Raw genomic sequence first — 53177 nt, 5'->3', positions numbered from 1 at the left:
GTGTTATGTAACAAGCCACTATTAAGTTGTGTTATATTTAAACATTTTGTCTGCACCACAACAGGCACATTTTCAAGCTTTACACATGAATTGTTTGATAATTAAATTAAGTAGAAGTATGTTCAAACATGTATAATGCATTGAATTACAAGTGTAAGCCAAATTAAATTAACAAATTGATTTTTAAGAATATAATTCCGTATTAAACAATGAACACTTTAAAACATCTAAAAGTAGGCTACTACCCATACACTGCTTACTACTGTGGATGATAATCTGCTGTGGGCTATAATAGCCGTATTGATTTATTGGGTTTTACAGTTAGGCTACCATTACAACTGAATCGATAAACTCAAAATCAAGTTGAGACTGAACCAAAAATTAAGTCACGTTTATTTATAGTCTTGTAATCGGGCAAAGAAAAGATCTCATGAAAAAGTGGTTGCATTTGATCAGTAAAGAAGCAACAGCTTTTTCATCAGTTTCTTTCCCCCTCTTTTTTTTATTTCATTCGTGTGGTTTCTCTATAGTACCTACTGTATATAAACTCGGCTTCATCAAGCACATGCATGTGCAGCTTGGGCCCTCGTACTAAAAGCTCGAAGGGGTTTTGTGGTTTTTGTGGGCCGGATGGGTGGGTGCTTTTTTACCATCTAACTGGATGAGGTAGTAGGCTATGCCTGGTTAGTGGCATCAAAGCTTTCACGAAAACAAAAGTGTATGTCTACTTATACATTTCTGTGTATAGCATACGCGGTTCATATTGTTGTGATGAGCAGTACAACCTTATTCTGTAACAATCTGTGATGTGTGTAGCAACGTGTTACATGAAGATACGCTCTAGTTCGGTTGGATGTGCATGTTCTATTCACACTCTCATTGGCTGAGGGACATTCAATGCTGGAAAGAGGTGTCGTTTAGTTGTGATGTGTCGTTTAGTTGTGATGTGTCGTTTAGTTGTGATGTGTGCATGGATGGATACAGTCTCCCCGCTCTGTGCCCGAGATAGAGTGCCTTCTCTAAACTGCCTCCCCACTGGCCAGCCGGGGCGCCTGATGGAGGGGAAAGGAACTGGTTGGAATAACGTGTTCCTTCCACACGCTACGTCCAACCAGGGAAACTCCCTCCTGTCAGTTGTACTTGGACACTCAGGCATGAAGGAAGCATGAGTTCAAGTCCGTTGCTCTCCCCATGTCCCCCATATATGGGGACTAGGTTGGCGGAGGGTGTGTAGAGCCCATGATCACATTAGATAATTGACACAGGGGTGAAAAATGGGTTACAAAATCGTGGGATAACATTTTTTGAGAGATAGAGTGCCTTAATGACTGTGTTTATGACCAGCGATCAAGTCACTGAATTGTTATTAGAGAGCATCTGCCGGTACTCACCCGACTGAAGTTTCTCATTAAAGTCTGCTAAACTGGAGAATCTTTGTGGGCCCTTTCTTTACCCACACCGTACACAGCAGCACCACAATGTTGATTATTGTTTAGGACAGATTAGATGAGGAGCAGATGTGCTCAGAGAAACATAATTCAGAAATGTATCATACTTATTATCACTGTCTGGTTTGTGGGCTGAAGAACCCAAACTTTTAAGATGGCAGATATACACTATGTGAGCGGACGTGGAATACGCACATCGAGAGGCTGGGTGCTGGGCTAAAGAAACTTCAGTATATTGGATGGAGCCCGCACACCACAGGTACAAGAAAGATGTTCTTTATTGAGAATTCTGGTCAGAATTCTCAATAAAGAACATCTACAGATATACAGTATGTAACATCCTCAAGGACGGCAAAGGTTCTTAGTTCAGTACAGTACTGTTTATTTCCACGGCAGCAACATTTTGCTTGCCTACAAACTTGCCTCCAAAGCTGTGTGTGTGTGTGTGTGTGTGCGTGCGTGCGTGCGTGCGTGCGTGTGTGTGTGTGTGTGTCACTTCCAGGTCACTTCCTCTTGTATTCTATGTATGGGTGTGTTAAAGTTTTGTACATGTACTGCATATATAGTAGTCGTCAAAAACAAAACAATAATCCTCCATGATGACAAATCTCCCCCCTAACACAAAACATTTATCGCATCAACTCAAGTACACAAATAACTGACTAGTTGATGTCATGATTACATTTCTTTTTCTTTTTTTTTTAATGTTTTTTTGTGGCTTTCGCCTTTATTTTCTATTTTTTTTATAGAGGGACAGACAGTAGGCTGACAGGAAATGGGGAGAGAGATGGGGGAGTGACATGCAGTAAAGGCCGTCGGGATCGGGAGTCGAGTCCGCGGCACACTGCCAGACTTTGGCTACCGGCCAAGGTGCCTGGACCGCTGAGCCATGGCCCAGGCCCATGATTACATTTCTGAAGTGTTAACAAGTATCTAAAAGTGTCCATGTCGTGTGCATCAAAAGCCCTTCTGCAATCTAACCTCAGTATCTGCTGTATGGGCATTCAACAACAACAAAGAGGAAGTGAAATGCCATGAAAAGCTCTTGCCCTTTCACGTCATTCACAACACAGGCCTATAAAGACACCACACCAGTTCCGCAATTTATTTCAATGCAAGTTCCAGTTTATTGTATTTTTTATTTTATTTTTTTTCAGAATATTTACAGACAGAAAGAAAAAAATGACTATTTATGTACTTTTTTTTGTTTTTTTTACAATATGTGTAAAGTCCTTGATTGCCAGCTGTGCCACACAAAGGCCCTGGCTATACTATACCTCTCATTCATTAGTGTTATATTAGCTCTTTGACAGGTATGGACCATGGAGTTAGACTGAGGTCTCCATAGACACTCCACGTTACACCCAGGAGAGGAACCTGACTCACTCTGTTTTCTCAGAATTCATACAGACTCTGATTTGTTTTGACCCTACTACACAGTAACACCGTAAAAAACAAAATTACACTCTGACAGTTGAATGAACACTGAGGATATTACTGTGTATGCATCTCTGATCCCTTTGGCTGGATACACGCCTTGTGTTGGAATCTGCAGCAAAATGAAACCTCTCATTTTGAACTGCACAATCCAGCTATGAATTTTCCACTTGCTTGTGAAATCCAGACTTTCTGAGCATTACCGAGGAGAATCTTGCTCCTTTCCCCGAGGCTACCAGAGTGTACGTCTCAGGCTTGAGTAATAACCTTGATGCAAACCCAGATCTGGCAACCCTTTTTGTCTCCTGAGCGTGGGTGGGGGAGTGGGGGAGAAACGATGAGGATCTTAGATCTTGACTATTGATTCATGTTGTGATCTCGACGACAGTGGCAGGTACAAAGACTGAAACAGTACTTAGAAAAAGTGGACTTGATGTTGTCAACTTGTCATTATCTGACGGTGTTTGGGGATGAGCGACACGACATACTTACGAACGTCAGGGTGGTATACTAATACTGTACATTTGACTGTGTGATGCTGTGAGGTCATATACAGTAGGCCTCACTTTGTTCGCTGTGCACTGTAGCTGCTGGTCAACGGGTTTTGGTTGTGAACTCTTAAATCCACTAAAGCTCATCTCCCCTTACAGACATAATAAACCCTTCTTGCCTGGTTGTGGGGGTCATGATTTTCATATTTGTACAGAGCAAATTATTTCATTTGTCTTTGGTTAACAGATCCACCGAGTGAAAATATAAAAAAAAGTAGACATAGTTGGAAGTGGAGTCTTTGTAACTCTGAATGCAACTGTTCCCACAGTGAAAGCCTTGAGTTCAACTTAAGGTTCAACTTAAAATCACAAGGAATTCCCTATTCCTTTGAATTCTTCATGAACTCAAAGGAAGAAATCTGACTTTTGCAAAAGTCTGATTTCTTGTGCTTTAAAGTTGAAGGATTAATGCCTAATTTGTACTTGGTTGCATGTACAGAAAATAGCTGATCTGCAAGTGTAACACTCGGGAATTGAACCTGGGTCTCCCACATGGAAAGCCAACATCTTAACCACTAAGCCAAAGGGATATCCCTATGACTAGGGGAGATATTATACTTTTGATGTCATCAGGCTCCTCTACACTATCTCAATGCATCGTAGCACGATGTAGATCGGCTATTTTGGGTGTGCAACACCGACGACGTGCAACTAAGTATAAATGGTTAGGTAACAGTACAGTTAGCGTAGAACCGGCATGCACGTTATGCTTGTTGGTTGTGCTACTTCCCCTTTCTTTTGATGCGCGATGAATCAGACCGAAAAGTGCTGCTACTGTAGGAAGAGTCTCAAAGCCTTCAGACAAAGAAGCATGTGTCCACTATGACTTTAAAAAATAAATTATATCTACTTGTATATATATTGTTATACTGTTAATCTAAATCTTTTGGAATGTGGTTTTACACATTGGAATTTAACGGTCAAGATACACAACCCATACGGTTTATATATATATTATATTATGAAAATACACAAACTCTGTGGCAGTGCACAACCAGTGTTTTAAATCAGAAATACAACCTACTGTATGGTTAGCAGCTTTTAGAATTGAGATCTGATTAGTTCACTAGAGTAGAGAACATCTTACTACATTCCAGGAACTCTAGTCTGCAGGGTAGTGTATTCATATGTACAGTATCTTGGATATAATATTGGTGGTTGGGGTTTTACACATGGATTTACAGATGCTCCAGTTGTATTGTAAGGTATTGAACAGCAGCATACACGTCGCATTATGTTTACAAGCTTGCAAAATACACAGCCTGTACAAATATTTTAATAACACACAGAGTGATATACTGTAGGTACGTACATACAGCAGCATAGAATTGATGGGATTCACAAAAGCCTAAATCTGCCCATACCGTCTCCGCCAGGAGGTTCATGGATTGGCCCGTGTTCGTGTCTGTAAACAGATAACCTTGCATACTATTAGGGTGATCAGCAACGTATGTCTTGCGCACACTGACGGCAGGCCAGGGACGCGTGATTATGAATCCCACCAACGTTCTAGGGTAGACCCGCCTCACTATGTGTCTGATTGGCTCCCGGGAAGGCATCGTTTTACTGAGGTTAGGCCGTTCGGGTTAGGTTTAGGGGGGTGCATACTTAGTTTAGACTAGTCATTGGTTAGACAAGGGTTAAGGTTAGGTTTAGGTTTAGGTGTGCTGCCCCGTGGGAGGTTAGGTTTAGGGTGAGGGTTTGAGATAGGTTGTAGTTGTAGGACTAATGACTGGTCGCAAAAACGAGAACTGTCAATCACAACGACTACTGGCCAATCACAGCAGGGCTTTCCTAGAACTGCAGTGGGATACATAATAACGCGCCAGGGACATAAATTCTCAACTATTTGTTTCAGATTGGTCACCAACTATATCATTTTTGTGAATGAATAATCGCAGAGTATTCATCCCTCCTCCGTGCCATGGGATATGAGGATATGGATCTTTATACTATCAACTGGCCAATTACAACACTCCTGACCCTCTAGTTTATGGGATGTACCGTAACAGTGTTAGCCAATCGCCAATCTGAGAATCCCAATTGCAAATAACGGAAAAACAGCACCCCTGTGAGTCAACAGTCGGTCTTGAAAGACTAGCCAATCGCAGACATGCAAACTTGCCGTTAGAAGTCGACGTTAGAGTAACACCAAAAAAATATACATTCATCATGAGACAACATACCCCCAAATGCCCAAATCATGAGAGTCCAGGACTCCAGGCACATTGAAACTGAGTGCAAGCTGTCTTTAGTCCCTGTTTGCCAACACATGCAGCAAAACTAGTATAGCCTAAGCGCCATCTTGAAATCACAGATAATATGTACAATTGCCGAACGAACATGCTTAAGTTGAATATAACGTGTTTTGGGTTATTTGATCTGGACACCAGGGCATCCCTACTGATTGTAATGTTGAATATGTCATGTGTGTTGTGTATGAGTTGAGACCAATCTGCATCGTTTCTTTCTCCATTTCATATGGAGTGTCACACGCTCACACACAGGTCTGAGGTCTCATTCCTGAGACTGTGCTGGCATATGGTCTGCCACTTTTCACATACAGTATAGCTACATCTCATCTCATCCTACATGATATTACTTTTCAGTTTCATGTTTGATGTCAACCTTTGTACCCGTACTGTCATTAATACAGACATTACCTCTCCCAAAGGATTCACAAAGTGACTGTGGGTGGGGTAGCGAAAACCCAACACGTCAAATAACAACCTTTGATTGACAGAGATAAAAACATAATTGGCAAAAGGAATTAACAACCAGACTTTACAGAACAGTGAATCACAGAAATCTTTTCAGAATTACGTGTGATATCTACTGACATTGGAGCTGGGAGTGTTGCGCACACATATTGCTATGTATTAGGCTATAACATTTTAATAGTTCAGGTTTGTCCCAAGTGATGACAACATGCCACAATATTTTTTGATTTGTTCACTGCCCAAAGATTTCTCTACCTGTCTACTCTGGTTGTACTTGTACTGATGTAATAACATTATTATATGAAATCCCTTTTCCCCATGGCTCCCCTTTTCATACTTGTGCACAACCCCAAAACTGTATCATCACATGATGCAGACAGAGAGAAAGATGGAGAGAGGTAGGGCATGCCTCCTGGCGGAGATTTGCACTGTGAGCGCACCTTTACAAACTGGCTTTAAAATGTATGGATGCATGTACCTACGGGTAATGTGTACAAATCAAACCTTTAAGACTGGTTGACATCAAGTTTTTCTGTGAGAAAACAGAAACTTGTAAGATACATGAGCAGATTTGAATTAGAAATTCTACCCGTGATGAAAGGAGAATTTCATAGGTCAAAGGAAATTGTCATCCTAACCCCTGAAGTTCTGACTTGGCAAACTGGAGATGATGTGCCCAAAACGGCATCTCCTTTTTTTCCCCCCTTTTTCTCAAAGCTAACAGTTTCAGGTGACCACAGCTCCCCTTTGTAACAGCCATCTGTGTTTTTTTGTTGGGCGGTCTGGGCAATCGTGACATCAGAGTGTGTTGAAGCTCAGGTCTTAAGGAAGACTGAGGAAATTACCAGTTAAGTCTTTATACAGAAAGAAAATAATAAAATAAAATAAATAAACAAAATAAATCCCATGCCCTCATATTGCCATGGGGATTTCTACCTTCAATGCCGCTATTTACAGCAGTGTGCAAGCACACTGGAGTCGTCGTGACACGTCACCAGCATGACAAATGTGGTGTATCATCATTTGCAAAAATATATCTTAATATATATTCCTTTAACCTTGTTACTTACAAGTCGATCGGTATAAATAGTAACTTATACATGGGAGGATATAATGGGCAACTGAAAACAGAGATATACTCTTTTGGCTAGGGCAACTTAAAGTGCTAAGATACTTATGTTCAGGCCGCAAGCATTAAGGTATAATAAGACTACTTTTCTTCCGCATGACATGGACAGGAAGACCCTATCAACATCAGTACCCTGCCCTGCAGGGCTGCAACTCAGGATTAGGATCAGTCCACTTTCAGTTCATCTAATAAATAGTTTGCCAGTCACACTCAGTCCACTCTCTATATCTATATCTATATCTCGGCATCAATCAGCTGATCAAACGCTGTCTGGTTAGCATTTTCATGGTCTGGTAACAGCTCCTGTGATCCCCTTTCCACCGGTTGGTTCCCAATGGGAACCGGTTCAGTTATTTTTGGTTCTTAGTCCATGAGCCAGAGCTCCAAAATTGGTGGGAAAAACTAGACCTATATTAAATTGTTTATAGGATCAATACAAGTAAATTAATACATGATAACCCTTCCACAGTAGTAGCTTTTTCATATTTTCGATTATTCTGCATATTTTCCTACATAATGCCTCATTTGCATATTTGTAATGTAAAATTTGTAATACAATAAATCATTGTCTTCGTGTAAGTACTCAATTGGAGAAGTTTCATGGTGATAACAATTCAATTCAAAAGTTTTGCCCACTCAATTCATAATTGACGTTCCAATTTTGGAGCTCTGGCTCATGGACTAAGAACCAAAAAGAACTGAAGTGGTTCCCATTGGGAACCAACCGGTGGAAAAGGGGCCAGTGAGTTGGCATCTGCTCTACAGATAATCCAAATTTTGGTTCACTGTGTTCCAGATTCCAGAATATAGGGGATGGCATGTACTGCAATGCACATGCTCCATTGGTAAATACTAACATTTGTGAAAAAGAAAACGCATGACATATTAAAGTTGACAGAATGTGAATGTATAGCATTTCAAATTAAAACGTTCCTCATGGCTCCTTGCTCATTCATTGATGTGCAACTGTCTTTTGAAATGCTGAGCAAATAAAGTAAAACTGTCAATTACTGCCAGCACTCTTAACCATGCCACCCTCGCCAGAAAGACCTGGCGCAACTTACACTGTGGAACAAAATGAATCCAAACTTCAAGCCACAGCTCTCATTACAGGATGGCAGCAGCCAGGGTGCGTATTACAAAAGAGAAAGGCAGACCTGTCTCAGTATAGGGCCATCAATAAAGGACTCTATATGGAAAACAAAAACATCGTCATCCAAGACACAAAACACAGGGGAGGTCTTTCTTTTTTCTTCTTAAAAAAAGAAAGAAAAAAACACACTTAACACACTTAATACTTTGTTGACCGGGATCCCCCAGTGCTCAACCATGGCCCACTCCTTTTATTCTCTCTAAACCAAATGTCTTCGCCAAAAATAGTTAGTTGTGAGCTACGTTGTGAGCTCGCAGCTCACAATGTGTCACATGGCGCGTACAGTAGATCTTGTATTTTTGACGAATGCTCGTCTAGATTCTGACATGCCCAAAATAGGGACACTAGGGTTCAAGTGGCTAAACCTGGGCCCTGCTTTCTTAGTTGTATCTGTCATGGTGATCAGTTATGATGGTGTGGTCACTTCTTTGTGCCCCACTCTCTGCAGGTGTAAAGTACGATCCAACAGGACCACACAGACAATTAATGTACAAAGTGTTTGAAGGACGACTTCACCACTTTTCCACCTATCTATAGGTCCTCACTAATGTTCATGATAACAGTAACACAGATTCTACTCGGTCTGTGTCTCATGGGAGGGCTGTGGGCAGTTCAGAAACCCGTCCACCAGTGACATCATCGATGGGGAATCCATAAGCTAATAGAAACGGCAGGCTTTCTATTCCTGAAAAGTTACAATGCGATAATGGAAGGCATTGCTCTCACGATAATACAAATCTATATATATTAAAAAAGAAATCTTGTTTAAAAAAAACAATCTATCTAACGATGATGTCACTGCAGAAGACAGGGTTCTGAACTGCCCACAGCCCTCCTTTGAGACACAGATCGAGTAGATTCGTTTTTGCTATTTTATCATGAACATTAGTGAGGACCAATTAAAGTGGCAAAGTCGTCCTTTAAAACATATCAGCATTAGACCTGATTCTGGCTCTCAGAAACAAGGGATAACATAGTAACACACTTCTCTTGTCTGACCATTTTTGCATCCGTCGCTGTATATTTTGATAACAGGAATATGTTTTTTTTGTTTGTTTTTTAACTTTATTAGAATATATCACTATGACCCTTTGACCAGGTCTGTCAATCACTTACATAATCTAGTGTGTGTGTGTGTCTGTGCGTGTGCGTGTGTGTGTGTGTGTGTGTGTGTGTGTTGATCAGATGTTCAGATCTTGCTGTTCTCCAGGTGAGAGTCGATGTGTTTGATAAGGGCGTCGTCTGGGTAACCCACAGGGAATATCAGCTGGCAGAGAGGGCAACTCCTCATGTCACTCTCCTCTGTCTCCATCCACAGCTACAGGACACACACACACACACACACACACACACACACACACACACACACACACACACACACACACACACACACACACACACACACACACACACACACACACACACACACACACACGCACTCAGTATGGTAGAACAGTGGTTCTCGAATGTTTTTACTTTTTATGTCAAGAACCCCCAAATTGATGTATTTGCCCATCTTTAAAAATTCTTCAGAAATGATCCAAAATAGCAGATGTACAAGCTCACAGTGCGGCACGATTTTTCATTTTTGCTGGGGACCCCCAACCCCGACATAGGGGGCCCCCTGGACCCCACTTTGAGAACCGTGAATATAAACGTAAAAAAAAGCAAACAATTGCAATAAGACCTTTCCGCAAAAGACGTCACACTTAGCTCACATTGATGGAGGGCCAGGACTGGGCGTGCTCCGTGGACAGGTATCCTGGCGGGTGGCAGGCCAGCATGTTGGAGCGCTGCGGGATGGGGAACGCGGAGCAGGACGAGGGGCCTCTCGCGGGCGAGGGCATGCCCAGCGTCCTCGGCGGGCTGATGGGGCACGCCCAGTCCTCGTCATCGTCGGAGGACTGCCCCGGCGGCTGGGGGGCCGGCGTGGACGGCGGAGGCGGCTCAAAGTGCATGTGGGACACCTCGGACAGCGGGAAGGGCATCTCTCTGGAGTGACGCAGGGAGTCCCCGAGACCCCCGTCTCCTCCGCCTCCGCCCATGGAGCACTGGTGAGGAGACGGAGAACTCCTGTGATGCGTCGGTCCGCCGCGGGGGGAGCCCATGTGTTGCGACTGTTGCTTCGGGTAGCCCTCCACGTAAGGCCGGGGCTTGGGCAGGGTGGAGACCGGATCGTGGGTGAAGCGGGGCGGACGCTGGTACGCCGACGGGTCGGCGACCTCGGAATAGCTCCGCCGGCCCTGAAAGCTGGCCCTCAGGTGGTGGCTGGACGGCCGACAGTTGTAGGAAGCGGGGCCGTTGTTGATGTCCAACAGGGGCGAGCGGCGGTGCATGTCGGGGGAAAGGCGCTGGATAACGGGGGAGCACCTCTGGGGGATCGGAGAGTGGTGCGTTGGAGTCGGGACCGGAGAGTGGCGCTGTGAGATCGGCGAGTGCCGCGGAGAAACGGGGGAGTGGCGCTGGTGGTGGATAGGAGAGTGAAGATGGACTGGGGACACACAGAGGATGAACCATTGCGTAAAAAACACATTTTAAAAACACTATTTACACAACCGTTTGTACAACACATTGTATGTCATACTGGCTTCAATAGATAATTTAATTTAATAAAGGCGTTCCTAATTTTTTACTTTGAGTGCCCGGATCCTCTCTTTTTATCTGAGCAAACGAAGGCCCAGGTCTCTGTGCGGCCTAGTGAGCCAACAGAGCCGACTCATGCCAAAATACAGGACTATGTTCACTCACTAGCCAGTAGGAGATAAGTCAGACCCCTCTGGTGTGGTGGAGGACCGAGGACTGTGTGTGTAGTAAGAGGGGACAGTACTGCCCCTGAGTGCCAGCAGAATAGACCAGCTTACTGGGCCAAAATGGGACCTGAACCTGCCAAAATGTCTGTAGCCCCAGGGCCTCAAGTATTATTAAGGCATCCCTGGCTGTTGATACCGTAGCTCCAAACTATGCAATCTCAGTATCTTAGCATCCACACTTGAAAGGAGAAGCAGTGGGGTCGTTTCCAACGCCCTCATTTGGTTTTTCTGTTGAAAATGAGTGGCTGCGACGGTGCTTCGATGATTTCGGTGTTTTGGATGTGATAAACAGATTGATTAATAGAAAATTGCACCAGACTGTGTGTGCAAGCTGTGTGAATTTCTGCCTCTGTGGGGGGTATTTATATGCAAATATCATGACCAATGGCATTGCAAGACTAAACAATGAACATCAATGATGATGTTTAGGTGGAAAAAAAACAGAACAAAATATATATTCATTTAGTAATTAATTAAAATAAAAATGTTACCGAAAAGCATCGTTGGGGCTTAAAGGGTTAAACGTTTGGGCTGTTTTATGTGTAGACAGTTACCATGCCATGATGTTACCCTAAATATTAGTAAGATATCTCCAACTCCGTGGATTACAAATTCACAATCCAAAATATTCTCAGTGTTGACATAGTTTTTCCGAACATTTGGCATTTGGCATTTCACTGTTGTAGGTGAATACACCAGGGATGTCTATTATTTAAAACAAAATACATGGAAATGCTGCTGGAGCCCCCTCGTTCAAAGCAACCATTCACCTCGGCGACCCCTATAAAGAACTCGTGAATAAAATAACATTTCCACTGCAATGTTTTCTGGCATTTGTAATTCTAATCTAAAGAGCACTAGCTATAACAATCTTGTAAAAAAATAAGTTGTCTCGTAGATACTGCACCAAGAGGTTAAATCAATAATGTGCTTATATTTATTTGAAAGGGATGTATCCAACTGCCTAGAGCAGGGGTGGGCAACTGGCGGCCCGGGGGCCACACGCGGCCCCCACCTTCACTTAATGTGGCCCTCAGGTTAATATCAGAATACTGTTATAATATTGGTTTCAGCTGTTACAACTCCACGACATGCAAACATGACCCGCTTTAATTACTTCAGTCTAAATTAGTAGCTCAATGCTCAACACAAGTATAATTAAAGGCATTTGAAATTACATAAAAATGTTCATTTTCAGGATTCCAATTCAAAAATAGCAAAAACGTAAGATTTTATTTCGAATATAGCAAAAATAGCCGATCTACAAGCTCAAAACGCGTCGCGCTGCGACACGTTTTGAGCTTGTAGATCGGCTATTTTTGCTACGACAGTAATATATGGCCCTAGGGAGTGAGTGTGGAAATATAGTGGCCCTCTCCATCGTCAAAGTTGCCCACCCCTGGTCTAGAGTGCATTCACCATTTCCTGTTAACTATAAGATCATTATCAGCCAGTTTGGGGTGGAAAGGCACACTTTTTTCAGGCTCTGCATGAGCATTCAGCTTTGTTTCTATGCAAAGGGAAATTAAATGTATTGTTTTGTGGTTGAGGTGTTAAAATGGAGGTGCTCTTTATACTCTCAATCTCAGCCTTACAGAGACAGAAAACAGATAATTGGGTAGAATTCAAATCTTGTAATATACACTGGCACCCCCTCCTTCAATAAAAAAAAGAGAGAATTTGTCACCGGTTTTCTAAGAAGTCCACTACCCTGATGAACAATTCATGGAAAATGTCAACTTTTTTCAAAAGTTCCATAAATAAGACATTTGGGTGGGTGCTCTTTTGGCTCACCTGGTAAGCGCACATAGCACATAAATAAAGCTATAGTTCTTTCCGCAGCTGGGACCAGGTTCAAATCCTCTCTTTGCAATAATGTCAACCTCTCACTCTAACTTACCAACAACCATTTGTTTAGATTCTAAACAAACAACAATTGAAAAATCTCCGAATCACTTGTCTTGTTCTAAACTTTAGAACAAGACAAGTGATTCGGAGATTTTTCAATTGATCTTTACAATAATTGACTGGTTGATTGAACATTTTATTCACAGTTTGTAGAATGGGTACATTTCAAAGGAAAGCACAAGTCAATACAAGAACTGCTACAAGGATAAAACCATAAAAAGCAATAAGACTTGTTTCCGGGTCCTTCATTTTCAATTAACCAGTCTCAACATGTTGTTTGGCAGGACGTGCCATTCAGTTTCTACAATAAAGGCATTGTGTGTGGTGCTTTTTGGTTTGATGTGAGACATGAGCTATAAATTCAACTTGGCACAGGAAGAGTAAAAGTGTTAGAAGTTGTGAGGAGAAGTTGTGCTTACCGTTTTCCCTGCTCCAGAGTCCAGACATGGTATCTGCCTCTGGACATATTTTATTTTATTGCAATCTACTTTGAATTAACTTGTTATACATAATGTTACCTGTTACAGTGTGTTTCAAAGGACACTGTTCTCTTTTAAAACAACTCAAGCTGAGCATGAGAAAATAAACTGCATATTTTATAACATAGTGTAAGTGCTAACCTGGACTGGCCTGCTCCTGGGAGGCTTTCCTCAGGATCTCTGTCTGGGCCGAGCTTAGAGCCTGGAGACGCCCCAGCTCCTCTGTTAGCTCAGTGTAGGCCAGAGCCAGGTCCACCCTGCAAACAGGAGGAGCACAGCAGTCATATCATCAGTGTTGTTTTTGTCGACTAAAACGAAGACGAAAAATGTTCGTCGACTACCTTTTTTTCACTGACGAAAACTAAAAACAAACTAAATTAAAACTAAGCTACGATGACTAAAACTAAGACTAAATATACTGACAATTTCGTCAACAACTAAAAACTAGACTAAAATGTTAGGAAGGGACTAGTGGACAAGAGATCCAGTATAAGTCATTTTACAATTAGTTGCATGCTGAAAATAGACGATCTACAAGCCCACAACGCGTCGCACTGCGATGTGTTGTGGGCTTGTAGATCGGCTATTTTCAGCAAGTGAAAAATCACTCATTACGACGGCATCAAGGCCCGCCAAAATACATTTTGTTCGACTAAATCAACTGTAGACTAAATCTACTAAAATCTTATGATATTTAGTCGACTAAAACTAGACTAACACTAAAACATTCCAGGTGACTCAAATGTGACTAATCAAAAACTATTCAAGAGACTACGACTAAAACTAAAAGCTAAATGTAGGCCTACTGCCATAAACAACACTGGTCATCATGCAATCATTACAATCGTTTTCATTAACATGCCTGTATTTTATATTGCAACAGGTACAGGTAAGCAATACATGCTTAATCATGCCGTCTTCACCCTCCAGAAAAATACTGCCTTTGATCAAAGTTTGATGTGACATTACTCCAGCAAACGTACCGTACCATACCATACCATACCATACCATACCATACCATACCATACCATACCATACCATACCATACCATACCATAACATACCATACCATACCATACCATACCATACCATACCATACCATACCATACCATACCATACCATACCATACCATACCATACCATACCATACCGTCCATACCATACCATACTCAGGAGCTAACCCAGAACAAAACTATAATATTCCTGACTTAATGTTGTAAACCAACCAGAGATAAAACCTTAGAAAACAAGCAGTTCCAACTGGGAGTCTTGTATTTTTAGAGTGCCAAATTACAGTGCATAATTGAAGTGCGTGAAATCACACCATGTTATGCAAGATGTGCCGTGACACTCTCTCTCGGGGGCCGTATTGACAGAGCAGTTCTATTTCAAGAAACATAAACAAAGCTGGATTATACTCTTATGTCTTAAACATGACAATAAGTCTTTCTTTTGTCTTTACTTGTTGTCCCGGCACGACAACAACTCAAACTAAAAAGTCATTTTTACAAAAGAACATTTAGCTAAAAGAACTCTTGAGAACATAAAGCTATGGATGACATGGCATGAAACGTCCATAACAAAAGGCAGTGTAATAAGACTCTACAGCAGGGGTGGGCAACTGGCGGCCCGGGGGCCACATGCGGCCCCCACCTTCACTTAATGCGGCCCTCAGGTTAATGTCAGAATACTGATATAATATTGGTTTCAGCTGTTTACAATTCCACAACATGCAAACATGACCCGCTTTAATTAATTCAAGTCTAAATTAGTAGCTCATTGCTTCAACACAAGTATAATTAAAGGCATTTGAAATTACATAAAAATGTTCATTTTCAGGATTCCAATTCCAAAATAGCTAAAAATAATTCAAGATTTCAATTTGAAAATAGCGAAAATAGCCGATCTACAAGCTTTGAGCTTGTAGATCGGCTATTTTTGCTACGACAGTAATATATGGCCCTAGGGAGTGTGTGTGGAAATATAGTGGCCCTCTCCATCGTCAAAGTTGCCCACCCCTGCTCTACAGGCCTGTTGACGACTGATAACTGACACCAGATGAAGAGAGTGATACTAGTTAGTAGTTTACTATATGTGGGTAAAGGCAGAGAGATTGAGATTGTGAGGGAGATGTGCGTGGTGGTAGAGGTGGTTGTGTGGAGGAAGTGACTCGTCTTGCTGCTATAGCTGTCAGCACCTGTACCCCCTCACATCTGATAAGGGAAATCGCTAACCAATTTCCCCTGAACTCCTTCAGTCTTAACTTGCGTTTTACTCATGCCAGAGAGCGATAGTGGCAGATTATGATGATGATGAAAGACTTGAGTTGGTTGGGAAAGATGCTCTGATTTCCACTTAGCGAGCGCTTTATCCCACAATTTCATAAAGGTGTTAAAACAGAAGGGTGGCATGTGCATGCGTTAGCAAAATAATGCACGCACAGTTTTATAGTAGCGCTAATACAAAATAAATAAATATATTATGTATGACATGTACTCTTCGTTTCCGCTTTCAGATACAGTAGGGTTGTGTAAAAGTGATGAATGAAAGTCGATTACTATATTTCCATTAATAACAATTATTCGATTAATCGATCATATTTTATTTATATATTTTATTAAATGTTTGTTTTTATGTTTTAGGGGGATTTGTTTGAGTGAAACTTTGATTTTTAATTACTTCCTGTAGAGGCAAAATAGAGAATAAATAAATATTACATACATAATAGGTATCCGCTAAAATGTAATTACTAGCCTTTATTAAAAAATATATATATATATTAATAATATTTTATTAATATTATTTTTTATCCTATTAAGGCTTATTCAAATAGTCGATTATTCTGACCCATCCCTAAGTGAATGCAAACATCTAAAAAAAAGTCAAAAACAAATATTAAACAGAAACATATTTTAATGCTGTCCTGGACGAGTAACAGGAGATGTGGTAGAGATGAGTACCAACGTGTAGTTGGTCTTAAATCTGATAAGGTCTGTCTTATCAGAACTCATAAAACCAATTTAACAAAATGTCTCTCTCCTGATGCCAATCTGACTCAGCTCATCTCCCCTTAGAGATGGTGACGGATAAAAACAACGAGGCACGACACGTCCGTCTGGGGTTCAACTGCCTAAACGGCACCAGAGACATAAACCTTAAACCTGCACCGTCGTCAGCACTGCAGTAACATACTGCATGTGCAGCCTACGCAGCAGAAAACAACACACGCTGTCACATTTTAAATGATTACCCTGGGCGAGCTTACTCACAAACTTAATTGAGCCTCAACGTGTGTGTGTGTGTGTGTGTGTGTGTGTGTGTGTGTGTGTGTGTGTGTGCGTGTGCGTGTGCGTGTGCGTGTGCGTGTGCGTGTGCGCGTGTGCGTACGCGTGCGTATGTTAGAGAAACTAACATTTTTGCCAGCCAGTGCCATCAGGTTTTTCACATTATAAATTAAATGTTCCGCTACCATAAGCATGTTTTAACATCTGCAAAGCAAAGAGATATAAATAAAAACAATATCTGCAAAGAGATACGAATCAAAACGATAATAAAAACAAAAAAACAAGTTTCTTCAGTCAATAGTTAAACATTCCATTACAGCCATCCTTAGATTTAAACCTATTTCCACCAACTTGCTATGAGTCAGACCCACTGGGTGGGCTATAACGCCACCTACTTCTCCCGAACACATTAACGAAGCCATCAGCAACATGGCCCTCTGCTCAGTGGATTAAAGCCATCAGCAACATGGCCCTCTGCTCAGTGGATGGTGAGCCACTCACTACCAGTGTCAATGGGTTGACACGATACTGTAGGCCTAATGGCCCTGTTATAAATACACCCACAAAAACCCATCAACAGCAAAACAACATGCGCAGCACTCGGACTAAATCACTTACTGTACATTCACTGCCAAAGCCATCCATACGCTGTATTATTTGTCTGTCTATATCGAACATTTTTGGTCGCAGTCCAAAACTCCCATCCTTTCGCTGTCTATATTTTAAGCTCTGTGTATTCGAGAAGGCATTCTCCTCTCTCAACAACACAGATTTATATTTGTCAGTTTAGAATCTAAACTGACAACTTTGATAGATGCATGTGATTCTTTCCTTTTCACACCTAAGTCACCTGGCCTTGGGGGGTTTTGACAGCCGCACTCTCTGCGACGCAGGTCAAATAGCAACACCTCGAACTCAGGGAACCTCACGGAGTCTGAGCCGGCGTGAGAGTACTTTGTCACAGAAAAAAAGTTTTACAAATACAGCATTCTTAGAAGGAAAATGTGAAAGTGAATGTATCTGTGCAGATTGTAAAGTGTGTGTGTGTGTGTGTGTGTGTGTGTGTGTGTGTGTGTGTGTGTGTGTGTGTGTGTGTGTGGGGTGGGGGATTTGACGGCAGTTTGGTGCCAGGAAATCGATGCGTCAGGACAACGTGTGTGGGAGAAGAAGTGAACGGTGCGTGGGCTGGATCTGACCTCTGATCAGACATTAGAGGGCCGCGGCCACTTGTGCAATCCATAAACCAAGCTGCTCTAGCAGATAGTGTTCAATACATCTGGTTCTTTGTTTGGCAAGAATTGGCAGTTGGCACACACAGGCCAAGCTGGGGTCAGCTGGGAAGTTGCCATCACACCAGTATACTTTTTCTTTCAAGGTTTTTTATGGCCAGTTTACTGGCTGTGTCACTAAGCACCCTTACACCAGCATGCATAGAATATTCTTTACTTACTCTTTTCTATTTTATGAAATCATATATACATATATTGTTTTTTTATCCCATGATTTTGTAACCCATTTTTCACCCGGTGCCTATATATATATATATATATATATATATATATATATATATATATATATATACACACACATACACAATTATGTCTGCATTAGCACAAGTACTGTACTAATGTCCGTGTTGTTCACCTATGTTTGTGACTATGTATGTTTGTGTGTGACTCATGTGTGACTCGAAACAGAAACAGAGACAGAGAGATAGTGCTGCACTGTTGCCTGCTAATGAGAGAGAGAGAGAGAGAGTGGGGGGGGGGGATTTGCATTTTGCACCACTCAGTTCACACGGGTGTGATTTTTCTACCAATCTGTGACATTACAGAGAACTGAGGACTGCAGCAAATACCGTAAATGCAGTTGCAGTTGTGTAAAGTACATTAAAAAGACCTCTATTCTACATTGTGATACCACTGGTCCTGCACAGTGTACAATATGGGCCTGCCAGGTATTAAACGGGTGTTAACCAGCCGGCAGATATAGCGCTAGGAGATTTCACACCTTGTCCATAAATTTACTATACTACTACTGCTATTCTCCTTAAAGGGGAGAACCACCCATACTACAACTGAATTGGCTGAAAATGCTCTAAAAAGCGTTCTATTTCAATTCAAGTCGCACTGTTTATGCTGGTCCCATTGTAAACTGCGGGCGGCCTGAGAATAACACATCTTGCCCCAAATTCCAAAAACTGCTTTTCTCGGCTAAACAGGGAAGCTGATCAGCCAGCTCAGATCAGCTAGCTCAGATCAGCCAGCTCAGGGAAACTGGAAGTACCCTCACTAAAAACGCCGGGACAATGCTCCACACGTCCCAAACTCTTCTCCCTTCTGGCTCCAAAACTATGGAATGCACTTCCCATTACAACCAGAACTGCAGCCTCACTCCCAATCTTCCACCGTAGTCTGAAAACCCACCTTTTCAGACTCCATCAGGCCCGTAGCACTTACACTACCCCCTTAGATAACACTTTTGTAGACTTCGATAGCATTTGATACAGACTTATAGCATGTTATGTAGACAGCACTAGAATTTCATTGTACGTATGTAGTCACAGCACTTTATAGTATATATGTATAGCATATTATATATGTATAGTTTCATTATATAGATATTCCACTGTTACGTTCTTAGCTTACGCATTTTTCATGATAACTACTTTTTATGTAGTTGACTGTTGAAAATGGGTGATTCTCCCTTTTAAGCACTGTTCATGGGACACTACAGGTGTTTAATGAGACCAGTGGTGAGATACTGTATAACAGACTAAAGTCTGTTGCATGTCAGGTCCTACTGCGACTGCTTTCCATACATGCACAAACAAGGGTGTAGTAATGACCTGAAAAGTGCCTAAAAATGATCAAAGCATTTGTACGATACTGGGAATGAAAGTCAATTATAATTGGCTATAGTAAGGTAAAAGATATTTGTATGGACAACCTTGTGAAAATATGTATATTCTTAAAACAGGTTGTGTCTGACAACTTCACAATGAACAAAAGCCTTTTCCAACACTGAAATTAAATTCCCATTTAGTACAAATCTTGTATCCTGCATCCTAAAAATGGATGGCTACTTGCCCGTGTTACACTGCTCTCCCACACGCCCGCCAACACATTCTATAAAAGTAAAATAAAAAAGCAGGCTATTTTCACTTATTTGAGCTCATGCTTCCTTCAATGCATGAGGAGTGAGCAGGCCGCTTCTTTTCACCTGACAGGGGGGAGTTTCCCCGGACGGACATAGCGCGTGGAAGGAACACGTTATTCCAACCAGTTCCTTTCCCCTCCAAGGCTATCGAAGCGGGGGTGTTGTTGAGTAATTTTCCTTTCCCCTCCAAGGCTATCGAAGCGGGGGTGTTGTTGAGTAATTTTAGAGGTAAAGAGGTAACTGTGGATTGGAAAGTGCAGTATAGTGGTAGGCCTCCTCCACTGCTGTGCTCAACAGTCCTTAGCCATCCCCAGCCCGCCTCTGCCTCACTGTTTACTTTCACTTTGCTCTCCACTGAAACCATTGTGGGGGTTCGTTCGCAGTGTGTAGGGCAGCTTTCCCTCTTAGTACAGTACAGTACAGTGGGTTGATCTTGTTTACCCGGCGGGGCGGCAGTGGCTCAGGGGGTAGAGTGGCTGGATGGTAACCGCAAGGTTGCCAGTTCGAACCCGGGCTCCCCCAGAGTTAGTGTCGAAGTGTCCTTGGGCAAGACACTGAACCCCTAATTGCTCCTGATGTGCTGGTTGCTGCCTTGCATGGTTTCTGCCGCCATCGGTGTATGAATGTGTGTGAGACTGGGTGAATGTAATCCACAATCTATGTAAAGCGCCTTGGATAAAGGCGCTATATAAATGCACCATTTACCATTTACCCGATGAGCACCCTGGGGTAATTTGAGAGATTAACTAACTACTATACTATAGGTTCTAAGGGAACCTCAAATCGTTTAGGGGTGGCATACAGTATGGCAGCGGTTCTCAACCCGTGGGTCGCGACCCCTCGGGGGGTCGCCAAATTAGTTTGGGGGGTCCCCAAATTATTTTCAAAAAAATAATAATTAAAAAATAATTATTTTTCAAAAATAGCAGACCTACAAGCTCGTAGCGCGCCACTCGGTGGCGCGCTATGAGCTTGTAGATCTGCTATTTTTCAATAGCTAAATTATAACATAATGCTTAAAACACCAAAAGGGGTTCCCGCCCAAAATGGGTTAAGGTTATTGTAGCAGTCAATTTATATTGGGGGTAGGGAGGGGGCGGGGCGGGGGTCCCGAGACATTGCCAAAGCATTTCCGGGGGTCCCCGGCCAAAAACTTTGAGAACCCCTGCAGTATGGGAATGGAAGAAATTAATGGGCAGGGGATGAATGAATGAATGAACGGTCACATCAAGCCAGTTTGCCAGAGTTTTAAAGATCATTTAAAATAATGACATAGTAGATGAGTGATTGCCAGGGAGAACTAAGTGGCACTTCCACTGTGATCACACTGCCCCCTACTGCTCAGATCACCTCTTATCCTTTTCAATTTAAATAATCCATTGACATCCATTTGACATCATTCTGCATGTGCTTTATATGGATGCATTTAGAAGGAATAGAGGAGGAGTAGAAGGGAAATGTTATATATAAAAAATGCGGCTCCTTATACAAAAACGGTCTCAGCACTTCTCAAGGCTGTGGTTTCATTAGTGCTAAATCTGAACCCATTTAGCCCGTGGTGGGATCATGCTCATCGTCTGGGTTCTAATGAGGCCCCAGGAGGTCAGCAGAGAGCTCCTGTTGGGACATTAACCTGCTTGCACTCACCTTTCTCCATTATTCTCCTTCTTATCCAGTGGTGGAAAAAAGTACTCAATTGTTTTACTTAAGTAAAAGTATCAATACTGCAATGTGAAACTATTCTCTGTTACGTTAAGTAAAAGTCCGGAATTCAAAATGTACTGTTGAGTAAAAGTACAAAAGTATTGGCATCGAAATGTACTTGAAGTACCAAAAGTAGAAAGGTACTCACTATATATGCAGAATGTCCCATTTCAAGTTTTCAGATGTATACAAATATTTTGAAAATAGCCGAAATCTATATAGTGCTGAAGTGTTTAATGCATGTTTTGTAATAATAATCAAAGTAACGAGTAACTAAAGTTTTGAAATAAATACAAATGAATGCTTTCACTGTGTATTGTTGAGGTTGGTTAGTTATTTTGTTTTGCGAAAAATGTGTGAATATCATAAAACTCAGCTGGGAATATCCAACTGGGGACCCATGGCAGCGGTATGTCGGACCCCAGGTAGACTAGAGACTCATTCATGTGTCTCTAATGGGGATCCTTTTTAATAAACATAAACTTCTGGGATGGCTCATAAAAATACATCATCCCCCGTGGCGCTATAGAACCGCATGTGTGCTATATATGTGTTATGTAAATGATGTTACCTTTGTTCTTGCTGAACTCTTAAAACATTAATGAGGATTCTGCCAGGGACACTGAAATGTCACGTGGAGGTGAAGCCGGTGAGATATGGCAGCAAGTCTCCTAACACTTAATTAAGCTCAATTCATACTCTGTCGAACGGAATGCCTGCTGAGCTGCAGAACGGTGATCTTCAAGCTAATAAAGCATCACGCCAGGCCTTGCGCCGCCTGTAGCTCTATTTGAACTTACATGCGAGGTTTGTACTTGTATTAAACTGAAGCACTCACTCCCTTTCTCTGTCTCTCATCTCCTTCATGTTGCCTCCCCTCATCAACTTCCATCCTCTCCTCCTTCCAACCTCATATCCTTTCTGCCTTGCTTTTGGCATTCTCTCTCTCTCTCTCTCTCTCTCTCTCTCTCTCTCTCTCTCTCTCTCTCTCTCTCTCTCTCTCTCTCTTCTCTCTCTCTCCCTCCATCCATCCATTCCGTTGTCCCTCCTTTGCTCCCGCCTTCTTTCTCTCCACCATTGATGGGTTGTGGTCACTTACTGCTCGTCTCCCACCTTCTTTATCCACTCCACATCGCACTGCTCACACGACGAAGTCATTTCCTGCCGAGGTAGAGCGTGAAATTAGATTAGCATGCAGGTGCTATACGAGGCTACCGGGAAAAAAGTGACAGCGAGGGCCAGGGACGGATTAACCCCCATGAGTGCCCAGTAGTATTGGTGGACTCCCATAGCACGCGGGCACGCAAAATATTTGGGTTTTTCCGTTTCTTTTTTAATTATATTTTTTACCTAAATTTAACACAGTCAACGAACGGCCAATGAAGGTCCACGGGAGCCCTTTTCAGGGCCTCAAACCCAGTACCGCGCAGTCCAGTTTCCCTGAAGGGCCCCTGGGCCGCGGCCCCAACGGCACAATGGCTAATTTGAATGTGTTGAAATGTGTAAAAAAAATTGTTTGAAAATAGCCGATCTACGTCTTGTTGATCGGCTATTTTCAAATGGCCAAAATGTATATAGGGCTGAAGTGGTTTAATGTAAGTTTTCTAATCAAAATCAAAATCTCCAAAGTAACTGTATATAGTAACTAAAGTTTTCAAATAATTGTAGCGGAGTAAAAGTACAATATTTGGAGCAGAAGTTAAAATACAGGAAAATTGGAAATACTCCAGTAAATTTAAAATACCTCAAAAGTGTATATATACATAAACATGTAGGCCTACTTAATTACTTTACACTACTGCTACTGTGTGTGTGTGTGTGTGTGTGTGTGTGTGTGTGTGTGTGTGTGTGTGTGTGTGTGTGTGTGTGTGTGTGTGTGTGTCTGACCCTCTCTCTGTGGCTGTTCTGCAGCTGTCTCATCTCTTCCTTCAGTCTCTCACACTCCGCCTTCACCTCCTCCTCCCGCTGACACGCCCCCTGCACCTCGCGCCGCGTCCCCTCTAGCTCCGCCTCCAGCCGCTGCAACTTCAGGTCGGACAGCGTGTCCAAACTACGGGAGCTCTGCAAGCTCATGGCAGGACAGTCCAGCACTGGGAGAGAGAGAGAGACAGAGACAGAGACAGAGAGAGAGACAGAGACAGAGACAGAGACAGAGACAGAGACAGAGACAGAGACAGAGACAGAGACAGAGACAGAGACAGAGACAGAGACAGAGACAGAGACAGAGAGAGAGATGCTTTGACTAATACTTCACAGAAATAATACTTCATACTAATAACACAGGAGAGAACTTGCATTGCAACAGTTAAGAACTAATCAAGTAATAATTTTTTTCGCACACACAGCAAACCAGGGGCACACACGCACGCACGCACGCACGCACGCACGCACGCACGCGCACACGCGCACGCACGCACACACGCGCACACGCACACGCACACGCACACGCACACACAGAATTTAATTTCACTTCACAATGAATGAACATTCCAATCTGTAATGTAAAACTAAATTATGTTCATCAGTGCAGCAAAAACAGTTATCTTTCAACGAGTGTTTGATGATACTTCATTTCAGTCTTGGAGCTGGCTCGAGTCAGACTGTTGCCTCCCACAATCTTCCAATGCTTCCGTCATACAGTCTATGCAAAGGAAGCTTCTGTCATACAGTCTGAGCAGAGGAAGCTTCCGTCATACAGTCTGAGCAGAGGAAGCTTCCGTCATACAGTCTATGCAAAGGAAGCTTCCGTCATACAGTCTATGCAAAGGAAGCTTCCGTCATACAGTCTGTGCAGAGGAAGCTTCCGTCATACAGTCTGTGCAGAGGAAGCTTCCGTCATACAGACTGTGCAAAGGAAGCTTCCGTCATAACAGTCTGTGCAAAGGAAGCTTCCGTCATAACAGTCTATGCAGAGGAAGCTTCCGTCATAACAGTCTATGCAGAGGAAGCTTCCGTCATAACAGTCTATGCAGAGGAAGCTTCCGTCATAACAGTCTGTGCAAAGGAAGCTTCCGTCATAACAGTCTATGCAGAGGAAGCTTCCGTCATAACAGTCTATGCAGAGGAAGCTTCCGTCATAACAGTCTATGCAAAGGAAGCTTCCGTCATAACAGTCTATGCAGAGGAAGCTTCCGTCATACAGTCTGTGCAGAGGAAGCTTCCGTCATAACAGTCTATGCAGAGGAAGCTTCCGTCATACAGTCTGTGCAAAGGAAGCTTCCGTCATAACAGTCTGTGCAGAGGAAGCTTCCGTCATACAGTCTGTGCAGAGGAAGCTTCCGTCATACAGTCTGTGCAAAGGAAGCTTCCGTCATAACAGTCTGTGCAAAGGAAGCTTCCGTCATAACAGTCTATGCAGAGGAAGCTTCCGTCATAACAGTCTATGCAGAGGAAGCTTCCGTCATAACAGTCTATGCAGAGGAAGCTTCCGTCATAACAGTCTGTGCAAAGGAAGCTTCCGTCATAACAGTCTATGCAGAGGAAGCTTCCGTCATAACAGTCTATGCAGAGGAAGCTTCCGTCATAACAGTCTATGCAAAGGAAGCTTCCGTCATAACAGTCTATGCAGAGGAAGCTTCCGTCATACAGTCTGTGCAAAGGAAGCTTCCGTCATAACAGTCTGTGCAGAGGAAGCTTCCGTCATAACAGTCTGTGCAAAGGAAGCTTCCGTCATAACAGTCTATGCAGAGGAAGCTTCCGTCAGTCTGTGCAGAGGAAGCTTCCGTCATACAGTCTGTGCAGAGGAAGCTTCCGTCATACAGTCTGTGCAAAGGAAGCTCTGAAAAACAAACAGTGGTAAAGCATCCTCCACGCTTCCGTTTCGTCTTTGCAGCCGCGTACATTTGTCTTGCTGTAAATCAAATTAGACGATACAGTACAGTATATTCGGTATTTAAGTCCGACGTCATTTTGTAGTGCTACGTTACGTCCGGGTCCAAGTGGCACCAGCTCCCGTCCGTATCTCATTGTAAATAGAATATCTAAACGCGTGAATCTTTTTACAATGACGTTATTTTTCAGAAAGGAAGCCATTGAGGGTTAAAATGGGTCTTAATGCTTCCAACTCGAGTAGAATTATTAATGTTTTGTACAAGTTTCCATGACAAAAAAAAATATGATGTGGAGATAATAAAAACTATTATTATCATTATTATTGAAGGTGGTAACAGTCCATTTGCTCAGTAAAATATTTCGGGGGCATATTTAGAATGTTTGCAGGATTGAGTATGTTGAATCTAGTTTGCATTAATGAGGATTTAGTTGACACAATGAAATAAAATGGCGATAGTATTCCGTGTGGGGCAGACGGCCTGTCACAGCCAGATTTGGGAGAGCAGCGCAGCTTTGTTGTTGCGAGGAAAGCGGTAAAATGAGACTTTCGCGGTTGTTTTCGTCTCAGATTTAGTCCGACGGAGCGTCACAGTATAACTCTATGGGGACACAAAAGCGAGACAAAAGTAGGACGCGGAAGTATCTCACGTGCTCGCGCTCACGTCACAGCTAAAATACTGAATAGCTTGCTGCTTATCATAAATGGGAATTAAAAAATTTACAGTATGAAGATATTTTTAAATATATTTTTGTGAACGGAAATGACGAGTAGATAACAGCGCTTCCTTTCTCGGTTTTTGGGAGGTGTAGTTCCAGACTCTATATATACAGTAGCAGATGAGACTATAAAGCAAACTATCAAAATAAGTTGTAATTCTGATTCTAAAAGGGTTTATCTAATATGAAAAAATAAATGGATATTACCACCTGTCTGATAAGCAGTGACGAGCTCTCGTTTTGTACATTTTTGGACTGACAAACTCGACTGACAGACAGACTGACTCATGCCAGCTGACATCAATGGAACCAAGTGTTTGACTGTACTCTGTTGCTGTTTATACATTTATATCTAACAAACTATTCAATCAAGCTGATGAGTTAACACGCTGATTACATTAGCATCAACATCAGTTCAGGCACTTTCACCCTATTATATCACAGGCTCACAACTGTTATGATGCAGCAGTTGAGTGTGAAAGAACTGGAATGACTTGTGGCCCTGACATGCAAGGACAAAGAGTTACATTCTACTGTATCTGGATGCTTGGGTCTGCGTGGGCCGTGGGCCCATTATGAGGTTCAGCTCTGTCCTTGAGCCAACAGATTGGCAGGAATCTTTTATCCTTCTGCCTCTTCATACGTACAATACACACACACGCACGTAGCCTAAGATTTAGACTCTTGTAGATGTATTTTATCGATTCTGACATCTGACAGTCTATGTTCTCTGGTGGGTAGAACGGCACCCGCTCCCTCCGTAAAGTTCCGAACATGTTCAAATGCAAAATATAAGGTGCTTACCCTGCTTAGTATAGTGCTTACCCAACTGTTCTATTTCTTTGCGCAAAGCGTTTGAAATCTGTAGGTCTGCAGTTTTCAATAAAGAAGTGTTTTAATCTATTCTGTCTCGGAATCTTTACTGCATTTCCTCGTTTCAACTGCGAAACAGCGCCCCCCTTTGGCTTAAACATGTTCGGAACTCTACGGAGGTGTGCAGCGGGTGCCGTTCTACCCACTATGGAGCGAGAGACCTTAGACTAAAACTATTAGGTTTTAGCACTTTAGCATTAGGCTATTAGGCTAGCACGCATGCACGCGCACGCACACGCACACGCAAGCGCGTGCACACACATGCACTCACACACAACGCAGGCAAGCAATCACACACTTGTACACAGCCATGCACAGACACATTTATCAACAACATACATCTATGGCCCATGTGCTCTCATTCTTCACCATCATTTTTGGGGCACAAAGAAACCCACGCAATAATATTTCTATTAAAGTGTGCCAACATCATGCCTCCTCTCTCTTTCCATCTCCATAAAGCTACAGTATGAGTCAGCAACAGTCCAGGTGACTGTGGCATGTTTTTTCTTTTTATTCCATCAGCCACCTACGGTATTTTAGGAGTCAGAAGTCAGCGTCTACTCAAGAACACTGACTCAAGAGCACAGTTATTTTACAGCAGGAAATAACAAGGATCCCAAACACAGCGGTGAACCGCTGAAAGATGTTAACGAGTGATGTAATTGCATTTCATTACTGTAATTACAGTATGTTCTTATGTTCAGTCTTACAACTATGAATCTGCTAATTGGGTGCGATGATTAGGGTGGTTTCAATGCCGTTTAGTAGACTACTTACAGTAGTAGATTAGTTTTCACTTTTCAGACTAGCATTAGCATAGGCGAAAGTGCAGACAGTCATGGATAGAGTACATAAAAGCATAGAAATAAAGCATTGACTCAACCAAACTTGTCAAATCTATACTTTAGCCCTGGTTTATGAAATAGTTTTAAATAAGAGCTCCATCTACAGTAAGTACAGTCACCTGTTTGACAGAAATGGGCCTTTGTGAAGCTCTTGAGAACCTTTTCCACTGGTTGGTTCCCAATGGGAACCGGTTCAGTTCTTTTTGGTTTTTAGTCCATGAGCCAGAGCTCCAAAATTGGTGGGCAAACTATACCCTATATTAAATTGTTTATAGGATCAATAAAAGTAAATTAATACATGATAACCCTTTTGCATATTTTCCTACATAATGCCTCATTTGCATATTTTAAAATGTAAAATTTGTAATACAATAAATCATTGTCTTTGTGTAAGTACTCAATTGGGGAAGTTTAATGGTGATAACAATCTAATATAGGTATGGTTTTGCCCACTCAATTCATAATTAACGTTTCAATTTTGGAGCTCTGGCCTCATGGACTAAAAACCAAAAAGAACTGAACCGGTTCCCATTGGGAACCAACCGGTGGAAAAGGGGCCTGAGGGACACATGAATAAACTATAGTGGTCCGGTCAATACAGTGCAAATTTCCATATGACATATGCCCTAATATATCATTCTCTATGATTTAAAGCTGCTGTAAGTGATATGTTTTGGTTCAAACTCAATGTTTTTTGTTAAAGCTCTATATTCTCATAATAATTCTGTTCAGTAACGGCCGGGGGTCTCCACATCTCTCAAGCTCTTTAGTAAACAGAAAATTCATTTTCAGGAGGGTCACCAGTATAATGTCCCGATACTGTCGGTATCGGCCCTTATTTGTCATATCGGGTCATATCGGTATCGGCGAATATGCCAGTCTAACCACCGATCCGACACAGGGGTAAGGGGGTTGACACTGTCGGGTAAATAAAATGTTGGGGCATGTGGCGTTTACTTTCGAGTTCATCAGTGTTCCAATTCCAAACACAAAGTCTTTTGTTTCATCACTTTCAATTTCACTTGAGTTGTTTCTGCAGATTTGGTGAAATTTGTATCTCGACCTGAAAATGAATGTTCTGTTTACTTAACAGCTGAGAGACACTGCTGTTACTAGCAAGACATATTTAACAATCTCCACCAGTATTGGGCAAAGTGGAAACTTCAAACACGCTTCAGTGCTTGCGTGGGTGCATGCATGCATGCATGTGTGTATGCTATGCGTAATTGCGTATGCATGTTTGCAGTACAAACTCTAGTTAACCTCAATAACTACAGCAGCAAGAAAATATAAACCTTCTCTAAACAGTAAGAACAGGCAAAACAAGTCCTTTAAAATAACAAGTTTCTCAAAGTTTCCTTCTCACTAGAGGATGAGGTAGCCAAGACGGACCCTGATATCCTTCTCACAAGAACGACACAAGTGAAGCTTTTCTGAATTGGCGGTTTGGTCTCTTTGGTCGGAAAATACCTTTATCTGCACTAAAGAGTCGATCATTCACAATCTTGTGTGTCTGTATTCCCTTGCAGCAGACAAGTAGCAGGCATCAGCCCAAGGACTGATGTCACCGTCACACAGAAATGCTTCTGTCAGCTACACATCTGTGTATGGCAGTGGTGAACTATACTACTGCAGTACTTGATTGCGACCTACTGTACGGTCGCAGATTACTGTTAACCTGCAAAACCTGTCAGTCAGTCCGTCTGTCACGCCTCCATATATGGCCGTGAGTCCGTCACGCCTCGTGCATCACACTCCATTTATGGTCGTCAGTCCGTCACGCCTCGTGACATGCTCCATATATGGCCGTCTCCATATATGAAGATCACGACACTGACCCCTTAATAGCCATACATGGAGAAGACTGGATCATCACCTAGATCTGTATATATGAGCCGGCCAGCAACTCTACATCTGACCTCAAACCTCAAACCCTTAGATCTCCATATATGGAGCAACCCTGATGATTTAAATATACATAATGACTCATTTGCATATTTAAAAATGTAAAATTTGTAATACAATAAATCATTGTGTTCGTGTAAGTACTCAACTTTGGAAGTTTCATGGTGATAACAATCTAATATAGGTATGGTTTTGCACACTCAATTCATAATTAACATTCCAATTTTGGAACTCTGGCTCTATGGACTAAAAACCAAAAAGAACTGAACCGGTTCCCATTGGGAACCAACTGGTGGAAAAGGGGCCTAGGTGTCAATACATGGGCCTCTATGGGGACCTACCACCGGTCATGGACAAAGTCAGAGAGAGAAGGATGAGGCTGGCACTGTGTCAGGCACCCAGAACTTGAAGCAAGTAAATTGACCCTATGGGAGCCAACCCAGGGCAAAGCCAGGAGGGGAAAGAAGCGTACCACCTATGTAGACGTGCTGCGGAGCTCAAGAACCTAATGTTGGATAGGAAATTGTGGAGGGCAGCGATCCAGGAATCCCGAGTTGGTGTTGGCTAGACCTCACTCTCGCAGCAACTAACTAATGTTCTAGTGTCTCCTGGTTTCCTCTGTTGCTGCTGTTTCATAATTTATGCCCTGTTCAGAACATGTACTTTACTACTTTTATTTCAAATGTTTTCTGAAATCGGGAAAATAGCTAATCAACAAGCTCACAGTGTAGCAGATATATATATTTTTTATAGATCAGATATTTTATAAAATACATCCCTGGTTGTGGTTAAAATGGAAACGTAAAAACAAATCACAGTTCTGGAAAGTTCCAGGTAATGGAAGGAAGGTTCTGTGTCAAACCTCATAAGATAAGCACTCACTGTGTGTGTCATTGCTTGCATGGAGTTGGAGGTATTGCATGTCTTTGCTGTGGAGCTGGGAGTTGAGTTTCTGCAGGGAGCTGTCTCTCTGCCTGAGAGCTGATTCAAGGCCCACAATACGCTCCACATGTTTCTCCACCAGGCTGGTCTGAAACCACGCACGCACGCACGCACGCACGCACGCACGCACGCACGCACGCACGCACGCACGCACGCAGGCACGCACGCACGCACGCACGCACGCACACACACACACACACACACACACGCTCATTAGAGGGATTGATTTTGAGTAGGGAAGCATTAGCAAGTGCAGTACAAGACATCAGGGCAAAAGTCGAGTAACTGGATGGAGCCATTTAAATTGAAACCACTGAGAGAGCTTCAGGTGACATTGAAACCGTGTCAATGCTTGGCAAGTGGCAATCTCTTCCTCTTTAGCTATTCCCTGGCATTAAACCACTTAAGTGTCTACTTTATATACATCATCATGATACAAATGATCTACAGGCCTAATACATTAAATCGTTAAGTCCAAATTAGATCTTTATTTTTGCTATTTCTTGAAAACTGTAACATTGCCCAAAATAGGATAGGCCAGGCAGACAATCTGTTCACTTGGAACCCAGTGTTCAATTTGGGTGGGCTCCCAGCCTCCCACCTTATATCGAAGGGTTTCATTTCAGTGTGAGACAGACACCTGCTACATGAAGCTCTCACAGAATGATCTCTTGGCCATATTCACACACATTGTCCTTTTTTGCTCCTACTTCATGGTGCTAAACTCCACCACAACGGTGTGAATAAGACAAAACAGATAAACAGATTTTTGGTACATTTTAACGGATATAGTTTAACGTCAGTCCTTGACAAACTGACCTCCAGAGAGCTCATCGATCATAGGTCCACACTCATGTCATTACTAGGCGGTACAATGCATTAAGCACGTCTCACAGCAGAGTGGCTTTTTGAAATCTAGCCAGTCGTTGCACAAAAGTCGAGCAGAAATGCGCTTCTCCAAAATGGATTTTCTTTTTCTTCGTGAGGTTGTCGTCGCAGACCTCAGCTTTTAACCACTTGAACATCCCTATTCTAAGGGTACAGTTTCAACTCGGGTCAGATTGACTAAGTAGGGAGTAGGCTATAGAGGTTTAAGTGGTTAATATACCGCTCACTAGTAGGCGCACTTCAATCTTTGCCGTAATTTCACTAAAACACGCAAGACCTGCTCATTTTATAGACCATTCACCTGTACCTGTATATGCCTATCAATAATTTATTTATAAAAAAAACAAACATGAATGTGCGTGCACGAGCATGCATGTGCGTGCATGTGACGTCATTAAAATGGCGCTCCCCCAATTAAAAAAAAAACCCTACTACACTACTGGTGGAGTCGACGTTGAGTCACTGACCATCTTGTCCAGGTCTCTCTGCAGGTTGCTTTTCTCCATGTGGATCTTTTCATATGCCTGGATGACATCCTCCAGCTGCTCCTCCCTCTCCTTTCTCTTCTTGAGCTGAGAGAGAGAGAGAGAGAGAGAGAGAAAGTTACAGACGGACGTACTGTAGACATAAGGACAGGTGAGGGCTACAATTTGTTCCACTTGTACAAAAGAACACACGTTGGTTGTATAACCCGACACATTTAGGACACCAAAATAGCGACGACACACTCAGTACAGAACGCCTCCAGTCTCCACATCCAGATGAAGAGGATAATAACCACAGTACATAAGCAAAAGCCTTTTTACATAATGGCCTCTTGACTTGAAATAGACCGGGTGTTCCCAAATGGTGTGCTGAGGTACAATGGTACTGTCCAGGTGTACCTTGGGAACTACAAAGTATTACTATTTATTTTCTTTTATGTGTAGTGTACCCTACTTTGTGTGTAGTACCATAACCAAATACCTCCTTGGGCATGCAATTATATAGGTGAAAATTGTTATTTCTTTGTATTTTATTATTATTATTGTTACTTTATTATTTTTCATGTATGAAAGAAAATATAGTGTGATTTTGACATGCCCATTGGTGTGCGACGGCACAAGTTTGAAAACCACTGGAATCGACCACCCAAATAAGACACAGGAGCACTCATGGCGTCTGCACGTCTATTGCAGTGGGTGACTGACTGACATTTTGACAAGCATCTTCCCCAGACAGAGAGCATGCGTTCAACACCAGCTGCAAAACAATATGCCAGCAAAAAAAAGAGCTCAAAACAAAAGTCTAGAAGCCTTGAGATGACTAAACTGGCTTTTGTGCACGAGAAAGCCACTGTCATCAACGTCTAAATCGATTGTGAAATGAATAGACTGTCAAAGGAGGGGAGGAGGACAATTGAGAGAGAATGAGATTATCTCGAAGAATAGGGTCACTTCAGGCAACAGAACAGGACGTGTAATATAGTGGCAGGAGGAGAGAGAAAGGCTGTATATACTTTATACAAGTCTTGTTTTTATCTTGAAATAACGAGTGACATACGGCAAAGTAAAACAAAACTGTGGCATAGCAGGAGGTAAACACGGAACAAGCACAAAGAGCTGTATGTCAACAGTGGGTGCTTGAGAAGCGCGGCGTATACAGCGTGGTAGGCATGTAGCGATACACTAAACTCACGATACGATACGTATCACGATATGAGGTTCACGATACGATTTTTCACGATATTTTCAACACAATTATTTTCCAGACAAATGACCGAAAAATCTTTTTTTCTAATGATTTATCTTCCCCCCAAGCTATTTTCACATTTCTTATTTAACTACATTGCAAAAAAGTACATTGCAAATTACTTAATTTCTGCGCAACAACTGTAAACATGCTTTCATGTTTAAACCTAGCTCGAGTTAACATTTCTTCTTTTCTTTGATGGCATTTTAGGATTGATATAGACCTATTTGACAGTGCAGAAACATAATTGCCTTCCTTGATGTATTAATGAGCATCAATAACGACCATCACCTGTATATACAGGTTATCTCAGCTCCCCTCTGCAGGCCTACTACTGAAAGTGACTGCATGGAGTCTGTCTCATTTCTCTCCAAAAGCACGTGAATATGATGGAATATGATTACAGCTCACATTTCATATCACACACTAGCCCCCCTAAAAAATTTAAAATAAAGTTTTTATTTTTGAAAATCGATATTAATTTTTAATAAATCGATACATATCGTCGGGATATAATATCGATATATATCGATATACGATATATCGTTACATGCCTACAGCGTGGCTATGGTAACACCCAAGACATGATCTGCCTGGGGATGTCAGAAGTGTCTTGACCAAGAGCAGTGGAGCCAGATTGGCCACCGGAGCCACAGTTCATGAACACATTTGATACAAAGAGACCCCACAGCAACAGTATTTTAATGAAAGCTGATTTGATGACTGACCTGTTCATGTTTTCAATCTCAGGCCGTATTATATTGACGAGTTGGGACCATTCGTCTGGGTTCCAGGCTACGAAGCCATATGTGTTTTGAGTGGTGCAACCACATAGACTTTTATAGGTGTTATTTCAATCAGTATAATTTGGTTAACCCTTTCTGGGCGGGAACTCCTTTTGGTGTTTTAAGCATTATGTCATACTTTAGCAAGTTTAGCCATTGAAAAATAGATCTACAAGCATGCGTGTGCGGGTGCGGGTGAGTGTGTGCGTGCGTGCGTGCGCATACGTGCGTGTGGAGGAGGTGTTTTCTTTGCCATGCCACTGTACTGTGGAGATGCGATCCTGCATCCCTAAAAATGAAAGCAATGGATCCGGGAAGAGGCTTTGTTGTCGAGGTATTCAGACACAGGGGGCAGACATGCTGGCATTTCAAAGCCTCGCCGCATATTATTTTGCTGCTAAAGCCTGACTAATGCTGCGTTCACACTGGCAGCTATACGCTACAAAGCAACACAGCATATCTGTCGCCAAGTCGCTGTTCAGTCGCGCGAGCGCCATTATTTACCATTCAAACTGAATGGTATAGCAAGCCAAATGACATCATGATGACGTTATGATGACGTCCTCCGGTGACATTCAGGACGTTCAGGACTAGGCCAGATCACAGCCCATATGGGGATGATCTTTATGTAATTTCCAGGTCGTCTTCACCAGTTGAAATACTTATTATTCTGGGCCAGATCTGACTAGTTATGACTTAACTGTCTCAGTGCCACAGGACGCCTTTGGACGCCTCCCCTTTATGTCCCAGGGTGCCATTGGCGCCTTTGGACGCCTTTTGTTTTTAATCCATATTTAGAAAATTGCTCTAATCTGGTGTGCAGGTGATGACATGCACATGACATGCACAATATCATTACATTTTCTTTCTTTTATTTATAATGGGCTTCGGTGGCAACGAGGGCCAAAACTGGTGTCCACCAGGTGGCACTGAATGAGTGTTAAGTTGATCTGGCCTCGATCGGACTCTCTCATCCAGGGACGTCCGTCTTAGTAGGCGGAATTTATGTTGGTTGAAATCGGGGCCAGATCTGACTGTCTTGGTTTGACTTGATTTGGCCCCAGTAGAGACGTCACTAATTCGTCCAGGTCCTGACCGTGCTTGCTGGGATACAGTATAAGCCCACAACATGTCCCATTGCATTGTGAGCCTATAGATTCCGTCTGTGACGCCATTGTACAACAGGGTATGACTTGGACATCACTCCTGCTTCCGGCAATAATTCTGCCCCCGTCTTCGCGATTTGCCTCTCCTACTGTACCTAGTCACCTGCAAGTCATATACCATTTTAGCCAGAAAAGGACGGGGGTGATGTGTCGCCCACTGAGCAGGCTCATTCAGCCAATGTGACACATTCCATCACTGAATGGCCGGCAGTGAGTGCTGCGACCTTGTGTGTTGGAGGACATGACGTGTTGTGTGGCTCTTATAAAAAACATGTCCTCCTCCCTCCCACTCAGCCTGTGTCTCATTCCATTTTCTTTGTCCATCCATCTCTCTGTTCCTATTGTCACCCCTTCTAGAAAATATTCAAGCTATTCACAGTTGCTCATCACCCCATGCCTGTTCCGCCACTCTGTCCCTCTCTCCACTGCACAAATACGAGTTAGGAGCGAGAGGAATGACTTGTCGAGATGCATTACGGGCACTGCCATTCTATTCTCTATTCCCGCAGCGTTTTCTTATATCCTATACCCATACCCTTGAGTAAACAAGAAACTCTGACTACTTTTTCAAATCTTAAAGCTGTCAAATATCCTTTCTTTTTAATATATCTAGTTTGGAGCAAACCTTTTATAACTACATTTCAACACAATACATTTGACACGACGTGTATGGCCACAAATCTGTTGTGTCAACACGAGATATGTTGTCCCTGACTACATCCAGTTGACAGGTTGACTGTTGAAACTTTTGCAACAAAACTGTCGGGTGGACACACTCAGCAAGACTTTGGGCAGTTCCACTCCCACTTATGCCGTCCGAACCAAAATAGAAAAGTGTGAAAATCCCATGTCACAGCAGCCGTTCCTGGACTCGGAACGGCACGATCTGTGGAGAATTCGCTTGGACTGCAACTCTCATGCTCTTAATTAGTGTGAGGCTTTCTTTTAAGTGGGTGTCCACCGCGTTCAAGTCAGCGTTAATTTGTTCTGTTGACAGAGGAGGTTTTCAGTCACCTCTCTGCTCTCTTACCCTCTCGCTTACTCGTCTGCCCTCTCTTCTCTTCCCCCCCCCATCTGTCTCCTGTCACACACTCTCCCCACCACTCACAATTCTCTCCCTTCTGACATGTCTTATATCATAACACTTAGAAGGGCTGTATTTTGTGTGTCATAAGTAATAGGTCTTATTACTTAACTTAAGACTTGGAGGCGTGGCCAATGCTGTTTAGCTATTTTGAGTGGCCAAACAGCATTGGCCACACCTCCAGGTCTTAAGTTAAGACATAAGACCTGGTACTTAAGACACTCAAATTAGGGCCCCCTCTTAAACCCTATATACTTCCCATTTGGTCCAAATTTGGCCTTTGTGCCCTCAGACAACGGCCTTGTCCCTAAAATGATGAAACTCCTGATGGGTTGTGAGCTTGTAGATATAGGCAGTTTTAGCAATTTTTGTACGCCACCATTGTACAACAACGTAGAACACTAGCCTACTGTATATTCAAATGTTCCTGTCGCTTCGTTGATATACTGTATAAGAAATGTCAAAAGAAATCCAAAAGAGTCCAAAAACTCCTGCTTCTCGGTTAACCGATTAACATGAGCAAGATTACATTGGTTATTGGTTCTATACTTCAATATATTTTCTGTTAGCCCAAAGCGTTGTGACACCATAGACTTATTTAACGTTTCTTAAAATGTAATTGGCCAAAGAATTCTCACCTGTTTCACCTCATTTTGAGATGGACATTACAGTCATTCCCAAAACGTGTTAAGAAGTTCATTTCTTTTCACTTCATAAACGCACAAATAAATAAATAAATAAATAATACTGTAGTTTGTTGTTCGAAGGCTTTGCTTGCTTATGAATTAATAAAATAAAATAAAAAAATCTGTAAGTGGGATTTTAAGGTAATTTCATTGTTTTACTGTCTGTTATATTTTCGGAGGAATCTGCACTACAGCTGTTCCACTGTCTGACTAAGCTGAGGGAACATATAGGGATGACTCACACACAATCGAACGCTCGCTCACACACACACACACACACACACACACACACACACACACACACAGAGCATTAGTCAGACAGTGGAATTGATGCAGACTAAAACAATCAACAAATCCCAGTCCCAGTAAATTAAATCGACAATGGCTGTCCTTTTTGTCGATTTGATTACATTTCTGTGCGCAAGTGTTTTTAGAGGCTTTGTACAGTACATTACAGCGAAGCATTGATATTATTATTATATCTTTTTTTTATTTTGAATACTGTTTGCTTTTTCAAAGCAAATATTCCAGTTTTCAGACTTTAATTGGACTGAGCAAATTCAACTCTTAATGAAGTATTTAATATTTGACCATGCAGGACATGCCTATGTACACTATATAAAGTATACTTTGCCTCATATCAAGTAATACTGTACTTTTACTTTGTCCATCACTGCTTGTAGATGGGTTATTTTTGCCCTTTGTCTTAGATTAACCCTAGAACACTAAACATATTTTTTGTTACACCATCACTAAACATGGGTATATTTTACCCAATATAAAATATTCCATAAAAAATATTCCTCATCAAAATATATTGCAGTACAGCAATACATGGCAACTTGAGGTACTCTTCTTTAATATTTCATCATGACTTTTCACAAAAATACTAAAAAATCACACCCGTGTGAACTGAGTGGTGCAACTTCCCCCCCCCCCCCTCTCTCTCTCATTAGCAGGCAACAGTGTAGCACTATTTCTCTCTCTCTGTTTCTGGCACAACAGCGCCCCTACTGGTACATGAGTCACACATGAGTCACAAACATAGGTTAACGTCACAGACATTGCTGTTCGTTGGAGTGGTTGAACCACTAGATTTCATGGGGGGGCAAAATCGGTGAAAAACATGCATATTATTTTTGAGTGGTGTAAACCACTCCTACAACTGGCTTTGTTAGTTTACGTGTCTGTCTGTCTGTGATCAAAAAATGAGCACGGTTGCTATGGTCACCCAGTTCACACGGGTGTGATTTCATTACGTCAGACATTACGTCAGACCACAGCTGATCAGTCTATATAAGACCTTACACCACTCAGTTCACACGGGTGTGATTTTTTTTTTAAAATATTCCTAAAAAAAGAGAAATGAAGTTGGGAACTTCTCCTTTGGTCCACCCATTCCTAAGACATGTGACAGTGGTCCAGTGAATAAAATTTAAAAAAAAATGTAAAAGTCCATTGTGGGTGTATTGCTCTCCCCTCACCTCGTGGGTCAGGGCGCTGACTCTCTGCTGTAGGTTTCCGTTCTCGGACTGCAGCAGTGCTGTTTCCTTGCTCTCAAAGGAGCAATAGGAGTTGGTCTCCTCACCAAACTCACTGATCATGGGAAACTGCAGAAAGAACAAGAGGACAACGCAGTTAGCAAGGAGGTGGCATGACTGCACAAATAATTGTACGTACAAAGAATTACTATACTAATGTTGACGACAATAACACAAGACAATTTAGAGTTTGGGCTTAGCAATTGAACAACTGCAATTTCCAGACCTTGGTCAAGTAGTAGTATTTGCATACTGGTCATTGTGGTCAATCTGTTTTAGTGTTTTTGCTAGATGATGTGCCTCTCCCTTCAGTCTGATAATCAGGCTAGTCCATTTCTATGCATGCATGCATGCATGCACGCACGCACCGTGACGCACGCACGTACGCACACATGCACGCACGCACACACACATTCATGCAGTTATGCTTACGGAATGTGCCACACCATGATAAGACACTTATGGTGATGCAGAGAAGATTACGCTGATATGATTCTGCTGATATGATTCCGTGAATAATCACAATTATTCTAATTATGTGGTAGCTAGGTGCATTAGCCGCCAAAGCACCTTAGACTTCCTTTAATGTGATTAACCTTTTCCTTAATTACATTTCCTAATTATTAGACAATTACAGAGTAATGGTGCTGAACCGTAGATTAGTCATAATATCCCCTGATAAGGAAGAAGCAACAATGCTTATTGCTTATGTAACTTTACTTCACTGCAGGGGGAGCCCTTTTCATATAGCGCTCATCGTCACAACTGCTTCTGAGGACCAAACAAACCTTTTCCATTTGGAGAGACACCTCTTTCTACTCAGACAGAGTTAACAGTGCATGTTAGTGTGTGAGAGGCAGAGCCCCAGGGGGGGATCAGCAATCTTCACACTGCTGAACATCCCTATTTCAGCCCGTCGCCCCCAAAGTATTGCATTCAGCTTTTCAAAGCGTGTCCTCTCTTCCCAGCCATCTTGGGAAAAAGGCAGAGAGACTATAGGGTCGAATGACATTGACAAAATATTTTCATCAGTTAACCACTTCAGAACTTTTTTTTAGCAAAACATAGCTGATCTAATGTACAGGCTCACAACGTGTTGTGTTGCGACACGTTGTAGACTATTTTTGGGAAAGATATTTCGTGTAGATGGAAATAAGAAGGGGACATAGTAATAGATCCTGCAGGCACTCCTGTAAAACTAAGCATACATGATTTAAATTGTTAATTATTGCCATGGCAATAAGAATTATCATAAACATCGAGATAGTTTTTTTTTGTGGAGGACTGTAACAGAGAGGTCCTCCGGACCGTTACCCATTTTTGCACATTATAACCTGATTGACACTTTATATTTTTGCACAGCACACTGGAACTATAATTGTGTGAAATATTATGTGTGTAATGTTTGGAGTGCTATAGAGAAGTGCAATTGTATGTGAAGTGTGATGGTTATAGTGATTGAATGCTTAACATTACCTGCTGTTTCAGTGGACTGGGCTGGACTATAGTCAGAATTTCAGAGGGGGGGCTGTGATGTGCTTTTGTTATTGATAATCTGTATGACTATGTTGTAGTATAGTGTGGAAAAAGGATACAGAATCAGTATTGTTGTAGTTTTTAAGAATTTTCTAGTAGTTATGTGTGTTGAATGTATATATATTTATAATGTTTTAGATTTGAATACACCCATGTAAATGGAGCAGTCCATGCTCATTAGCCTTCAGCTGTGTATAAAAGGCGGGCAGTTGTCTGCTTGAGCTGTGTGTTGTGTACACTGTATACTTGGTCCGACACGCAATAGTCCGACACCCTACCAGAACCCCAAACCCTAACCGCACGCGGAAGCAACGGGTGACTCTTAATCGCCCATGTATACGTCTTTACCGGCAGCCACGGTTGTTTTTTGGTCACGTATCTTGTCAGATTATTGGTACCGTTAGATGCCAGTCATTCTGTCCAAAGCAAAGCAAAGCAAAGTTACTATATTTACCCAGGGTATCTGGGCTAAGCTCAAGAACTTGTTTCCAGCCAGGCCCTGCTCATAGAACATTTCATGGTAGTGGTTCAATGCCTTGCTCAAGGGCACTTCTTTGGTGGGGTTTGCGTGATGTGCGCATTTCACAATGCAGTTATTATGTCCACTAGGGGGAGTAGAGAGCTATATAAAAGTTTGCTCCAGGCCCTGTATGTCGTATACTAATTTATGCCCCCCGCGATAGAATTGGTTGTATCTGTTGATGTCTGAATGAATACACCGTTTGGTTCAACTTTACCATGCCTCTGTCTGTACTGCTTTCAACCGCTAGAAATGATCATTCTCACAAGGACATACAGTGGGCTAATTGTGTGTGGGGGTAAAAAATAGAGAGGTACATTAACACAGGTGCCGCAAGATCGTACAGTGTATATCCGAAAAACGCAAATTCAGCACCTGCTTTCTCTGAATCACCTCTGCCTCAGTGGGAGTCTGTCGCTCCTGAACAAACTACCCTTCGCTAAGCGCGTCAACGGGGTGGAGGCCTGGGGTCACAGCTAACAGCTGTGTGTGTGGAGCCCAACATACACACACACAGGGAACTGTTAACCCTGCTCTTGTCCTCATTCTTCCGCCCTTATTCTCTTATCTTCCCACTTTAAATTAATCTGGCGATTGAACCGCCACCTTTATCCATTTTCACTGCACCTCACTCCCCACCGCCTCTTCAAGGCAGTTCCATTCCGTTATTGTCCTTGCAGTTGCAGTGAAATTGCAATGTGCAACACTCTCTCTGTCAGTCCCCCGTCCCACCCGCAGCGCTCCCGCGGGTGACATTAGTGTCCCTTGCTGTCATGTGGGGCAGGGATGGGGAGTTCATCTGCCTGGCCAGCTGTGTACGTCAGACCCCCACTCTCTATTAGCCTGGTCTGGATCCCGCCTAGAGGGCTGGGCAGGATTGTGTTAAGATGGGGATGCGGAGTCAGGGGGAATTACAGTGGATGTTTGTATGGGTTCCTTGGACCTATATGGATGAATGTTTGACATCTTTTTGGTACCGTCAGCTGAGCACCATTTTGCCACTGCTTCTTGGGAGGGGAACAATGAGACTTTGTGAGCAGGAGGTCTGTAATGGTCTACATAAGTTAATTAAATCAAAGCTGTGCAGCATTAATTGGCATAGCAGGATGAGTTTGATTAATTCTCCTGTTTGGCTGGTCCTAGATTTATGTCAACGTAGATCGTCATAAATCTCCTGGTGTTCCAGAGATTCATATCAATATTGAAATCGAACTGGTTATGTGGACCAAATATGAATAAGCACAAAATTAAATCAGCAACAGTGTGGATCAAGGCGGGTGCATATCTTTGGTACGATGTACTAACAGTCCGACACGCAATAGTCCGACACCTTACCCCAATCCTAACCGCACACGGAAGCCACGGGTGAGTCTTAACCGGCCACGTCTGCCAGACTTTTGGTATGCCGGACTAACGTATGCCTCCCAAGGCCACTGTGGCCACCAGGCATATGACTTTTGAGGGGCATACGGGTGAACTGAGGGGGCACAGCAGCCAAGGCCACTGTGGCCACCGGGCATATGCCTTTTGAGGGGCATAAGGGTGAACTGAGGGGGCACAGCAGCCAAGGCCACTGTGGCCACCGGGCATATGACTTTTGAGGGGCATAAGGGTGAACTGAGGGGGCACAGCAGCCAAGGCCACTTAACTGTGAAATTCCTGCCCTCGATTGCATACAGTGTAGGAATCAGAGCAAAAACAATCTACTGTATGGGCTACTGTATCTGTGATCCGAGTTGGAAACGTGCTATTCCAACACTGACCATGAGTGACCCGAACCTTCCATAACCACTTAAACCATATATACTATACTTCATTGGCCGGAGTCCCCCAGGGGTCTCTAGTAGGCCCCCCGCCTCGTTTCCCCTCTGCACCACATCTCTGTGCTAAAGATTGCCGATCTACAAGCTCACAATGTGTTGCGTGGAGGCAGCTATATGCTTACCAGATACCACACAGGGCATTGACTGACTTTTGTTACATCATGACCCAGCTCATAATCTGGGTCATGTTCTCCCCCCTCCCTCTCTCCACTCCAGTGAAATGATTTCTCTGTGCAGAAAAAAACAAAGGCATCCTTCCTTCTATACCTTGATCTCGTAGAGCTTGAGCTTCCTCTTGATGCCGCTGTTCTCTCTCTCCAGGCTGACCAGCCGGGTCTTGATGTCCTGGTAGGCGCTGATGAGGGCAAAGTGGGAGGCGGAGTAGATGTCGTCGGCGGGGGGCAGGGGAGACGAGCGCCACGCCATGCTGCCACAGCCATCCTCCTTCAGACCCCCCGGCTCCCCGCCCCCTCCCAGAAGCCCCAGCTCCCCTCCACCGAACAGAGACTCCATCACTCAGAGCCTCAACCTGGAGAGAGAGAGAGGGAGGGAAGGAGAGAGGAGAGACAGAGAGGTGATTCATTTGCTTTTTTTTAGTGTGAAGGCAAATTGGTTTCATTGTGCTATAAAAATAACAATTTGACAAAGGACTGAGGTATTAATGATGACTGGTGTCTGGCAGAGTAGGCGTGTAGTCAGGATACAAGAAAAAAAAAAGATAGTACTCCCTTTTTTTGTTGAATGCCTCTGGTGTTCATTTGTGTTAAAGACAGAGTGCCAAGATTTTGGTACTTTTTTGTTTTTCATTTGTCTTCAACATTACTCCTCTAGAGTCTAGAGTCTAGACCACCCGATGTGATTAGAATGTGCGCGGAATGTCTTGCCTGTGCATTGTTGCTTTCCCTTTGTATCTCTGGCAGACAGGCTCAGAGGAACAGACTGGATTGACCTATCAGGAACATGCACCTCCCATGACATCATTGACTTAATATTGAACTGCGTAGTTCCAAAAAGTTGCGCCCCGCCCGATAAGACTGCACCTCAATAACCATCAAATGTGATAATTAGTCAGGAGAATGTAAAAGGCTATTTTTGCAACTAATCATTGTCAAGCTGTTTTTACTAGAAGTCAAATCCAGTATTTGTAATGAGCTGTTGGAGTCTAGACATTCCGCTTTTTAGAGAGAGAGAGAGAGAGAGAGAGAGAGAGGAGAGAGGAGAGAGGAGAGAGGAGAGAGGAGAGAGGAGAGAGAGAGAGAGAGAGAGAGAGAGAGACACAGACAGACAGACTGACTGACTCCAATGTCCATATTATGTCAGACACTGACAGACGAGCAGACTCCAATGTCCATATTATGTCATCATTTAGGATATTACATGCAGGCCTGTGGCTCTCCAACTTTAAGATAACAAATTAATGCCACTACAACTACAGACATGATGCAAAGTGAATGCTATTCCCTAGATGCAACAAACACAAACAAAGCAGCGGCCCCTCAAGGGCACGCAGCCAGCCTGCAGACACAGACGATATAAAATATTAAGATGCAAGAGGTTAGTGTGGGACACGGGTAAAGAAGATTGTTATCTCAAGGTCAAAGACAACCAACTGCCTTTTTATCTTCTTTCCTCAAACATACAGTACACTGGTCTAGTGTTCTAAACAAGGATAGGAGTCATAATGTTGTTCTCTATACATTTGACTTTAATATTCTATTTTACTTGGCATTGTCGTACGTACTCGTAAACAAACATTCGTCTGGAATTATTGAATCAATAAAGAATGGACAATTCAAAACTGTGAGTTCCTGAATTTCCTATATTTGCATAATCATTGGATGTTGAACCCTCTGTGACCAGCGCCATGTGCAAGAACAAATATTGGCGTAACGCACGCACGCACGCACGCACGCACGCACGCACGCACGCACGCACGCACGCACAGATACACAGATACACAGATACACAGATACACAGATACACAGACACAGCCACAGAGACATTCTGAAAATGGCCCAAAGCCTGAGTTTGATTCATACTCATTTCTATGTTACACAGTACAGTTCCACAGCGTCTTTTATTTTAATAACCACAAACTGTAGCGGACACAGCCGCCCACTGTCCTTGACCACATAAAGCAAAGGCATGACATAGTATAGCACCTCACAGGTTTTTTCAGCCCACTGTCCTGCAAGGTGAAGCCACTTTGATCTCTCTGTGAACCTCTGCCCTCCCTCCATGTCTCTGGGCACATGCTGTCATGGATGATAAACAGCAACCTGTATGATATCACTACTACGTTCTGTTTATGTGGCCGCCATCGGCGACCTGCAAGTGAAAGTCACTCAACACGCATGCGCACGCACGCACTCACATGCAGTGAGCTTGTGGATCGGCTATTTTCTGGTGTGCGACACTGCCACGCAAACTAAGTATAAATCGGGCATAACTCCAACCCCAACTCCCCCAAGCCCTTTTTTATTTTTATTTTTTTTACTCTTTGGGAGGACCACACACCGGACCAGGAAAATGATCCTCAAATTAGTGGAGACATTTTGGCCCTCACAAGTATAGTAACAGTATAGTAACACACACACACGGGCATCATGCCTGTGTGTGTGTTAGCTATAGGCTAATGTTTGATTCACATTAAGGCATGGCAGAGGCATTACGCAACATAAGGCGCTTTGATCGATACACAGTGGAATGGTTGCCTGCTTGCTAACAGCAGCGATGCCCCGTGAGTCAGATGTTGCCTTCTGAGCTATTTTCATCAACTCACTCTCTCTCTCTTTCTCTCTCTCGCTCTCTCTCTCTCCCCCCATCTCCTCCTTCTCGCTTATATTCTCCTTGTGTTTCAACACAGAGGGAGGGGGGTAATAAAAAAGGTAAAAAGGCTGAGCCACACATACTGTAGGACAGCATGGCAAAAACTCTCACACAGACAAGCATGCAAACTAGAAAGCAATAATAGTAAGTACAGTAAGTGAAATGTACGCACACACGTCAAGCCCAATATCACAAATCATGTCCCAAAGGGCTTCACATAAAACAAAACAAAACAAAGTAAAAAAAACTATACAAAGGAGTGAAATCCATATACATACATGGCATGCACGTGCATATGCATACATACGCGCATTCATACTGCTCAAAGATCAGGGTTTATACTTTTACTTTTACATTGCACGTCGCTTACCCAAAGTAGCCGATCTACAAGCTCACATCATGTCACACTGTGAGCTTGTAGACCTTCTCATGGTCATTCCTAAAGATCAGATTTGAGAAATTGGATTTGCCTGCAGTCTGAACACAGAGGTGGACTGAAGTGTGTGAAATGTGTTTAGACCGATGTCTACCAACAACCTGTCATGTCTGAAACATTTCCTTCTATAGCCAACAACAGTACAGTACAGTACAGTACAGTACAGTACAGTACAGTACAGTACAGTACAGTACAGTACAGTACAGTACAGTACAGTACAGTACAGTACAGTACAGTACATGCTGTGTACCATTTATAATAAGGAAAATGTATCTGCGTTTCAAGAAGATTTGCTCCAGCTATGCTCAATGCAAATGAGCTATGCTGTGCAAAGTGAAAATAAAATTAAAATACCATACTGTATCTTATCTTTCCTACATCTGACAACAGGGTGGTTTGTTTCACAATCTAGCCAGGTGTGATGTGATTTCTGCCTGCATTTTCTGAAGACAAATCCAATGTACTGACCGGATTTCCATTGCTTTAATTTCTTTCTTTTTTTTTTTTATGCTCTGGAAATAGCACAGGCCAATTCCCTATATATATACAGCCCCATGGAAATAATGTATGGGCTACCACCCGCTTGCGGACAACCTGGGGAAATTGCAAAGCGCAGGCTTTATCGCCATGCGAGAATTACATCTAAGGAGAGATGAGATGATATAACTACATTGTGTTGAATAATATACTTGCACAGCTAAATCCCTACTTTCTCTTTCTCCCTCTCATTTTCTTAAGCACTAGTGTACTGTAAGTAACATTTTTGGCACTACTTTCTCCCAATTTCATTGTGTAATAATTGTGAAAACATTTGTCAATACAACTATAGTCTCACTTTGTCTACTTTTGGAGCTGTCAGAAGAAGGTTACAACTTATTATTATTATTATTACAACTCCCGAAGCACCGCCCATTCACCTCGGAAAATGACGAGTCAAAATGGCGTGTCATCACGGGAATCTTTTGTCGAACCCCCATAGGAATACATTGAAAAGTGGCTGTGGGAATGACCATATTAAACACTCTACTAAGGGAGTAAATACATAACTTTGTTAACGACCATGACCGGGATCACACGTTGTGTTTTCTTAATAATTGAGCAGACCGTTTTTGCAATATTCATAGTGGAACAGAGCTAGCGTCGGTTGCTAGTTGCGAGGGGTGTGTCTTAACCCATTCTGGGCGGGAACCCCTTTTGGTGTTAGCATTATGTTATGCTTTAGCTATTGAAAAATAGCAGATCTACAAGCTCATAGCGCGCCACCGAGTGGCGCGCTACGAGCTTGTAGGTCTGCTATTTTTGAAAAATCGAAGAACGACTGACATAGAAACATAGCTTTTTCAGAAAACTCTGCTCCAGGCTGGTTACAGCGGTCCACTGAGGCAGCTATCCCAAAATGAGTGCTTCTCTGTGGGTACTAGTAGGCTATAAACGGGGTGACTTATGGAGGGTTTTTTTCTCCGAATTGGTGGTGGGTGCTGAGACAAATGGTGACAACACATTAATTAATTAATACGGGACATGAAGCATATTTGTGAGGGAAAGTTGATAATACAAGCTCACAATGCACTGCATTCACTATACATGAAATTCATGTGGTTAACATACAGTAGGCTACACCGTTTAATTGAATTGTTAAATCGTAATATTATCAATGTACATGATACTATACAGTATGAAGACATTTAACAAAAGCAAATGCATGGATTTAAGTCAGTCTGACAAAGAAGCAGGGATAAAACATATTGACCAGAGGGGAGATGGCCCCCGCACACGCACACACACACACACACACACACACACACACACACACACACACACACGCACACGCACACACACAGCCACCAGGAAATTGAATCCCATTCCGTTGTTCCCCCAGCTGAGGGTTAGGCCTGCGTTCCAGCACATTCCTGTAAGGGACGAGGTGGCAGCAGCAGCAGCTGATCGATAGCCAAAATATGACCTCAACCCGGGGAAGAAATAAAGCACGGGAACGCGGGGGAGCATCCATCTTGTCTCTCCTCTGCTCATTGGCAGCGCAGAGATGAGGCATTTATCATGTGCAGTCACACTGACACACAAACAGACAGACAGACAGACTTTCAGTCACACGCACACGCACACACACACACACACACACACACACACACACACACACACACACACACACACACACCGTTTCTCTCCGTTCCTGCTCTCCCTCTCGTTCCTTTTTTTGTTTGTTTGTCATTTGTTGGCAGGTTACAACACTTTTTTTTGTTGTTTTTCTCCCAATATATTGTGTTTGTTGTCATGACTATTTTGTCACGATCCGAGTTGGCTTTGTTCGAGGCTTACAGATCTTTAAATACATACTTTTTGAAATGTCTATGGGAAAAAATGCATGGGGAATCAAATTCCTGGGCCTGTCGTCGTCATGAAAGGGGGCAGGACTGCGACGCTCTATAAGGGCTCATTTGCTGAGCGTCTGGGGGTCCCCGCTGGACCGCGGACGTGAACGCACAGCCGCTCAGCACTGCTCTTTGTATAGCCCTCTCCATCCTTAGTGATGCCTACAGCAGGCTATACGTTGTAACGTTATACCTGAGAGCCGGGGCCCGGATGGCATCCTCTGTTCCACTGAGACATTAGACTGGGGTCCACCTATGCTTTCTATGGCATAGGCAGCTCCACACAGGATCCGCCGGGAGAATCTAGACGCAGCTGCGCGACATGAGACTAATTAATTAGAGCGACAGAGAGAGAGGAGTGTGTGTGTGTGTGTACTGTACGTGTGTGCGTCAATTTAACAAAGTTGCAGACGATCAGAAATCAGCAGAGTGATAGACATTTGCGCTACTGTATGCCGAATTGAAGTGGACTCGGCCGCAGACTTTTTTTCTTCTCCTTGGAAATAAAAACGTCTGGGTTTCCGAGGCTACTGAGACATCAGCCGCACCACACTCCTCGTTCTTTTGCTTTCACTCCGTTTCTCTGCCATTTTCTCTCCCTCTCTCCTCTCCTCTTACTTCCTCCTCTGCCCTCTCTTCATCACCAGGAACACATCACAACCTACCTATACATCACCTCCCGCTGCGAAGGCCCTATCCGTTGCTGCTGCATCATCACTATATCCCAACCACCACACCTCATGCTGGGAAGGCCATGCGTTGCTGCTGAATCATCACTATTAACCACTGAAGCCTATATTTTATATTACAGTTTGACTGCCGAACCCGACTTTCATGACTTTTGTGTTATTCGTTTTATCTGCCGTTTTTGATAACTGTTAAGACATACAAGGTTTTCCTCGAACACGTCACGCGTTTGGATCGCGTGACTCAGGGCTTCTTGGTAAACTAGACCCAATGCATTGTCTATGGGGGATCATGGTAAACTAGTCCCAATGCATTGCCTGTGGGGGATCATGGCTGCAGCCTCCGTGTCGCTTTGTTCTTCTTCCTTAATTGTTTTGGATGGCGGCGGTGGAATATTTTTGGACACTATGACAAGCGATGAGACTATTTTAAGGCAGACTTTCATGAAACGGACCTACATTAACGACCAGGTGATTTTTTTGAAGGTTAGTGAATAACTCCCACAGTGAAGTTAGTTTCACGATTGGAAACTAACGCACTAGGGCAGTATTATGTGTGTCTTAAGTACCAGGTCTTATTACTTAACTTAAGACCTGGAGGCGTGGTCAATGCTGTTTGGCCACTCAGAATAGCCAAATGGCATTGATCACTCCTCCAGGTCTTAAGTTAAGTAATAAGACCTGGTACTTAAGACACGCATAATACTGCCCTTAATTAATGTGTTAATCACATGCATGACGGTGTCGCACAGCGACATTCAAAGTTGTGACATTAGGTTTTCTTTTCCACCTATAGGGACGCCGGTTAACTGGAAATTGGGAGTGCTATATTATTTCCTGTTAGCATATACTGTACCATGGGCCATCCAATGATAGGGAACACCCCCAACTCGGCCCCGTATGGTTTCAGTGGCCCCAAAACCCATTTTATGGTACATGTCTCTGCCGAAATTATGTACTGTAAATTCAAATATTAAGGTAGGCCTACTGCAACTACTATAAATAGACATACAAGTTTAAAATGTGGCATGGAGTATACTGACACATAAGGGTAAGTAGCTAAATACATTGCTGGGGCTTGCTACCATTCTATTTTAAAACAGAAACACAAAAAATACTGGCCACTTGACAAATTGCCCAGCACTTTATGGTGAATATCACTGCCTCACGCATACATACACAACTGTCCAATCCAATCCAGGAAGCAAATTTAACACAACAGAGTTGAAACAAATTAAGTGCTGTACACAAAGAAATACTAAAATAGCAATGGGCGAAAAACAACAATACAAAAAACAGGGCAACATAAAGACAAAATCAGCATGTTCGAACGCCAGGGAGTAAAAGTGAGTTTTCAGATGTGATTTAAACATGGGCAAGGTTTGAGAAGCTCTAACATGAGGTGGAAGTTCATTCCACAGTGTGGGCACTACAACGGAAAATGATCTCCCCCCATCTATTTTTTTTTAATGTTTTTTTGTGGCTTTCACCTTTATTGTATATATTTTTTTAGGAGGGACAGACAGAAGGCTGACAGGAAATGGGGGAGAGAGATGGGGGTTGACATGCAGTAAAGGCCGGAGTGGCACACTGCCAGACTTGGACTACCGGCCAAGGTGCCTGGACCGCTGAGCCACGGCCCAGGCCGATCTCCCCCCATCTATGCCCATCCTCATGAGCTCACACCAAATTTTACACCTCAAATTCACCACCATTATCATGTCAACTACTTTGGGTTTAATCATCATATTCATCTTCTTCCTCATCTTCATCATCATCATCAATCATACGTGTATATGAGACAATACATCAATGAGGGCTTTGGGGATGACGTCACCTTCAAATCATAGAGGCTCTATAGTTTACCATTTTTATTAGGTCAGATGCATCCCATGGTCAAGAGGTGACGGAATTTGTGGGTTGCTCTAATTTCTCAGTTTGCCGTCAGCACCAGTGAAGGCATGTGAGGTCAGCAGAGCTGAAATATGCTCTTGTGAATAATCTTCAGCCGAAAAGCATTAGTGTTCCTGCTGTAGTATGCACTATTCATGTTTCTAGCTTCAGATAGCAGTAGTAGCAGAAGGTGTGAACCTATTGTTATACATTCTAGGCTCTGCACTCTCGCACTGTTTCAGTTACTCCACTGCGCCCTCTACAGAGCCAAAGGTTTATTTTAGACGTGTGGTGGGGGCCTCAGATGTCCACTAGGGAAAACAGGCCCTAGACTCCCACAAAATCGTCTTTATATTGGTGAGTAGCGAAAGTGTTCTTTTTATTTTTGCAGCAGTCGACAGGTCTTTCATACGTGCGCAGGAAGTTGAAAGTACCATAGGAGAAGAACGCTATGGACCAGAGCTAGTGCAGAATTATGGCCACAAAAAGAGTAATTTTCAAAATAGAAAGGTCATCTTGGGCTCAAATCAAGGCTTATGAAGATGGACAGGTTTGTATCTACAAGTGAGGCAGTGAGGTTCACCATAACGTGCTAGAAAATAATCACATTTGATGGATATTTGTCATGCGGACAGTATTTATTTTTATGTTTCTGGTGATGATGTGGGTGGTATTTTAAAACAGAGGCCCCAGAAATCTATTTAGCTACTTACCCCTATGTGTCACGATACTTTTTAATGTTTATGTCTATTTTTGTAGTTGCAGTACCTCAATATATGGATTTGCATAATTTTGTATTTGTACCATAAAATGGGTTTTGGGGCCCCTGAAACCAAACGGGGCCGTGTTGGGGGTGTTCCCTATCATTTTGTGATGGCCCAAGGTATATGCTAACAGGAAATAATAGTGAAAAAAAGGTAACAGAGAACATTATGAGGTCTGGGCCTGGCTCCCGGACTATTAGTGATCTAAAGTTTATATCACCAATGAGAGGCGTTTGATTGCTTTCTGGCTATAATGGAAGTTTGTTTGTTGAGATTATTCTACCTATATCTCAAGGCTCTCTGTGCTTTTGAACATCAAAGTGAAATAATAAAGCGCACGTAGATTTGTTCTCTTTGCATGTGTGTGTGTGTGTGTGTGTGTGTGTGTGTGTGTGTGTGTGTGTGTGTGTGTGTGTGTGTGTGTGTGTGTGTGTGTGTGTGTGTGTGTGTGCGCGCGACTGTGCGTGTGTGCGTCACAGAAACAAGAAACGTATTCATGTTTTCATAAACATTATGTAACAATCAAATCCTATTACAGTATCACCCAGAGCTGTTTGAGCGCTGTAATTATTTCAATATTATCATATTTTTGGGATCCCCTGTGGAATTATAAAATCCCTTTTGCAGCTGGGGTGAGGAGCATATCATTATATCTGTGCTAAATGAAAACTAAAAAGGTGATGAAAAACTGTTATTTATAGGTGTAGCCTTGCTGCCTTTGTGTGTTTACTGATGTGACTACCAGGAAAATCGATCTGGTTCAGGCAAAACAATATGTTACTAATTAACTGAGAAAAGTTAATTTGTGAGTGGCCTTCTTTCTTCCTCCACCACTGTGTGTGTGTGTGTGTGTGTGTGTGTGTGTGTGTGTGTGTGTGTGTGTGTGTGTGTGTGTGTGTGTGTGTGTGTGTGTGTGTGTGTGTGTGTGTGTGTGTGTGTGTGTGTGTGTGTGTGTGTGTGTGTGTGTGCGCAAGAATAATCAATTCTTACGTAATCATCCTTGACGTCATATTGTACGCAATCCTTTTATACCATAAAGAGGTTACAGTATATCCCCATCCCACCCCATTTACACTGTAGTTGCTTGGTTAAAACCACAGCAGAGAGCATAATTACATCTCCTGTGTTTGTTCCTTTCAGGTTTGGCATAAAGCTCAGCTGCTATTTTACATGCCGACAGCAGCGTTGATCACGCTCGCGGCCACATGAGACATCTTTGACCAGATGGCTGTCAGGCAGCTCATAATGCTTAATTTATACTCTGTCGAGCGATGTCGAAAACAGCAGATCTGCAAGCTCAGTCATATCATCGTATGACATTGTAGTACAACAAAGTATAAATCAGGCTCCATAATTCTTACATTGGAAAAAGTTACAAATGAGGGAAAAGTCACTTTTCACACTGCATGCCTCTTTGTACAGTATGTGTGGCTGTGTTTGCTATGGGGCATAAATAATGTGAGAGCGCGACAGAAATGATGGGTAACTAGAAAAAGTGCCCTTCTGGGCACAGGTCTCCACCA

General features: G+C 42.8%; 1 protein-coding gene across 1 annotated transcript; it reads right to left on the bottom strand.

The window, feature by feature from the left end:
- Positions 1-9627: 9627 nt before the first annotated feature.
- On the bottom strand, positions 9628-43169 carry tbkbp1 (TBK1 binding protein 1; the record flags this gene model as incomplete). Its single annotated transcript, XM_079492467.1, has 9 exons — positions 9628-9756; positions 10157-10929; positions 13777-13892; positions 22880-22941; positions 23668-23870; positions 30837-30984; positions 32252-32356; positions 38721-38846; positions 42924-43169. The coding sequence occupies 9 exons, from the start codon at positions 43167-43169 to the stop codon at positions 9628-9630; spliced, it is 1908 nt and encodes a 635-aa protein (XP_079348593.1).
- Between the last annotated feature and the right edge of the window lie 10008 nt (positions 43170-53177).

The sequence above is a fragment of the Electrona antarctica genome (genome assembly GCF_951216825.1).
Source record: "Electrona antarctica genome assembly, chromosome: 22".
Lineage (NCBI taxonomy): Eukaryota > Metazoa > Chordata > Actinopteri > Myctophiformes > Myctophidae > Electrona > Electrona antarctica.
The sequence above is the reverse complement of the archived record's forward strand: the minus strand, read 5'-3'. Positions and strand labels throughout refer to the sequence as shown.